Genomic DNA, 72,089 nt, shown 5'->3' with positions numbered 1-72,089 from the left:
TAAAACAAGCTAACAGATCATGCCTACAGACAATTATCCTGGGACCATGACTCTTTATCTTCCATGGGGTCCTCGAAAGGGACTGTGTAGCTATAGACATGAGAACAAAATGAAGAACTTAAAAAAATTCCATCTGTCAAGCTGATGAAGGATGCTGTCCAAACCTGTGGAAAAAAACATGAAGTGCTAATTCTATGCACTGCTGATACCTTTAATTATGCAAGTTTGCCAGTTGGAAAGATCATTATTCTGTTTTTAAGAAGATCATGCCACTGTACAGTTTGTGCCAAGGGTAATCAGTCACAGAAAAGAATCTACCACATGTATAGCTCTACCTTACTTATAGCTTACTAGATCCTAATTATGTTTCATAAATGGACAGTCAAACAAGGAAAATAGAAAATATGCATGACTGTAAATTAGAATGTAGAAATTACATGTCAAAACAGGGAACCTTTTTCTGTGCCTGTTCTAGGGCTTGAACTCAGGGCCTGGAGTCTGCCCCTGAATTTTTTTACTCAAGTTTAGCATTTTAAAACTTGAGTCACAGCTCCAGTTCTAGGGTTTTTGGTGGTTAATTGGAGATAAGAATCTCACAGAGTTTGCTTCTTCATGATGGTTACGATCAGCCTCCTGAGTAGCTAGGAATAGAACTCTGAGCCACCAAAACCTGCTTAGGCAGCCATTTTGAAATTACACAGTAATGTTCCAGCAGGCAACTCACAGCAAGAGCACACTGAAAATAATTCCATTGTTACAGGATTGCTGATCCTTGATGCCCCAAGGAGGATGTCTCCAACAGGGAGTCATCTGCCTGGCCCTTGCATACTGAGTTCCTGATTTGTCTCAGAAAAGAATTTGAGGATACAAATTAAAGGCCAAGAAAGTTTATTAGTAAAGCAGAGTTAATGAAACAAAGAAAGATAGTGCACAATCCAGCCATGGGTATGGGCATATCTGACCATAAATTCTTCATGATCTTAAAACTATCTGCATATCTGTGCTCAAATGGAGGTTGAGGGTTTGACTCATATTTATTAAGAGTGATTAAATGTACCAAGTGTGTGAACAAAGATAAATACATAAGGTACACTTTCATCAATTAGGCTCAGAGACTTCTAGACTGACCTATTTGTTAAATTTTGGTCATTGATGTCTGGTAAGCCCTTAAAAGGATGAATTTTGCCACATGCTCCAAGACAGGTGTCCATTCATGAGATAAATAAAACTTTAATCACATTTTATCAAGAAAAGTTATTTTTCCCAAATGTCTGTTTTTTCCAGGATGAGTCTCTTTAAGATATCGTAGTTCAGTTTCCAGATCACACTTTATATATATTTTTTATTGTAAGAATACCGTACATAGGAGTTACAATTACATGGGCAAGATAACGGGTACATTTCTTATCAAGCATTGTTTCCTCCTCTTTGTTTCCCCTTCCCATCTCTTCCCATACTCTCCCCACCTTCCCCCACCCGATCTTCCCCTCCCCCAAAGTTGTAAAGTTCGTTTTTTTGACATAACGACTTGTACATCTCATTGTTGCAATGGGTCCACCTGTATCCCTGGTTAAACAATTTGTTTTTGCCCTTCCCCTCCACAAATTATACGAACATCAAATACAGTGAAGGCAGGGGTTATACTGTGGGGGAGGGACGTATAAGGCAACATAGAACTCATCTTATAAATGTGTTAGAAACAATTGCATGAAAGAAAAAAAATTGAATACTTATCTTGGGGTTCATTCCCCTAACATCAACTTATCTGACCTTTACTGCTTGGCTCAGACATATACTAGTTATTACAAATAAGGGAAACCATGGGACCTCTGTTTCTTTGGGCCTGGCTTACTTCACTTAATATAATTTTTTCCAAGTCTTTCCATTTCCTAACAAATAGGGCAATGTCATTCTTTCTGATGGAGGCATAGAATTCCATTGAGATCACACTTTATTTTGGACAAGCAGGCTAAGTCAGAGGAAGAGATCTACTCTTTTTCTTTATTCTTTTTCTTTTAACTAATACTGAAGCTTTTGATGGAATGTCAGTCTTAAAGATAATGCTTTTTTGCTTTTAATAGAATTATTAATACAGTGTCTCTGAATTCTGTGCTGCTGTTTCCTATGCCTCACTTTCCTTGTCTAATCCATCTCACCTTAAGAGGTAGTATTTCAAAGGTGTGAAATATTTTTTCTATAGCCTTAGTTTCATCAAGATCTTCAGAAAAACAGAATAATCCCTGTTTTCCTGAAGTTTGCCTATATTGGCTCATAGGGGCTTATCTGATTCTGATGGTTTGCTCCTGTGCCTCCTAGTAGTTCCTTGAGGTACTGCTATTGGGATCTCACTTGCCTTGATACAATTAGATTATTTCCTTTGGTGTTCATACATTGGGGCATGTCTTCTGCTCATCTCCTCAAATTTCTATTGTTGTCTTTTTTTTCTAGAGGGGAGACCAGTGCCTGGAAGCTCTGCAGATATATAATCTCAGGACAGTTAGTGAGTAGTTGGAAGTATCCTTTCTTTTTGGCTCCATGACTGCCACTCAGTCCATGCCTTCACCACTATGAAGTTATTTACATGTCCTCAGACATAGTTTCCATACTCTTCTATTCCTGTATCTCTTGATTCAACCTGTACATTCTTGTCAGGTGGATCTTAAAACACAGTTCTTCATATAGTCTTCCTATTTAAGATCTTTTGTGAGTCAACTTTATTTAAAAGTCTAGTCAACCTTTCTTTTCTTCTCCCTCTGCTAGCATTATATACCTTCCTCTAATCATCAAAAGTCTATCATTTCCTAGTTTTTCTTTTCTCATCTTTTTGTTGTTCATCTCCATTTACCTGCCTTGAGAACCTTCCAAACCATCTAAACGTCTTTAAAACCAACTTCTTTTGCAATTGATAAAATCTAGGATGCAAAGAAGTGTGACTACTCCAAACTATTTACCTTCCATTCAGTTTTGAAACATGGCCATGTGTAATGTTATAAAAAATAGCAACTTAGAATACTGCAAATACTAAGTGAATATATTTGCTGAAGTTTAACGGTTTAGATTTTGAGATTCTGAGAGTTAAATAAGGTATCATGAAGAACACAAGGATAAGTCTTGGGCATATTTCAGCTAGCCTGACTGTTTTATGCCATGGGATATATTACCTAACTCTCAAAAACTTACTTCAGGTATAAATTTTAGATGAATATTGTAAAACTAGTATCGTAAATTAAAAGTTTACAGAAATTAAATCTATTAACATATTTTATTTACCTTCCTTTTTTAGTGTTAAACATAGTGACTGGTAAATAATAGGCATTTAATAAACCTTAATTCAATCAACTGACTATATACTCATTTACTGTAGCCAGATATTTTTATCTAATATCTACATATATTATATAATAAATCATCTGAATTTAACTAGGTTAAAATTAAGACAGGATTGCAGAACTTACTACAAAATCATTTAAACTTATGTTTTTCTTTAATAAAGTTGTCTCAGTTATGAACATGTATATTTCAGTTGAGTTTACTTTTACCCATGTTGGATGGTTGAAATGCCTTTTGACAACCCAATGAAGACATTTGCAGAAATGGTGGCCTGAATACAATAAAAACAGGTGTCACCTGAATTTCAGCAGAACAGCTTATTGAAATTTTTAGAGATAAAACAATAAGGAGAGAAGGAGCCTTTGATTTTAGGGAGGTTTGTAGAGGAGACAGCATGACTAGGTCTTTACTTTGAACACTTATTTGTAATTCAGGGGATTGGAATAAGTTACAATTTTATATACAAAACAGAGCATCTTAAAAAAAATAAAACTAGCTAGATGAGGTTTCCCAGTAAAAATTCAAACCTGATTCTTCCCTTCCTTTAATAAAGGATAGGTTATCATTTTTATGATAAAGTAGTCTAAAACTACAATTCCCTCCCTCATGTTGTATGATGTACCCAAAGAAATTTATGGGGAAATGATTCCTTCACTGGTTAGCTGTGATGCTTGCTCCTTCATTGCCAGATTCCTTTGGCCTCTTAAGAAGTGTGCTGACCCTTCTAGGTACTGTCCATCAAGTTCTTTGTATCCAAAGGTGCTTAACGAGATCAACAAAGCACAAGTATCATATTCGAACAGTTGTTGGTAAGAAGAAATTTCTATGAACTTGGAACAGATCTGAGTCACTTTAGAAATAAGGGAGATTTAGTCATTTCCTCAGGATCACAATCCTAGAGAGTGATGACATTTGATCTATTTTATTAAATGAAAACATACAAGCTAACAGGATTTCTGTAAAAAAAAAAATAGGACCCATTGTGTGCAAAGTAATTAATACCTAATGGAATTTCAGAATTGGTAGGTTCTCTACTCCTCTGCATAAAGTTTCACCAAGTCCTCAAGACATAACAGTGAAAGGCAAAGCAAATGTATTTGGCTATTATTGGGTACCTGGTAAACAGAGATGCCTTAACTCTGACAAAGTGCATATCATAGTCGTTAATGTGACCTTTCTGAACAACTATATAGTCTATATGTTCCAGTGTGAGCCCATGGGCGGTACAATCATATCTGAGACTGAGAAACTTGTCATCAATGTAAAACACCTCCTCATCTTCCACCAACATCAAAGGTATGAGTATGGAACTATTTGTGGAGTTCTCTGATGTCTTCAATAGGAGGATTCTGGGCTTAAAGAGGGAAGCATAAAAGATAATCATTTGTGTCCCTTTTCTCATATTTCAATGTTTCTGATGAATGTGAATCCTGAGAAATGTAACTTCACCAATGTCATCAGAAAATGCCTCTAGCTCCAACAAATACTTACACTTCTTGTTTATAGCTCATCCATGATAATTTTGACATCATAGAGTGACTCATCATCATAATCCATTACACCCAGACCATAAATGCCCTTTCAGAAATTGTCACTTGTAACCTGTGGAGTTGCAACATATCCAATGCTATTATCTGTAAATCTGACCTGTCATCACATTTGGTAGCTTCTTTCAGATGTCATCAAGAAGAATGGTGAATCAAACATCCAGAGCTCCCCTAAAGGCTGTACTGAGAATCAGGTTGTCTATTTCTTTAACAATGATATCCACTCTCCAACCTGGATCTGAGAACCAATATCACCCTTAATAATCAACCATTTGTCAAGCTCATTTCTTGCTGCAAAAATTAATTTAACTGAAAAACCAGGATGGTATATTTTGATTGACATGGCCTCAAAGGAATAACCTTGTGACCCTACCCCCACTCAAATAACAGTGTTCAGATTTGGGGAATTTTGCTTGGAAGGTGAACCCTTAAGTTGGCTCTTCTTCAGATGGTCTCTTCTTCTTGACAGTTTCCAGTCAGGTCCTTGAAGAAGAGGAGGAACTTGGGGAACTTTACCTTATATAAGGTTAACAAACTTCACTCTATACAGAAACTGCTACTAAAACTTAGAAAAAAGCCTACTAAGAAGAAAGAAAATTGGGCTAGGAATCAACACTAAAGTTCAGGTTGGAGTTAACTATTTACTGGTTATTGCACTTCACATTTGTACCTCCTCTTAGATTCTTAAATACTGTTCCCCATTACATTTTGGACATTTGTGGGAATTTTTCTCAAAAATAGGCAATTCAGTTCTCTGGTACACATTAGTGAATTATCAGATTCATCCACTTAAGGGCTGAACCTTACAAGATTGTCCCCCCATCTTCATATGTCAATCATCATCCCTTCTTTGTTAGATCATTTGCTAGAATGGTTCACAGTCCTCAGAAATAGTTTACTCCTACATTAAGGATTATAAAAGGACATCACTCAGGAATTAGAATATTCCATGTTCTCTCCAGATGTGCCACTTTTTAGCCAACCAAGTGTTTACAACTTAGAAACTCACTGAACTTTGTGATTTTATTTTAATTTTTATTTTAATCTTTTAGTTGTACAAAGGAGTTGCCCTTTCAACAATGCAGTTTGTGAATATAATGCAAAGTCCAGAAGGCAAATTCCAGAATAAAAAAATAAACTGAATTTAAGAGTGCTAAAATGAAATAGCCAGTATACTCAGTTACTGGGGAACTTGGAAAACTACAGAATAGTAAAAAAATGGACACAGGAAATTAACCATACTTAGGTAAGCTGTAGAGTAGGAAACTGACAATACTCAAAGTCTAAGTAAAATAGACTGTGGGCTGGTCTTGCGTTTGATCTCATGCTCTGGGCATTGTCCCAGAGCATTTTTTCTCAAGGCTACCACTTTAGCCACAACTCTGGTAGTGTCTTTTTGCAGGTTAATTGGAAATAAAAGTCTCGTCTTTCCTGCCTGTGTTGGCTTCAAACATAGATCCTCAGAACTGAGCCAACTGAGCATCTAGGATAACATTCAGCTTCATCTCAGTTTTTAGGTAATTTGTTTGCCAGTATTCAATCCTTGTAAGTCTTTCTATAGCATTGGCCTCCGATCACCACACAGATTCCCTTTCAAGTATATTTATTCTTTGTTTTAATACGTTTATTGTAAAAATACTGTTCAGAGGGGTTAGTTACACGAGCAAGGTAAAGAGCGTACATTTCCTATCAAGCATTGTTACCTCCTCCTTTGATTTTCCTATACCATCCCTAACCTCCCAGCTCCACAACTACACTATACACTCCTGCTACCCCGGCATAAATTGTAAAGTTTATTTTTCAACAGAGTCTTGTGCATCTCATTGTTACAATGGGTCAACCTGTATCCTTATTTAAGCATTTTGGTTTTTTTTCCTCTTTCCCTCCCCAAATTAGAGAAGTGTATATACAAGATGCAGGGCACCAACATCAAACACAGTGGAAATGGGTTATACCATGTGGGGGGATGGGAATACAAAGAAGCAAAAATCACATGGAATATTATAAATATTTTAGAAACAATAGCAAGAAAGAAAAAACCACTTGCGTCCCTATCTTGGGGTTCATTTCGTTTATCATCATCTTATCTGGTCAAGTATTATATTTATACGTAATTTTTCCCATTCAGTCCTACCAGTGGCTCCTAGTTACTTTTCCATGGTGACATTTCCAATTAACAAACCCTGCTGATAAATGAAAACACATATTGTGATCAACAGAATAAAACTAATTTGAGCTGCTGTTTCTCATTTCTAGCTTTAAGCTCTTTGGGAAATTTTCAAGGGCCCTACATAGCATAGTTGTAAACATGAAGTTGAATGACCCACTAACTATGAAGTCTCTCCTTACTTAATTTAAGGTGTTTGAGAAGGGTAAGGTGTGGGTTGGCCAATTGAACCAAAGCACAGATTCCACTCCAGTTTGGCCAGTAACATCTCCAATATTGGTCTTCTGCAATACTACCAGACATTTCCCCTGGCTATGATTAGTACTTATTGCTCATCTCAAAGGGTTGGCCTTCACTACATACAGCTAAGTTTCTCAGAAATTTCAAATTTTCCCCAAGTATAGTTGACTTGGAAAGAATGGAACCAGTCAGTTTCAGGGTTTTTTGAGAGTCTTGCTTTTTAGAAGCAAGTTGTCTCGGATCACATTTTGCTGACCTATCATGAATTTCATGCCCATGGGGTCTGAGCTCCATGACAGCACAAATAGGACCTCTTGTGTGGCCTCCCTGCCACACAGTCATAGTAGTACTCAGTATGTGGACGGAATCACCACAGTATTTACCTTGCTTATCCAGTCTCAATTTCAATCTGGGTAGATTCAAAATTGAAAGTCATACACAGAGTGTCTGCTCCAAGACTGAAGTTGCTAGCATATTGTAGGATTAACTAGACGGTCCATTGAGACCATGGAACTAAGCATGGTCACATTAAGGGCATTAAGACTGTTTGGAGTTCCCCAAGCAGGATGTTTTCACAGGTCAATATCTGACAAACATTAGACACTTATCTGGGCATTATAAAACTGAATCATGTTTTTGACCAATTTGATCATTAACACCCTCCTTACTAGAAGGAAATCCCCTCCCCCACTAGAAGGGAAACTTGCATTCCTGCTATTTAGAAACCCTCAAAACTCCCTCCCTCTTGGCAGAAAACCCTCCCTCCTTCTTGGTAGAAAACCCGTTAGGTGTAGCTTGCCTTTTTTTTTTCTTTTTTGGTCGGTGTTGGGACTGAACTCTGGGCCTGGGTGCTGTCTCTCAGCTCTTCAGCCCAAAGCTAATGCTCTAGCAATTGAGTCACAGCACTACTTCCAGTTTTCTGGCTTTCTGAGTGGTTTATTGGTGATAAGAGTCTCACAGACTTTACCTGCCAGGCCTAGCTTTGAACCACCATCCTCAGATCTTAGCCTCCAGAATAGCTAGGATTACAGGCGTGAGCCCCCGGTGCCTGCTTTTTTCTTTACTTTTCTTTTCTATCTTTTTTCTTTGTTTTGTTTGTTGTGAGGCCTGAAATATGGGCCTGTACACTGTCCCTCAGCTCTTCAGCTCAAGGATATTCTCTACCACTTGAGCCACAGCACCATTTCTGGCTTTTTCTGCTTATGTGGTGCTGAGGAATTGAACCCATAGCTCATGCATTCAAGGCAAGCACTCTACCACTGAGCCACCTTCTCAGCCCTTCATCTGAGTTTTTAGTTAGCTCACTGACAATGTTCAATCCTTCTAAGGCCTTTATGCAGCTTTGGCCTCCAGTCACCACACAAACTCTTCCCTTTTCAGATAGTTTCTAGAACTAATTTGCCCATGCCATCCTACTAGAGCATTTCATTTATGGGTTTAAAAAAATCTTTTAGTATAATTAACAAACCTCTGTTCATCTTACTCTATTCTACATTTTATTTTTGCCAGTCCTGGGGCTCCCTGAGCTTCTTTTGCTCAAGACTAGCACTCTGCCAGTTGAGCCACAGAGCCACTTCCAGCCTTTTCTATTTATGTTGTGCTGAGGAATAAAACCTAGGGCTTCATGCATGCTAGGCAAACCATTGACCACTAACCCATATTGTCAGCCCCCGAAATTTATTTTATTTATACTAATGATCAGAATAAAACTGGTTCATAAGCTGCTATCTAGTTTCTGGCTTTGAACCTTTTGGAAATTTTTGGGGGGATCCTGAAAAGCACCTATGTTAATAGGAAATACAAATGACCCTCTAGGGAAGGGGTCTCTTCTAACTAGTATAAAATGTTTGAAAATGGACAGGTGGATGAAATGCTAGCATGAAAGGGATGTCCAATTGAACCAAAGCACAGGTTCTACTCTAGTTGGCCAGGAAGGTCTCCAACACTGGTCCTCCAAAATACCATTAGACATTCCCCCTTGCTATGTTTAATGCTTACTGCTCATCTCTTCACAGGTTCGGTCTTCCCTGCATCTTGATAAGTGTCCCAGAAATGCCAATTGTTCCCCCCTACCTCAGGAAGATAGGTTTTTTTTCTTAGATCCTTATTCTTGGGAACAGCAACAGCAGGGTCTTACAAGTTTCCCCAGGCTGTGTTTGGCATTCCATGCCTTGGGGGTCTGAGGTTCATCACAGTGGGAAGTGGACCACTTGTTTTTCTGGTCTCTGTGTCATACAAGCTTAACAGTAATGGCAGACAGAATATTTAATCCATTTCACCCAAGCATTAATTTTTGTTGGTCATAGGACTTGAACTCTGGGCCTGGGTGCTGTCCCTAAGCTCTTCAGTTCAAGGTGAAAGTCCTACTACCTGAGCCACAGTGCCACTTTCAGTTTACTGGTGGTTAATTGGAGATAAGAGTCTCAAGGACTTTTCTCCCTGGGCTGGCTTTGAACCCCAATCCTCAGATCCTGAGTAGCTAGGATTGCAGGTGCAAGCCACGGGCACCCAGCTTTGGACTTAAATTTTAAGTTTATCCAGAGAGTCTGCTTCTGAAACTGAGGTTCCAAAGCCATACATCCTTGGATCAGCTAGGAGATAAATCCAGGCTTCAGGGTCAAAGTGGGCAGCTGAAGGAGTTTAGTGAATAGGACTTTTTTGAGTTCCCCTGGCAACATATAAGATTTAAAACACACACATGCAAGCACATATGCATAGCAAGTTTTTGTTTGGACTAGTGCACATTATGGAGCTCCATAATGAAAATTATCCATTATTTATGAGTGTTCTCAGACCTTTGTCAATATTCTCCCAGTGGATTATCAGAAGCAGGTCCTTGGATCATTTTTCTTGGGTTCCTTAGGCCTAGAATTCTTATTCCCCCTTTTAGCAGGCCTCTTGTGATTTGTTTTTGGTGCACTCAATCCTCCCTATTGTAAGTTTCTTGTGCACCTCTCTCATTTTCAACTCTCCCCTTACTGGAGATTTCTCGAATATGGCTTCCTCCAGCTCCCACATTTTTTTTTGAGAAGTCAACAATACATTTTATTCCAAAGGGAGAAAAGTGGTGACTGATTTGAGAAGCAGGTTTACAGAGTCGGAACACACTGGTGATCATCATAGTGTTATAGAGTGAAGAACTAGGTAGTTTATTTTCAGTTCATCAAGCAGCGACTATGGATTTTTGAGGCACAGATAGATGACATTTGAAAACAAGGTGGCCCAGGATCCAGCTCCCACATTTTTATCCTTGGGCCAGAGAATGAAAATGCACCTCAAGACTCAAGTTCTCTTTGTGCCTAAGACACATTCAGCCCATGATAATCCCCAACCAACAAGTTAATATGCTCTAGTTCAATTTTTCCTCTCACGGCCAATTCATGAGGTTATTTTTTATTGGGGTGCTTCCTTGGGCCCTTTCCTGACATTGCTGATACACTTTCCATCATTAACCACAACGGATGGTGTTTAACCCAACCTTGAGCTACCTCAACAAGGCAGGATGTGTCTTCTCTGAGGGTCTCCCCACATTCCCCTTGTGTAACAAGGATCCTGGACTAGTCCCCAAATTGTTGGGAATACTCCCCTGTGTAACCCAATATCCCAAGAAAGACCACCAAGTTGAAAAGTACTTAGCATGACAAAGTTTAGTTTTGTTAAAGGGCTTGTTACTGACAGGAAGCCAATTAAACAACTACTCTGAGTAGGAAGATTGCCCAGGTTTTACCCATAATGAGTTACTACTTCTGGTATTGATCAGAAGTCGTGTTAACAATCTTACACAATTGGCTCTTTTGAAGCTCAGCTGGCTTCAAAAAGGGGGTTTAAGAGTTTCAGAGCAATCCACTAAACCAGGCCAGAAATTGTTAGAAAATTCTTACTCAGCTGGTACTCTATGAATTAAACTATGACTCAAGTCCCTAGAACGATTTTAGTAACAGGATATACTTTAGTTAAAATAGTTTTTTGTAAGATGATGCTATGCTTAGTCAGTGCTTTCCCTCAAGCAATCACTTTCAGCGAAAAAGATTCTAATTCCTACTCAGTCCATTCCCAGACAGAATTTACTATCAGCAGCTCCCTCTTTGGAATGGAGGCTTATGAGCTTCCAGGTGAAAATACCTTATTCACATATTGTCTTGGCTCCCTTAGGCAAACACTTCAGGAAGTGGTTATGAAACCAACAGCTGTGTGTGGCTGATCCTTTATAAAAAACAAACAAACAAACCTGTCTTGTACTTCTGCTCCTAGCACAAATAGAAAGAAGAAAGCCTCTCTGAGCACAGAGCACAATTGGGCTGCAGCATATTCAGCACCATAGATGAATCAGTCAGATCCCAGCTGCTTGGCTGACCACAGGGCACACTTCTGATGCCACATTTCTGAGGCAAAGCAGTTCTAAGCTGCCAAGACACTATGGTAGGAAGAGGCCTGATGGAGAATTCTTGGTGGGAAGGAGAAGGTGAAACTTTGGATTTAGGTTTTAGAAAATGCAAGCCATTTTCTGAATTGCTTGAGGCAGCGAGCAGAACATGTTGTCTAGCCCTCTAGATGCAGAGTATGAGAACACTTCCCACATCTTACACTCAATCGCTCCTGCCGGACAGTCTTCAATTCCCTCTTACAGGAGTTAAGCAGTTTTTTTTGTTTTGTTTTGTTTTGTTTTGTTTTTGTCGGTTGTGGGTCTTGAACTCTGGGCCTGGGCGCTGTCCCTCAGCTCTTCAGCTCAAGGCGAGCGCTCTACCACTTGAGCTACAGTGCCACTTCCGGTTTTCTGGTGATTTATTGGAGATAGGAGTCTCACGGTCTTTCTTGCCCGGGCTGGCTTTGAACTGTGATCCTCAGATCTCAGCCTCCTGAGTAGCTAGGATTACAGGCGTGAGCCACCAGCGCCCGGCTGAGTTAAGCAGTTTTTAAGAAAGCAAAAGTTAGCGAACCTGATCTAGCTGGTGAAGAAATCATATCCTTTGGCTTTAGAATAGATCAGTTTCTATCTCAGAACAAGAGGAAGGAAAGAAACCACATTCTACAGAATTTAACACCTTAAAGATGCTAGTTTGCTGCATTAAATTTTCATTGTTAGAGTCTTACAAGAAAAAAAAAGACAAGCTGAGAATTTCTTGAGCCTTTGCTAGCCTAGTACTGGGTTCTTGTTGTGGTTGTTGTTTTTTTCCTAATACTTTAGGAAGAACTGAGAAAATGCAGACATTAGCCTGAAACCTAATTAATCTGAAACCACAGCACCTAAGTTACCGAATTCTAAATTTAGTCTCAAAGCTGAAGGCCAAGGCTTCCCTGCCCCCAGCATCTTCAGAATAGCAGTATTGTCTCTGTCTCAAGTTTGTTTTCTTTAAAGAATTCGAGAGCAGAAAAGTTTTTAAAGCAGTTTTTCTTCAAAGCGAAAACAGAGCAGTGAAACAGATTCCTCAGCGAAAAGAGGAACCAAGAGCTGGTCAGAAGGGGCCCACATCCCTCAGGTATATGTAGAGCCCTTTGTCTCTGCCCCTTAGGGCATGTTCCTAGATTGATTGGTCAGTGGGTGGGCTTGTGCTACATGGCGTCTCGTAATTGGTTTCCCAATCTCAGAGTTTGATTATGGAATTTTCCTTACTGGATACTCCATCTCAGAGCACAAGCACGGAAAACACTTTTGCTTGGATGGAGGGTAGAGGGACACTTTCCAGACAATAGTCAGAAAAAGCACATGTGTTAGCACCTAAAGCTTGATGGGAACAAGGTGTGTATTTTTTTCTGCATCATTCATCCCCACCATGTTGGAACCAGTTCCAACCATCACCTTTTATCCACAACTACCCAGCTGAAGTGGTTTAACTCCCTCTGCATGGCACATCTCCACTTGTTACTCACAGGACACTGTACATTGTGGTGTCCCATGAAACACTGTTGACAGAGAGATTGGATATCTAAATTGCTGTTTTGAAGCAGCAAAGCCCTCTGACTTAAACTTGCACACTTACCTTGAATGCAAATTGATTTCTACTTACAGAGGCAAATTCAGTTCTGCTTTGAGCCAACAGTTCTGCTTTGAGCCAAGATACCTTTAGCAAATCTAGGGCAGAGAAATAACTGGACTGTATTTCTAAAGTCAGTTGAAGTAGGAGCCACCATTTCCTGGGTGCTTGTATTATCTTCATAGTCCTGTATTTTGTTGTGGGAAGTAATTTCTCCTGAACGTACATTCTGAGCTGCATTTAGCCTGAAGATCATATTTGTGCATCTGAAAGCATACTTAGGAATCTAACTGCAGATGAAGCAAGTTCTTAGTAGCAGAACAATATGTTCAATATATAACTGGTAATGACGTTTTGATGAACAAATGAAAGAAAACTGATAGAAGCAGTGATATTGATCAAGCTGCATTGTATTTATTAACTGACTTGTTGAATGATGGCCCTTTGTAAAACTACTTAAAGGACAATATATATATATATATATATATATAAAATAAAAAGCAATACTATGTATTTTCTGTGAGTGCATATCAATCCACAGTGTAAGTATCTTAAGGACAGGAGAACTCAATGATCATAACAATATAACTAGTAATGGTTTAGTCTCTTATCTGTTGAAAGCCCAGAGGAAGACAGTACAGGCATGAGGATTCCAAGAAGATGGAGGCATACCCCAGCATTAGGATTTAGCCCTCACTATCTTGGCCCAAGGTGACTCCTAAAATGTCAGTAATCACTTCCAAGATCCAGGAAGTGAGGTGAAAGAACAAAAAGAAGGAAATAAAGAAATACAGAACATGTGTGTACTGTCCTTTAAGACAATATCCTAGATGCTATCAGGTAACATTTTTATCTGTATTATTGAGAAATGTTATCATTATTTTACTTAACTTGGACTTCAGTTAAATCGAAAGGTGTCTCTATTGATTCAGAAAGGAAGGGTGGACATTATGGTAGGCACTTGAGATATTTTGCTATGTATATCATATACCTCATGTATAATGTTTTACTATTTTTTATGGGGAACAGATGATACATTTTATGTTCAACTAGAAACTACTTTGAAGCATAAGAAAAAGAGGAAACATATCTCATATGCTACATATGCTATTATGTGTATGATAACATCCAAATTACAGCAAACTGACAATGTATTTTGTACAAAAGGGATGATTTCCCTGAGCGTACTATCATTACATTAAAAACAGTCTCAGTGCACTCAACGGAGGGAAGCCAGAAGGAGGAACATAATGAGTGGGAAATGGAACAACATACAAAAAAGGGGCCCATCAGCTGCACTGGTCGGAAAAGGAAAAGAATTAAGCAACACAAAGACAGTGATGGGAAAGGAGGAATAAGAGGGAATAGCAAAAGGCAAGAAATGTAAACATCACCTGATATGGAAGAAATAATTTGTATTGTCAAAGCTCACAGAATTCACAAACGTTATACACCATGATAATGATAATTTTTCTTGGGAAGGTTCAAATGTGTTTCTGACTTTAAGTATCAGGATTCCACAATACTGTGAAATATGTGAAAATTATGTAATCACATCTCTCAATTTTTATTTATTTATTTTTTGGTCTGGTAGTGGGGCCTGGGCGCTATCCCTCAGCTCTTCAGCTCAAGGCTAGCGCTCTACCACTTGAGCCACAGCGCCACTTCCAGTATTTTTCTTTTTGCTTATGTGGTGCTGAGGAATCGAACCCAGGGCCTCAGGCATACAAGGCAAGCACTCTACCACTGAGCCACCTTCCCAGCCCTCTCAATTTTTTTAAAAAAGTGAGAGAAGGGTTGGGTTAGGAGGGATGGGTGATAATGTTGTCAGACACCTCGTATTCATATATTGTTTTGTAGAATGGGAACTTGTTTGTACAACTACTTAAAGATAATAATATAAAAGCATGTTTAAAAAGCAGCCTCACACACTTAAGTGAGATATAGTTTTGAACCCAGGTTTATTGCACACTGGCAATTTAAGTTGTTTTCCCAGCCTGTGGTGGTTGTTTTCTTCTTTTTTTCAATAATTGCGGTCAAATGAATGTAACTTAAAATTTGTTATCTTTTTAAAACTCTGTATTAGCATTACCTAGTTAAATAAATGGATTTTATTTTGATATATCCACATAGGCATACAATGTATCTTGATTATACTTACCCCTTCATCATTCTCCTTTTCCTCTCCCAGGTTTTATTATCTTAATCATTTTAAGAATAGAGCATAGTAGTAGTATGTACATTTACAATATTCTACAAGCTCAATGTCCACACTCGTTTCATCTTCCAAGATTCAAATTCTATATTCATTAAAACAATTTTCCACTCTCCTCTGCTTCAAGATATGCATCAAGTACAATTTTGCTTCCTATCTCTATCAATTTGACTGTTCTATGTAACTGACATAAGTAGAATCATGTAATATTTGATCTTTTGTGACTGGATTATTTCACTTAGCAAATTGTCCCAAAGATTCATCCATAATATAGCATCTGTCACAACATAATTCTTTTTAAAGTTGAAATAATATACAACTGTATGTAAAAACCACATTTGCTTTAGCTTATTCATTTGTTGATGGCCACTTGGATTGCCTCCATGTTTTGAGTAGTGTACAAAATGAATATGAATGTACAAAGATCCCTTCCAGACCTTGCTTTTAGATCTTTAGAGTATATGCCCAGAAATGTAGTCATTGGATCATATGATAATTTTCTTTTCCTTCTTTATTTTTTGTCATGGGGCTTGAACTCAGGGACAGGTTACAGTCCCTGAACTTTTCCTCAAGGCTAGTGTTCTATCACTTTAAGCCACAGGTCAACTTGCAGTTTTCTGCCCGGGCTGGCTTTGAACCTCAACCCTTGCATTTCAGCCTCCTGTCCTGAGTGGTTAGCATTACAAGTATGAATATTCCTGTTTTTAATTGTTTGAAAAGATGCCATACTGTTTCCCATAGAAAGGTTCCAATTTCACCACACTTTTGTCAATATTGTTACTTTATTTTTAGTAGTTATCCCACCTAATTCATATGAAGTGGTAATTTCCTTCATTATTTTGACTTACACTTTCTGGGGATTAGTGATATTAAACACCTTCTTTGTGGGCTTGTTAACACTTTGTCTTCTCTGGAGAAACATCTCAGTTCTTTGCACATTGTAAAATTGGTTTATGTATTGTTGTTGGGATGATGTTCTGTATATATTCTTGAAGTGAACCACTTATCAAATATATGCTTGCAATGACTTTATCCCATTCTGTGCTGCTTTTTTGGACACTGTTGATTGCATCCTTTGGTGCATCCTGATTTGTGTTTTTCCACAATGAATGACCATTCTCTGATGTCAGTTTCCAGTATGTCTACTGGTCCTGTAACTATGAACCATCATATTGATTTGCACTCCTGTTATGGTAACAGTGAACTAAAGCTACATAATTATGCTCTGGTAGCCTATCTACTTCCACTTTTGGATCTCTCTCCCTCAACTTTTAGTAAAGGTCTTTTGGTCATATTCACAACTTCTTAGGTCCTTAAAAACCTATAGAAAGTTACAACCCTTAAATTTAGTTAGTTCTAATGGAAGTACATGATTTTCAATTTCTTTTTTCCCCTTTTTGTACGTTTTTGATTGTAAGAATACTTTACAGAAGGCTTACAGTTACATGAGCAAGGAAATGAGTACATTTGGTATCGAGCATTGTTGCCTCCTCCGGGTAAATAAGATGAAAATTAAGAGCTTTGTAATATAGAAGCACACTAAAACTCTAGGAATACATTTTTCTTCATATGAGTATTTAGAAATGTGTGAAGTTTGAGATTTAACCTACTTGCAAGTTAATAATGAATTTGTCACATTTTCATGGATGCTAGGCAATTTATAATGCTCTTCGGTCAGAGACAAAAAGGACTTAATTTTTATAGCAATAGTGAAAGCCAGTGAGATATGTGTGTGTGTATGTGTGTGTGTATTTGTATATTTGAAGTGAATCTCTCAGCCCTCAGTGCCACTGAGTGAAGTAGTGATAGACATGTGAAACCTATACAAACAATGGGTTCTGACTTTGAGCAACTGCCATCTATATAATGAGAAATAGGCATGCTTGAACTTTACTCTGGAGGATGACAATAGCTTAGAAATAGCTTGCAAAAATATTCTTGCAAATATATTATAGAATATAGAGCAGCTAATGTTCACTTGAAGATAGGCAAATACTTGAGACTGCCGAAGAATTGTTCTTTTTCTTTTGTTTCTTGAAGGGTCCTAGCTACCAAGACCAATACATATTTCTCCTAATAAATACATAGATCTCCTTAAAAGTGAGGCATGACAATTTGTTGAGAATACTTATTCTTTTTCCAGCCCTAAGCCTTAAGATGAAGTAGAGACTTCAATCCTATCTAGAGTACAATTCAACAAATGACATAGATGGAGTTCATATTTTACACATTTAGAAGCTTTTCTCTTAGAGCCATTTCTTAATGCAGGTGTGGAAGAAATTAAGGAAAAAATAGGTCCACAAATATTTTTATGAAGATAGCCTATGTATTTTTAACAGTAATAAAGGATTATATTTCTGTTTTTTAGTGTGTGAATATTTACAGAGTATTGTACAAAGAACCAAAGTTTATTCCAGGGCCTATCATGGAATAGAATGTAGCAAATTTTCTATATATTGTTTGTATATTTAAAGAATTCACCTATCTGAATTCTCCCCCGTTTTGATAAACAGAGCACCTGTTTGACATATGGAAATACAAACATTATTTTTCTACCTACAGGATTCTACACACTTTGCTGTCTACTAAACACAGAAAAGATTCATGCACAACCCTCATCTTCAAGGAGCAATTCTCAGTATCCCAAGTAGCTTGTGTTTATCTCCCACTCCTTTCCTCCAAGCTGTCAATCTAGGTGAGTGATGACTGAATTCTATAAGACAGAAAAGCTCAGATAATTCACAGGCATGCAGGCATGGAACCTTCTTCATTTGGATTATATTTTATCACGTTGTTGTGAGAACTTCAGCTTCCTTATTTGGTAACTGAGCTGTCCAGTTAACAGTGAATAGATGCATCTCATTATTTAAAATTTCATTTAACTGAAATTGGAAGAATTAATTCACATTTGAGGTTCAGTACCCACATCTAGCCAGTGGCTAGTCTATTAGACAATGCATATATGGAATATATCCATTATCACAGATGTTTCTGTTAGAACTGTTTTAGAGTGTGTTTCTGCTTAAGGGATGGTCCATGTTCATAAACATAGTTGGTACTCAGACTGAAGATCAGACCAGAAAGGCTAGACACCCATGAAGTTATAGACATAAATTGCTCTACATAGGCACATTTATTTGTGAGGAAGAAAAGGATCAAACAGTCAACGTCAGCAGAACCAACCCTCTCAACTCTAGGAATGAATATGTGAAAATTTTAGCAATTCTTTGCAGCTTTGCTTCTGTGATTGAAATTGGCTGTGCTGTTCTCAATGGTGATTTTGTTGGAAAATATAAATGTGTAATTATCACATTAGCTCACAGAAGAATTAGGGTTTGTGCTTTGTAAATGTCATTTGGTATTTACATGTGACATTTCAAATTCTCCTGGTATCAATACACCACAAATATCTTTCTGAGTTGTTTCTTTTGTTAATTTTGATTGTTCTTACAGCAGGCATTTAAAAAATTAGTGGAAAACTTAGGACTTTCTTGTGTTTTACAATCCCATTAGTACTCAGTAAGCTTAATAAAGAATGAGAATCCAAGAACTCTGTGAAGAAATTGTATCTCCAATCACCTGTTCCCTTTCATTAATTACTGGAGCAAAGAAAACTGGCTCCTCAGAATCTCACCTTCAGAATTCAAGAATGAGGTGGGAAGAAAACAAGGAAAGAGACATAGTAATTTGCACTGAAGTTGCTGTGCTGTCACAATGAACACCTGTTCTCATGCAATCCTTTTGAATCCTACAGTTAGCTTTTTTGTGGTTTTTATTAGTATGACAAAGATGACTAACTTTCCCAGATTTAGAGTTGGAAATGTGTGGGACACATTCCTTTATCTATGGAATCTTCCTTAAAATTGCATCACATTTACTTTGGCTTTCGGTGCCTTTTCCATCCTTGTCGCAAGTATGTATTCCTACAAATGGAGATGTTGGTTCATCATTTGCCTTTAAATGATTAAATTATGTGGATTTGGGAGATTGTGTGATTTGCTGTAGAAGCAAGGTACTATGGGTAGGACCCTTTGGTCCATGTTGACATTCCTTTGTGGAATTCTTATTGGGGTCCTTACTCATGGACTCATGTACTTCTCTCCAAATTCCAGTACACTCCAGTAGAGTGTGGCCATGCATTAGAAATTTAAATAATGCCTATAATTCTTTTTAAAATATACTTTTAAATATAACATAAATAAATGCTTTTGTTTTGTTTTTTATTTTTTTAATATTATTGTCAAGGTGATGTACAGAGGGGTTACAGTTACATAAGTAAGGTTGTGATAACATTTCCTAACTTGTTTCCCCTCCCTCATTTTTCTTCCTCTTTCCCTCGCTCTCTCAATCACCCCCCCCCAAGTGTACAGATCATTTCCAATATATTGTCACTTTTGATTTCCTTTAAGTAAATGTTTGTGCTGTCCCCATTCTGGAGCTCCACAAGGTGAACACTGGAACACCACAGTTAGACCCTTCTGCCACGCATATATGCATATACATATTTTCCTTCACTTTGGGGTCATATGTTTGTTTAATTATTCATTTGTTTATTGCCAAAACTGGAGCTTGAATTCGGGGCCTACACATTGTTCTCTGCTTTTCTTTTTCCTCAACACTAGCCACATCTCCATTTCTGGCATTTTGGTGGTTAAATAGATTTTCCTCCAGGGGCTGACTTTGAACCATGATCTTCAAATCTCACCCTTGTGAGTAGGTAGGATTACAGGTGTGAGCCTACTTTATAATTTGACTTTTCATCTCATTATATCATGTATATATTTTCTATCCAATAACATCCTTAGAAATTGCATACTGTTCTAAGAACATCACTTATAATGATTACATGGGAGTCCAGTGCTTATATATTCCATAATTAATTGAACTGTCTCAATCACTGAAACTCTTTGTTGTCTCCATAATATTAAATGCATCATCAAATCATCCATCTTAATTTGGCTCATCTAAAATAGTAAGTTATTCCTCCCTGTGAAGTTAATCTTTTTCCCAGCATGAAGTTCCAGTTTTGTAACTTTTACACGCCTTACCCACTATAATGCCTTTGTCCAAAATCCCTCTTGCTATCATCATTTTTGTAAAACCCTTTTCCATGGCATTCCATTAATAGGAAGGCATATTTAACTAATACCAACTTAATGTCTTCATTTTCATGAGTATTGCATTTTAGCCTGGATCAGAATTTGATTCTACCAAGATTTTATTTTAATGGAAGAATCAGAACGCCAATTGGAAGGGTGAGAGTACCCTTATGAACAATTTTTATCATTCATTGCTTGCTTTTGTTTTGGAATTTGAAGGCTAAAGATTGCCAGCTCATATATCCTCTGTTGTCACTGTATTTCATTCCGGTTCCCTGCATCTTCTTTATACGTTTTTTTTTTTCTAATTTGGGGAGGGGAAGGGAAATAACAAAATTCTGAAGCAAGGATACAGGTTGACCAATTGTAACAATGAGATGTACAATACACTATGTTGAAAATGAACTTCACAATTTCATGATAGGGGGAAGGAGGAGTTGGGGAATAAGGAGGGAAGGGAATGTAGGGGGAAAACAAAGAGTGGGGTAACAATGCTTAAGAGGAAATGTACTCATTACTTTACTCATGTAACTGTAACCCCTCTATACAGTATCTTTACAATAAATTTTTTTTAAAAAAAAGATTACCAGCTCATACTCCCATGGTTAAATTGCTGTACACCTTAAATGATTTATATGGCTCAAAATGGGAAACCAAAAAGAAAGCAACTTTCAATATAGATTGTCTATTGTTGTAACACTGAGATGCCAAATGCAGTGCCAAGTGCACAGGAATCCAGAGTATAGTCATTAACCTCTAGAATTCTGAGTTGTTTTCTTTGGCTGGAAATCTCTTAATTGTAGTATACACAATATGCAGAAATGTCCTGAAAAAAATATTCTTGGAAAAAAACAGTTCTATACAATCAGAAAAATTTGTACCAAGTCAAAAAAAGGAAAATAAGACAAGAAAAATTCTATTCCTGTTTATATAAAAGCTACAATAGAACATGGGTCTACCAATAGTCTGAAGAAGAGAAACAATTATTTAAGTGCGTTGTTATTCTAAATGTAATAATATAATGATATGCATTTAAATCGAACCTGATGATGAGCCATGAACTCTGCCTGGAGAGTTCAACAAAATCCTTCTTGCACAGTGTCTTGATACATAGGAAGGAGAAAATAAATATTCTGTAAAATGATGAAAAGCTTATGAAGTGCAATAATCTCCAAATATTATGCTCCGGAAATGTAAAGTATCAGGAACAATGTAGCAGTGAATTGGAGAGTGAAATTGGAGCAATTGAAATGGTCATATAGCTTGGAGTTAAGGCACTTTCTTAATATGCACAGGGTCCTGGGTTCAATCCCCACCACTAAAAAGGAAGGAAGGAGAGAGACCAAGAAAGATTTGCGAGGTGGGCCTAACACCATCATAGAAAATTTATTCTCTAACCCAGGATTTCATACTGTTAATTACACATTTTTACTGCATGGGAGATTATAAAAGTACAGTTGCCCAAGTCTCAGCCATTTTTATTTGAGTGGGTACAGATGTATCAACTTCAGCTGATATGACTTGGGGGCACCAGTAAAGCACCCAGGATAGAGATATCATGGTAGAACATATGTCTAGAACTTGAAAAAAGTTCTGTGAGACTTTTATTTCTGTAGAAAAATAAATGCCCATAGTATGTTAGCCTGAGTATGGATATAGAGTAGTCTGAGTTTAAATGTACCAATATACCAGTTTTTGCAACCTGGGGTAAATTACCTACCTCTCTTTAAGCCTCTGTTTCTTATTTTGGATATGGGAGCCAATGAGACTACAGTGCGAGTGTTCATAAAGTGTTTTCAGGCTATGCATTTTTAAAATTTGTTATAACTACTGTTAGTTGACTTGTTTATATAGTGTAAATTTGCACCAGGTGCTGATGAGCAAAGCAGAAGATAATGAAGTGTCCTGTATTCAGTCTCTTAGGTACTTGATGTCATTCTTTACACTCCAAAATTTGTGAAGTCAGAGTTGGACAACAGGGCAGTTTGAAAATTTTTCTGTATGGAGTCTTAGCATTTTTCAATATCAGAGGGCCTCTGGAAAGATGGAAAAAGAAAATAGAGAAACCAGGGCTGGGAAGGTGGCTCAGTGGTAGAGTGCTTGCCTTGCATGCATGAGGCCCTTAGTTTGATTCCTCAGCACCACAAAGCAGAAAAAGCCAGATGTAGAGCTGAGGCTCAATTGGAAGAGCTCTAGCCTTGAGCTGAAGAGCTGAGGGACAGCTCCCAGGCCCAGAGTTTAGGCCCCATGACCGACAAAAAAAAAAAAAAGAAGAAAGAAACCACAACTCTTCTTTTCAGCTGGCTTAATGTTAGTCCTCTTGACCTATGACGACAAATTACCAGACACTGAATTGGTTATAAACAACAGATTTATTTCTACATTCTGGAGCCTGGAGGCCCAAGATTGCAATGCCAGCATAGTCAGGATTTTTGTTTTTCAGATTGATGCACTGTATTAAAGATCAGGATTGAAATCTATTCGGTTTTGTTTATTTAAATACCATTAATGAAGGCTTGCCTCCACAACTTAATTACCATCCACATGTCCGCATACACACACAAAGGACAACTTCTGTAACATTATATTTGAGATAGAATTTCAATATGTGAAGTTGGATGAAGATTGTAAATAAATGTATTTTAATTATACATTCTTTTTCTTTTCCCATAAGATTGTGGATCTAAGAACAGTAAGATCCAGACACTGAATTGATCTCAGAGCTGACCTCTGAGCCATTCTATGATTCTGGAGTATTATATTTATCTGGCTTAATCAATTCTCTGTGTTCACTACAAGATTATTTGGAGAATATATAAGATAATTACACTGAGAAGTTATTTAGAGAATTAATTCATATTGTTTACTTTTAATTTTTTGAGGTAAGTACGTGGATTCAAATTCAGAGCCTTGCATTTGCCAGGCAGGCACCTGACCACTTGAATCATGCCACATCCAGCAATTTTTGCTTTGATTGTTTGTTTGTTTGTTTGTTTTTTGGGTCCAGTTGTGGGGCCTGATCTCTGGGCCTGGGCGCTGTTCCTCAGCTCTTCAGCTCAAGGCTAGTGCTCTACCACTTGAGCCACAGTGCCACTTCTGGCTTTTTTCTTTTTTCTTATGTAGTGCTGAGGAATCGAACCCAGTGCCTCAGGCATGCAAGGCAAGCGCTCTACCACTGAGCCACCTTCCTAGCCCCTGCTTTGATTGTTTTTGAGATAGAATCTTGTATTTGTTTATTCCTAGGATACCTGGATAGTGAACTTCCTAGTTTTATGTTCAACATAGGTAGGATGACAGCCATACATTGGCACACCCAGCTTTTATTGATTGAGATGGAGGTCTCTTGTATGTTTTCCAGCTTGAACTTGAACTGCAACTATCGACATTTCCATTTTCAGAGTAGCTATGATTATAGGTATAAACCACCCCATTTGACTTCTATTATATATGTTTATGAAAATTCTGAAAGTATGAGAAAATCCTCTAGAGTTACTAACCATACCCAGATTCTAGGTGATACACTAATGTTTATTCTGTCAAAAAATGTGTTTTGTGACAATTTTTTAAATTTTTTTATTGGCAAAATACCATACAGAGGGGTTATAATTACATGGGCAAGGTAATGAGTACATTTCTTATCAAGCATTGTTGCCTCCTCCATTGTTTCCCCTTTCCATCCCTTCCCATCTCCTCTCCTACCCCCCCAACTCCCCATCCCCAGTGAAAGTTGTAAAGTTCGTTATTCGACATAATGACTTGTATGGCTCATCGTTGCAAAGGGTCCAATGTATCCCTATTTAAAGTTTGTTTTTGCCCTTTCCCTCCACAAATTATACCAACATCAAATATATGAAAGCAGGGGTTATACCGTGGGGGAGGGACATACAAAGCAACAAAGAAATCATCTTATAAATATGTTAGAAACAATTTCAAGAAAAAAAAAACATTTGAATACTTATCTTGTGGTTCATTTCACCTAACATGAACTTATCTTACCTTTTCTGCTTGTCTCAGAAATATACTAGTTATTGCAAATAAGGGAAACCATGGGACTTATGTTTCTTTGGGCCTGGCTTACTTCACTTAATTTTTTCCAAGTCTTTCCATTTCCTAACAAATAGGGCAATGTCATTCTTTCTGATGGAGGCATAGAATTCCATTGTGTATATATACCACATTTTCTTGATCCATTCATCTAATGGGCATCTGGGTTGGTTTCGTATGTTACCTATGGTAAATAATGTTGCAATAAACATAGTTGTGCTGGTAGCTTTAGTGTGGTCTTGTTTGTGATCATTTGAGTAAATGCACAAAAAATGGGATTGCTGGGTCATAGGGGAGCTTTACGTGGAGTCTTTTGAGGAAACTCCATACTACTTTCCAAAGTGGTTGAGCAACTTTACACAACCACCAACAATGCGGTAAGGTTTCATTCTGTCCCCATCTCCTCCAGCATCTGTTGTTATTAGAGTTCTTGACTCTAGCCATTCTAACTGGGCTGAGGTGGTATCTCAATGTTGTGCTGATTTGCATTTCTTTTATGGCTAGAGAAGTTGAGCATTTCTTCATATGTCTATTGGCCATCCTTCTTTCCTCTTCAGAGAAGTTTCTCTTTAAGTCTTTTGCCCACTTACTTATTGGGCAGTTGTTTCTTTGAGGATTTGTTGTTGGGGGATTTAATTTTTTGAGTTCCAGGTATATTTTAGATATGAGACCCTTGTCCATTGTATGGCTAATGAAGATCTTCTCCCAATCCGTGGGCTTTCTATTGATCTTGCTAGCTATGTCCTTTGTCTTGCAGAAGCTCTGCAACCTTATGCAATCCCATTTGTCCAACCTTTCTTTGATTTGTTATGTTTCTGGGTCTCTATTAATAAAATTTCAGCCTGTGCTAAGTATACCTAGGGTTTCTCCTATTGCATCCTGTAATGTTTACAGAGTGTCTGCTTTGACTCCAAGGTCTTTGATCCATTTGGAGTTGATTCTTGTGTAGGGTGATATATAAGGATCTAGCTTTGGTTTTTTACAAGGTATTAACCAATTTTGCCAGCACCATTTACTTAAAAGGCTGTCTTTCTTCCACTCTAATTTTTTAGCTTCCTTATCGAAGATTAGATTGCTATATATCTGTAGGTTCAATTCTATTCCATTGGTCCTGAGGTGTGTTCATGTGCCAGTACTGTTTTGAATATTATGGCATTGTAGTAGAGTTTGAAATTTGGTATTGATATTCCTCCAGCACTGTTCTTTCTGTTAAGGATCTTTTTTGCTATTCAGGGTCTTTTATGGTTCCATATGAATTTTTGGATTGTCTCTTCTATTCCTTGAAGAATGAGTTTGGGATATTGATAGGTATTGCATTGAATTTGTAGATAGCCTTGGGAAGTATTGCCATTTTCATGATGTTGCTCCTTCCAATCCAGGAGCATGGAAGTTTTTACCACTTTCTAAGTTCTGTTTTGATTTCCTTTTTCAGGGTTTTAAAGTTTTCATCATAGAGGTCCTTCATTTCTTTGGTTAAGTTAATTCCTAGGTATTTTATTTTTTGTGGAGCTATTACAAATGGAGTTGCTTTCCTGATTTCAGCCACCCTTTTCTCATTGTTGACATACAGAAAAGCCATTGGTCTTTGAAGGTTAAATTTATACCCTGCTACTTTGCCCAAGTTTTGCATAAGCTTGAATAATTTGGGAGTGGAGTCCGTGGGATTCTTTAAACACAAGATCATATCATCTGCAAAGTGGGAGAGTTTTACTTCATCTTTCCTTATTTGGATCCATTTTATGTTTGCATCTTGTCTTATTGCTGTAGCTAGGCATTCTAATACTGTATTGAAGAGAAGTGGCGAGAATGGACAGCCTTGTCTCGTTCCTGATTTAAGAGGAAATGGCTAGTTTTTCACCATTAAGTATAATGCTGGCTGTAAGTTTGTCATATACAGTCTTTATTTTATTGAGAAATGTTCCCTGGATTCCTAATTTTTCCAGAGCCTTCATCATCAATGGGTGTTGAATCTTATCAAATGCCTTTTCTGCATCTATTGAGATAACCATGTGGTTCTTATCCTTGCTCCTGTTAATGTGATTAATTATATTAATTGATTTGCGTATATTGACCCAGCTTTGCATCCCTGAAATGAATCCTGTTTGATTGTGGTGTATGATTTTTTGGATGAATTGTTGAAGTCAATTGGCCAAAATTTTTTTGAGAAGTTTTGCATCAATGTTCATCAAAGGAACGGGTCTATAGTTCTCTTTCTTTGATGAGTCCCTGCCTGGTTTTAGGATGAGGGTTATGATGTCTTCATAGAATGAGTTCGGTAGTGAACTTTCTCTTTGAGTTTCATTGAAGGGCTATTGGTGTGAGCTCTGCTTTGAAGGCCTTGTAGAATTCTGCTGTAAATCTGTGTGGTCCTGTGCTTTTCTTAGATGGGACTTCTCTTATTGTTGTTTCTATCTCAATGCTTGATATGGGCCTGTTAAAATGGTTTAACTCATCTTGGTTTAGTTTCAGCATGTTGATATTTGCTAGGAAAAGGTCCATTTCTGCCAAGTTCTCAAATGTATTAGCATAGTTTTGAGTATTCCCTTAGAATGTTCTGAATCTTGGTTGTTCTTTGGTGGTTTCCATTCTCATCTCTGAGTTTATTTATTTGGGTGTATTCTCATCTTTTTCTAATAAGATTTGCTAAGGTTCTGTCAATTTTGTTAATTTTTTCAAAGAACCAACTCATTGTTTTATTGAATCTTTCTATGTTTTATTTGGATTCTAATTCATTTAATTTTGATTTAAATTTAATTATTTCTTTCCATCAACTGGATTGGGGTTTATATTGCTGCTCTTTTTCAAGGAGGTTCAGATGTCTCATTAAATTGTTGGTTTCAGATCTCTCCAACTTGCTTCTGAGTACTGCCTTTTCTGTGTCCCAGGGGAGCTGGTAATTTGTGTGTTCCTTTTTGTTGAATATCATGAACATTTGAATTTCCTTTCTAATCTCTTACATGACTTACTGGTGATTCAACAGTGTGTTGTTCAGCATCCAAGTGTTACAGGACTTTCTTTGGTAGCTTTTGGTGTTGAATTCTAATTTTATTTCCTTGTGGTCTGAGAGAATGCAAGGTATAACTTCAATATTTCTGAATTTGGAGGTTTGCTTTGTGACCTAAAATGTTTCTATTTTGCAAAATGTTCTTTGTGCTGCTGAGAAAAACGTGTATTCTGATGCTGCTGGGTGAAATATTCGGTAGATGCCTGTTAAATCTAGTTGATCCTTGCAGTTGTTTAGATCTGCAGTTTCTCTATTGAGTTTTTGCCGAGTTGATCTATCTAGTGGCGATAGTTGTGTGTTAAAGTCCCCAACAATGAATGTCTTTGGATCTATGTGGGATTTGAGGGAAAGTAGTGTTTCTTGGAGAAATTTGGGTGCTCTGTTGTTTGGCAAATAGATATTTAGAATTGTAATATTCTCCTGAAGGGCAATCCCTTAATTAGTATGTAGCGACCTTCTTTTTCTCTTCTAACTAATTTTAATCTGAAGTCTATTTTATCTGATATTAGGATTGCAACTCCCGCCTGTTTATGGGGGTCATTTGCTTGGTAGATTTTATTCCAGTCTTTCACTTTGAAAATGTGTTTGTTTTTATGGGCAAGGTGGTCCTGAAGGCAGCAGATAGAAGGATCTTGCTTTGTAATCCAACTAGACAATCTATGTCGCTTAATTGGTGAGTTAAGTCCGGTAATGTTGAGAGATAGGACTGAGAGGTATTTTTTTTATTGTGAAAATACCGTACAGATGGATTATGATTACATGAGCAATATAATGAGTACATTTCTTATCAAGCATTGTTGCTTCCTCCTTTGTTTCTTCTTTCCACCCCTTCTCAGACGCCTCTTTACCCTATCCCCATCCCCTCCACCAAAGTTGTAAAGTTCATTTTTCAACATAACAACTGGTACATCTCATTGTTATAATGATTTCACCTGTATTCCTATTTAAACGATTTGTTTTTTTCCCTTCACCTCCACAAATTATACCAGCATCAAATACAGTGAAAGCTGGGGTTATTTTTGTTATGTCGAAAAATGAACTTTACAACTTTGGCCAGGGGATGTGGGAGGGAGGAAGTGGGGATCAGTGTGGGGAGATATGGAAGGGATGTGTAGGGGAAACAAAGGAGGAGGTAACAATGGTTGAAAAGAAATATACTCATTACCTTGCCCATGTAATTGTAACGCCTCTGTACGGAATTTTCACAATAATAAAACTTCTAAAAATGTTTATCACTTATTATAATTCAAATACCAAACAAGAGTAATTTTACATAATCATTAAAAGTATCATTTTATTACTATCATAAAATAGAATAAAAGACCAGTCCCAATCATTACCTATCATTATTCCTAATCATTACCTAAATATCTTAAACAATCTAAATAGTCATTTCTTTAACATAGATGTAAATATTCTATCTTTTTTACTTAACATTTTCCAGGTGCATATATTCATGTTTCTAAAAGATGTTCACAGCAGTTAAAAGATGCGTTTGTGAAATTAATGTGATACATGTTGTTGTTGTTTTCAAGGCCTGGGCATTGTCCCTAAGCCTTTTTGTGCTCAAGGCCAGCACTGCACAACTTGAAGCACAGGGCTAATTTCTGTTTTTGAGTGGTTAATTGGAGATAAGGATCTAACAAGTACTTTTCTGTCCGGGGTAGATGTGAAAACAATTGTTAGATCTCAGCCACCAGACTAGCTAGAATTATAGAGGTGAGTTACTGGCACTTAGTTTGATAATGTTTTTTAAATTTTAATTATGTTTTAAGATGTTTGTTTCACTATAGTGCACATAATTCTATACATAAATTTAGATATATATATATATATATATGCTGATGACAAATTCCCTCTAAAAATGTATGTCTTTCTACACATAACATTTATACACACACACACACACACACACACACACACACACACACACACACACACACACACACACACACATATTTTTGAAGACAGACTCCCTCAAACTTTTTTTTGGGTCCAGTTGTGGGGCCTGAACTCTGGGGCTGGGCGCTGTCCCTCAGCTCTTCAGCTCAAGGCTAGCGCTCTATCACTTGAGCCACAGTGCCACTTCCAGCTTTTTTCTGTTTTGCTTATGTGGTGCTGAGGAATCAAAACCAGGGCCTCATGCATGCAAGGCAAGCACTCTACCACTGAGCCATCTTCCCAGCCCATCCCTATAAAACTTTTATGCTATTTTTTATCTTTTTCATTTCAAAGATATACAATCTATTTTTCCAAAAGTTTCCTAGAGTAAAATGACTAATATTTCACTAGAAAGTAGAGTATATTATTTTCAATGTAATTTTAGATATACACATGACGTTGTAGTAACATTTATAGTATATTACTTGAAAAACTTCTGTTCAAACCCTTAAATATTTGTGTCGAATGACAGGGAGAGAGGAAGTTAATTCATATTGGTTAGGAATGTGCAATGCTTCAAAAATCTGTCCAATAATTGGTTATAATCACATAGTCAAGCTACCTGTTATGGTTTAGTTTTTTTGTTTCTTTATTTATTCAAAAATTTAACATGGATGCATGCACAGTGGTAATATTAAAATTATTAATCAAAATACAAATAATACAAAATCATAGACACATATCAGACTTTCAATAATTAGCACTTATGATGCTAATAATAATTTTGTTGATGATGATGATGACCACAGTGTACCCTGATAATGACAATGATATGATTTAAAAAGAAAAATTTTTAGACATCTTTGAAGCTAGATTTCCCACATTGAATACATAGTAATAAACAGCATTGGATTACATACAATAAGAATAACAAGAGGAGAGTTTCAATATCAAGAAATACAATCACATAATCAGGTGAGACAGTAAAAACCCTAATGTTATTCTTGAAGTCTCTCTAATGTATACTCACTTTTTTTGGTGGAATTGTTTGCTTGTAAATAAAATCGTTTATTTCTACATGTTGATTATCCCACGTAGATAAAATATAATAAGCTGAGTGCTTTGTTATCAAATGATCTTGTTTGTTCTAGCCTTGGGAACTTAGGAGAAAGCCTTTCACCACCTACATAGCCAGTGGCTTGTTTATCTATTCCTAGAAGGTAACAACACATGCCTCAAGCATGCTTCACTCATTAGGCAGAAATCCTTGGTCAGTTTTAGTTTCTATCCAGTTCACTGGAGAAAATCTGTGTATAAATTGATGAAGAACACTTGGCAACAGATAAAGCAGTAAGAAAAATTTTGATGGACTACAATTAGTTTTCAACTTAGTGTGATTAGTTCAAGTAACATTCTTATATAGATAATATTCAATAACCAATGTTTTCCAATGATATGTTGAGTATGTTCTTCAATACAGATGTAGACACATGACCCAATTTACATAATACCACTTACATATCTATAGGTGCCTTAAAAGGACACAGGCCTTAGATCCAGGAGGTAAAATTTATTTTTACTTCTGGATGAAACAATTTGTGACTTTATACCAACAAACTGAATTTGATTCTTTCCTTATTTGTAAGCTAAGGTGGAAAATGTAAGGACTCTTCACTTTTCTTTTTTCTTGCTCTAGGAGTAAGCAAATGTATTCCTCAATATTTCTAGCAGATTACATCCATTTACAGATGAGAAATGCAAGGCCCAACAGTCAATATAGTGAGTAAATAATGATATTAGAATTTGTGTCTGAGCTCTTCCCTCTGCATGCTTACAAGGAGCAGTAATTTGGTGATGGAGAGGATCAATATGAAAAGACTATGGGGAAAAAAACATACTTTGTAAAAAGTTGTTTAAGACTAGGTGACCAGTGATGAGTACATGAAACAGACTTGTGTCAGGGGCATAAAAAGGAGTACATAGAAATCATATTAGTGCTGGGTGCCAGTGGCTCATTCCTGTAATCCTATCTACTCAAGAGGCTGAGATCTGAGGATCACGGTTCAAAGCCAGCCCAGGCAGAAAAGTCCATGAAACTCTGATCTCCAATAAATACCACTAGAAAACCCAAAGTGGTGCTGTGGCTCAAGAGGTAGAGTGCTCGCCTCGAGCTGAAGAGCACAGGGACGGTACCCAGGCCCAGAGTTCAAGCCCCACGACCAACAAAAACAAAAACAAACAAACAAAACAAGAAATCATATTAGTGACAGAAACTGAGAACATCTTGATCATTCATCGTATCTAATGGGTGGGAGTAGAAGGATAAGAAGAAATCTAAAGGGTTCTACATCTATGGCCAGGCAAATGTGTTAGTGATATTCTTGGTGATAAGGATTACAGGTGAAAATGATGGATTTAGGGGAAAAAACTCTCTGATAGTTCTAAAGTTTATATTAAACAGATGCAAAGATATATCTTTTTATTTATTTTTATTTTTATTTTTATTTTTGGGTCCGGTCGTGGGGCCTGAACTCTGGGCCTGGGCGCTGTCCCTCAGCTCTTCAGCTCAAGGCTAGCACTCTACCACTTGAGCCACAGTGTCACTTCTGGCTTTTTTTCTTTTTGCTTATGTGGTGCTGGGGAATCGAACCCAGGGCCTCATGCATGCAAGGCAAGCGCTCTACCACTGAGCTACCTTCCCAGCCTAATAGATCTTTTTAGACATCATCAAAATATCCTCGACCATGAATATGAAAAAGAATGATAAAATTGGGGGTATTATTAAAGGGAAGAGGAAAAGAAAAGTTATGACATAAGTGTAAGCAATTTGAGCACCAGTGTGGACAAGATTGGAAGAAAGAGATAAATAAGGAAACAAGAAAGTAATAAAAACAGATTTACAGAAGTAAAGAAAGGAAAGAATTTGCAGGAAGAAAAGGTCAAAACTTACAGAAGTATTGAAGGAAATATGCTATTTGGATTTGAAAACTAAAAGGACATAGACAAGTTCAATAAGAACAGTGTTTTGGTGAACTGGTAGAGATGTAAGTCATATTGATAAAATTTTGAGATATGAAATAAAACTCTAGATCCATGAATTCAACAGATCCTGTTGATTTTAAATGTTGGGAACAAATGCTCTTATCCTGACCTTACAAGTATTATACAGATGTAACTGTCATGACCTTTACTTAGAGATATTCTGTGAATATTTTTGAAGACTGGCCAGGAGATTATGGATTGAACTACAGCAAAGACAAGCCTAATTTGCCCTACAGTTCCAAAGAGTGACCCATGTATCCACATCAGTTTGGGATTTTATAGAAATATCATTAGATATGTTTGGACATCTTATCAGCCTATTCATTATAAATGTAGAACAAGTAACATCAAGTATTAGGTTGAATTTACAGTTTTACTGATGTTACTGAAGACTCCTCAAATTGATTCTTCTTTAGAATAGAAAATGCCTCAGTAGCCATTGAGACGTCATAACTGCCATATGCTCTATTTAAATCTAATTCTTTTTTTGGGGGGGGGTCCGGACATGGGGGCCTGAACTCTGGGCCTGGGCGCTGTCCCTCAGCTCTTCAGCTCAAAGCTAGCACTGTACCACTTGAGCCACAGTGCCACTCCGGCTTTTTTCTTTTTGCTTATGTGGTGCTGAGGAATCGAACCCAGGGCCTCAGGCATGCAAGGCAAGCACTCTACCACTGAGCCACCATCCCAGCCCCTTAAATCTAATTCTTGTTAGGGATATCTCCATGCTGAAATAACCCTGCCAATCAACCTGCCACAAATTCTTGTATGTAGGAAATGCTCTTATAAACTTCAAGCTTTTATTGAATGGAAGAGTTCAGACATTACCCTCCCCACAAGGATTAAATGCCTAAAAAATAAGACATTTTGCTTTAATGCCTTTCTTTCATTTTCTGATACACATATGCAAGTAGGGAAGGATTCTGATGTAACAATAATACAATGGTGACTTGTAATAACACAATGTCTAGGATCTAGTGTTAATTCAGTTACTTACTAATTAGTTCCAAAGTGTGTGGATATTTATATTTCTCCTGGGTAAACTAATGAGCTCCAAGAAAATATCCCTAAGGAGCCTTCCAATTCAAATATCAATGTTTGTCTCAAAACGCTTTAAATTCTACACTCTTTAATGTGGACATAGAGTTATACTGTGGAACTTTTCTCCTCAGAGAGTAAGTACTACCCTATTGGTTAACATGGACAAAGTACCTTCATACATAGAATGGGTGTGTGCAAACAAGAAGTGGTAGATTGTCAATGTCTAGTGCATTGAGGTCCCTGGGTAAGGGTCATGAAATCATCAGGACACAGGGGATGCAGTGTGCAAACAGCAATTGCCACTGCATGCTGTGTTTTATTGTTAGTGGGTATTTAAAGACAAGCAAGCATAATCTTTGCCAAGATTTGGCTAGAAAACATTCACACAAAAAATTTCCACAGATACATTTTTACTTAACCTATGAGACAATGTCTAGGTACATTATTATCTAAACTATTTTAGAGCAAGCTCAAACCACTTCTCCAATCTCAGGAAAATGCCTGACCAGCTGTTTATCTATGCTTAAGCAAGCAGAAGAGCCACTTCCTCAGCTCTCAGGAATCTGTGACATGTGTCTGGAGATAGGGAGAGAGAACGTTTTCCCTCTCTAGCCTGGCATTCCAAGAGCTTTCCTAATCCCAAACACAGTCCTCAGACAATCCCGAGGCTGGAGCCTGCATCATTCTGTCCCCTCAACATAGACCCTGAGTCTTCACAATCTCCTTTTTTCTTTTGTTTTAAAAGTAAAGCTTTCCACAGGGTTATCATAGAAGCTTGCATTGGCTTCATAAAAATCAAATATAACAGCACAAGCGCAAACAGAATAATAACAATCATAATTTCCATACCACTAGCAGTATGTGAAATGCTTTGTAGTATTCCTTTCAGATCCAACTCTTCCAACTGTTTAATAAATGTATCAGCAATATTAGAAGCATCAACCTTTGTAAATTGTTTACCAAAAATATGTACATTAAATTGTAACTGAGCAATCAATTGAGCAGCAGTAGAATTTTTAGATAAATACTGTTGTATTATATTCCAATCATGTAAAGATTTATTATATTTTACATTAGTAATGTAAAAGGTAGTCGAATTTTAATCACATTTTAACAATAACTGTTTTTCCACAACCAATAACTTTTTTCCTAACCATCCCACTGTCTGTTTAACAACATTAATCTGTGTTTGTAATCAAGCATCAATTTCTACCTGTGAGACACACAATTCATGTGAATCCCGGTGCCATTCTTCCACAAAGTGTTTAGCTTGTAAGGAAGTGTGCAGGGCAATTCCAGACACCCCAGCAACAGTGGTAATAGCAATTAAGCTTAAAATCACAGCCACAATGGCTCCAATCATACGTTTTGTACGTTTTAGCAGTTTGGTAAAAATTCAATAACAACACTATCCAAAGGATTTTGGGACCATTCTCTTCCTAATTTAACAGGTAGCCAAATACAAGTTCCTTGTTGTAAAATCATAATACCATCACTGTCATTAAAATTAAGAGAGGAATTAACACAAGAATACAGGCGACAATTGAAACAAGAAATAGTAGGATAAAATGTAAAGTTTCCCATCAAAAATACATAAGGCAGGGATACACAAGCAGTTACATTATAAGATTTATACAAAGTAAAATTATAAGTGGACGCAGAGTTCGCCGTCCCCGAAAAACGATCCATTTGATAGCATCACGGGTTTTAGCGCCGCTGCGACCTTCCAAAGATGAGTTTGAACAGCAGTGGGTGCAGCCATGAAAGCCCATCGAGCATCTGTAATGCCTCCATCTCCCCAGGCCATCAATCGAGCTCCAATTAATGGCATCCGGCATCCTAGTAACATTTGATAAATCACATCTGGTAATATTCCATTCTAAACATGTGTTAATAAACTGTCCAAAAGGTCCCCAATTAATGAAACTATTGAACTTTTTTCCAAATGTTCCTCTGCACTCTTGCCACACAAAAGGCTTATATTTTAAATCAATATAAGTAAAATCAGGGCACATAGGTAAGGATAACTCACCATCAAAGGTGACACTTTCCCAGCTACTATTAATGGACCAAGTAGTTAATCGCTGTAGCTGTTTTCTAGAATTGGAAGTGCGTTTCCCAGGTAAAACCCAATGTTGCCAATTCATAACTAAACAAGGAGGAGGCCCCAAACAAACAGGCAAGGAATGAGTATAGTAAGTAAAATTTAAAAAGCTACCATCATCCTTATTATAAAATGTCAAAATATTCCAAGGAGGAGATAAAATAGCAGGAACAGTATAGACGGTTATCTTCATGTCTCCCCAAACAACAGGTCCCAATAAAGGAGGGTTAGGAACAAAGGCCCAATAACTTACGTTAGCATTAGCATGGACAGAGTTTACAGTAAGCAGGGCACACATGGCCAGGAACAAGTTCTCAGCCGTGACAGGTTTACCAGTGTGACAGATTTACCAGTGCGTTGTAACATCTTTTGTCCTTCTCCAGTCAACTGTAACATCTTTTGTCCTTCTCCAGTCAACGTTTTAACCTGCCCCCAGGTGGGCAGCAGGGCTTTCTTCTTTCTCAACTGGTGGCTGATTCCTTGCAGGATCGGGCTGTCCTCACTGGGCCACGTCTGTATCCATCTTGCAGGAAGCCAGCATTATTTGCCATCCTGTGTAGACACAAAACCCTATCCTCGCCCCTTATGTAATAATGTTCCTAGTTGTCATTTTGTGTTCAATGTAATCTTAATCCTTATGGGAGCATTTAAATAAGGTTTTTCTGATATTTGTTCAAAATGGCGCTCAGCTCTAGTTAAAATATCTCTTTGTGGTAAGTTTAAAAAATTAAGAACAAAAAGAGCTTGATGTAAAATTGTTTTAGGATTTTGCATGGAAAACCACAAAATATCCATACCTTTATCCAACCTTTTCCTCCTTTTTAATTTTTTAATTTGTTGTTTTAGTGTGCCATGAACTCGTTTAATAATGGCTTGTCCTTGGGGGTTATATTCTATTCCTGTAATATGTACCACATCATAAAGTTCACAAAATCTTTTAAATTTAATACTTTTATAGGCTGGTCCATTATCAGTCTTTATTTTGGCAGGCACTCCCATAATGGCAAAAGCTTCCAATAAGTGTTCTATTACATGGTTAACAGTTTCTCCCATAAGGGCAGAAGCCCAAACAAATTTAGAATAAGTATTTATTGTAGCATGTACAAAGGAAAAACGGCCAAAGGCTTGCACATGGGTTATATCCATTTGCCAGAGCTCATTAGGTTGTAATCCTCGAGGATTTACTCCAGCAGGTACAACTCTTAAATGCATTGATCTGCAAATAGGACACCTTTTTATAATTTGTTTAGCTTGAGAATAAGGTATTTTATAATGCATATGTAAATAGCCAGCATTTGTATGTAAATGAGCATGATCCTGTTCAGCAGAAGCAAAACTAATTTATCGACCTGATTATTGCCATATACAAGGTACCCAGGTAATGAAGAGTGAGCCCTAATATGAGTTACAAACACTTTGGCATTACGTTGTTGTAGTAATGCTTGTAATTGTTTAAATAATTGGTTTAGCTGGGGTTTAGATGAATAAGTAACAGCAGTGACTGTATTAGTCACAACTCCTACAGCATAGGCAGAATCAGTAACAATATTAATATCTCCCACAAAATCTTGTAACACTTTAATAATAGCAAAAAGTTCATTTTGTTGAACTGATGTTAAAGTAGTTGTTTGTACCCAATGTTTATTTTTTGTCCAATAAGCACTTTTTGTTTTGGAGCCATGTGTAAAAATGGTAAGAGCAGTGGGAATAGGGGCCTTGGTAATTATATCATTAATGACAAATTGTTGTTTATGCAAGCAATCCCACAATCTACCCTTGGGGAAATGATAGGAAAATTGTCCAGTAAAATTTACTAATGCTATTTGTAGCATTTCAGACATGTTTAACAAATATTCTACTTGGTCTTTTGGCAAAGGAAAAATAATTTTAAATCATACCCTGATAGGGTAAATACCCGTTGCCTGGCCTGTTGAATAATAATTGCCAACTGTTGTTTATAAGGCATACTATTTTTTGTAAATCTATGCTGTGTATAAATCCATTGTAATGGTAGCTCATTTTGTCCTAAAATTCCTGTTGGGTATTTCCATGTATCTAAAATATATAAATTTATGGGTTGATTTAGCGTTACTCAATGTAAAAACATTTCTTTTATTCTCTGTTCTATAAATTGTAATTTTTTTTAGCTTCCTTAGTTAAAGTTTTTTTGCTATGTAAATCAGGATCCCCTTGTAACAAAGAAAACAAATTATGTAACTGATAAGTAGAAATTTTTAAGGCCAGTCGCATCCAATTAATATCTCCTAATAGCTTTTGAAAATTATTTAACATGTGTAATTGATCACGTCATAAAGATATTTTTTGAGGTGTCACTGTTTGTCTAGAAACAACATATCCTAAATATTTTACCACCGTATCCTTTTGTATTTTTTAGGTGCTATCATTAATCCAAAATCTTTAAATATAAAGGGAAAGCATCTTTTATAGGAATTTTTTTATTGTTTATTTTTGATCTATACTCCCTTGCCCAGTGCTCCCCTTTTTAACATTTAGGGTAAATTTTTGGTCTTCTCTTGTTAACTCCAGTAGCTTTTTTACAACTTTTTTTTATTTGACCACATCCAAAACACTTTAGATTAGAGGGTTTTGTTTGCAAAGCATGCCAGGTAGTGGCCATAGTTTCAGCAAACACCTGCATACGCCTGAATTCAGATATAATATCTCTGCAGGCCCTCAAATATGTATTCACATCCCCAGATTCTTTAATAGGCAATAGGGCCCGTCTACAGTCCTCACTAGCATTCTCATAAGCCAACATGCGCAGCAGTTGTTGACTTGCAGCCTCTCCCACAACAGTACGTTCCAAGGTCAATTTCAATCGCGATAAAAATTTAACATAGGGTTCATTAGGTTTTTGAATTACTTTAGTCCAAAAGCCATAATGCTCTCCTACCGGTCAAATCCTTTCCCATGCCTCAATACCTATGTCTCTTAACTGCTCATGGATCTCTTCAGGAGAGTTCACTTGCATATGAGCATCTGCATATAGTTCTGTTCCACAAAACATGGGAAAGGTTATGACCTGTAGGCGTGGGTTACTGCTCTGTGCATTTTGTCTAGCCCTTTCTGTACATAACTCAGTAAACCACATTTGCCATCGTAGGTATTCAGGTTCCTTAAGCAAGGCTCTACAAAGCATCTTCCAATCCTCAGGAGCAAAATTATTGTAATGTTGAGCAAGCCCATTAAGCAATTCCTTAACATAATGAGACTGCTGACCATACAACGTCACTGCCTTCTTGAGTTTACTAATATCATCAACAGCAACACCTTTATATCTGGCTGGTTGAGCTATACCATTCATAGGGCGTGGTCGAATTACAGGATAAGAAAAAATAAACATTTCATCATCAAACTCACTGTCTGAGCCCTCTGTTTTGTGAGGGAGTGACGCTGTAAAGATTGCATCGGCCAGCGGAGGAGCCAAAGGCTGCTTTACTTTCACTTTCTCAGGTTCTCCTTTCACTCTGCTAATTTCCAACTCCATATGTTGTAATTTTGATAAAATCAATTCCATTTGCTCAGACATTTTATTACACTTTCAGTTTGTTCCTTTTAAGCCTTTTTTACCTCTTGTTTTTTCTCTGTTAATTGCAATGCATCCTTATCTATTGTGTCCTTAACCTCAGAGTCCAATTGTAAATCTACAATAGAAGGAGTGGCCTCTTTCTTTAAGTCCGCTATTAATCTTTCCTCATTCAAGACTTTAAAAAGGGTATGTAAAATAGCCCAAATGGACCAAAATCTAATAGGAATCTTTTCCCCTTCTCAAACAGCTCTTTCTTCATTATTTTTTACTCGTTTCCAATTATCAACATATAATGTTCCTTCATCGGGGAACCAAGGATTCCATTCCCTAACTACATTAATACACATTTCTATGTCAGAAGAAGAAATATTTACACCATAAGCAGCAAGTAAATGTTTAAGCATATGTAAGTACGGAGTAGACCTAACTTGTCCCATCACCCTGTAATTAAAAGTACTTACCTGAATATCCCTTCCTGAATTCAACAATGCAGGGTCCCTGTTCAGGCGCCAATCGTCAACGTCTAGTGCGTCGGGGTCCCTGGGTAAGGGTCACGAAATCACCAGGACACGGGATGCAGCGTGCAAACAGCAATTGCCACTGCATGCTGTGTTTTATTGTTAGTGGGTATTTAAAGACAAGCAAGCATAATCTTTGCCAAGATTTGGTTAGAAAACATTCACACAAAAAATTTCCACAGATACATTTTTACTTAACCTATGAGACAATGTCTAGGTATATTATTATCTAAACTATTTTAGAGCAAGCTCAAACCACTTCTTCAATCTCAGGAAAATGCTTGCCCAGATGTTCATCTATGCTTAAGCAAGCAGAAGAGCCACTTCCTCAGCTCTCAGGAATCTGTGACATGTGTCTGGAGATAGGGAGAGAGAACGTTTTCCCTCTCTAGCCTGGCATTCCAAGAGCTTTCCTAATCCCAAACACAGTCCTCAGACAATCCCGAGGCTGGAGCCTGCATCATTCTGTCCCCTCAACATAGACCCTGAGTCTTCACAGTAGATGAACAATGTTCTTAGCAGTTTGTACAGATGAAATGGAAATAGAGCAACTGTGACATCAAAAGGAACATGCAAAAAAGACAAAGGCACAAAGTAGAATGTGCCAAAGAAATGCTGAGGTACAATTTCAAATAATGTGCTTAGGTGTGAGGGTGTGTTCAAAGTACAGCATCAGACAATATGTTGGATACCTTGAGAAAAAACTGCATTAAAACATTCTGGGACTATCATACAAGCAGAAGCCCGTTACGCTGACTCTAATCAGCCACAACATCATCAATTTAGGGAGTATTTTCCAAGAGCATACTGAGAAAAAAGGGCTCATCACAATTAGTGTTCAGGTTGAAGTAATGACAATCACATAGCTTTTCTTATAAGTCTTCATTTATTTTGGAGCATTAAAGTGGGAAAAGCCAAGTAAATATTTTGCATGTATCTAAATTAAGTGGGATGTATTATATTGGTCTTTCTTTATCGTGGAAGTTATAGGTTATGTCTTTTTATACTGTAAGTTGAGACAATTATCTGCTTTCTGTTATTTTATTTTCTTCCCCTTCTTTTGCCTTTCCACTTAAAGAGACATATTTGAGCTTGCAATTCTAAATCCTTCAAAATTATCTGAATTTCTTCATACTTCTGGCAGCCTCCTATATCTTTCTCAAGGGAATATCTTCTCACTACCATTTTTATCCCATATGATATTGGATATCTTCCTGCCTAATTCAGTGCAAGATTAGACTCATCCAGATATCTCAACACTTGTACCACCATAAAATCCTATCTTACTTAGAAATCATGATTTTAGTATGTCTGGTGGCATCTGTCATTTTTGAATGACCCTAATTGATACTTACATGCAAGCATGTTTTAAACCAATATGCCTCTCAGTAGATGAATGAATCGGCAAAATGTGGTATATATATATATATATATATATATATATATATATATATATATATATATATATATATACACACACACACACATATATATATACATATAAATATATATATATATATATATATATGGTGGAATTCTATGCTTCCAATTCATAAGAAAATGGAAAGACTTGGAAAAATCCTAAGTAAAATAAGCAAGACACAAAGAAACAGATTTCATGGTTTCCCTCATGCAATAAGTAAGAAATGTCTAACATAGTCCTAGCAGATGAGCAGAATGGCTCAATAGCTATGTATATATGATCATATAAGATCATGCTGAGCAAAATGAACTCCTAGATATGGAAACAGAGGTTTTTCTTTGTGGTTGTTGTTTTTAATGTACAATGTGATTTCTTTTTTTCATTTGTGTTTTTCCCCTATGTTTTATTCCCTGCTGTATTTGATTTCAGGACCCTGTGTATTGTATATACATTTATCTTAATTTGTCAAGGGAAGAGGAACAACAAAATGATGAGACAAAGGGCAAACCAGTGCAATAGCAATACTCACAAGACAATATGTTGGAAATTTACATTACAACTTGTGAGGGGTATTGGAGTGAAGGAAAAGTGTGAGAAAAATGAGGGGGGAGGTAAAAAAGTTCGACATGTTATGTATTCACTACCTTACAGTTACTGCAACTCCTTCAATACATCACCTTGACAATAAAATTAAATAAAAAAATAAGCACATAAAATATAATTTCACTGTATTGGTATAGTAAAATTATTCTATGTGTATTAACTTTTTAAAAAATGAACACTATTTGGCATCTATTTGAATTCATTACCCCTTCTTTTCAGAGGGTCATCAACTTGAATGTTATCCAATATTTTCACAATATACTTGCCATTATATAGAAAAAAACATAATTTTAGTATTGTCCCATAGTAAAACAGAAAAGTTTAATTCTATGGAAACTGCTAACTTTTAAAACTGAATAATTAAGAGGACAGAATACATATTTTCTTCAAAATTCCTATGACTACTAACTACTCATTTTCAAATTCTGAACGTTCTGTACCAGAGACATTCAAAACAGTACCTGTTTGCATGTTACTTAATTCTGCAATAGATGCAAATTCCAATGGGGTGGTACATATTGAGAAGTCAACAGAAAAAATAGCCACATTCTGGTAGAGGATAAAACTATAAAATATCTGTAATAATTAATTCCTCAAGAGTAAACATTTGTTCATCAGAGTAAGCTATTATTTCTATGACCAACAATCCCACACTTTTATGTCATAAAGTTATCCTAACCCAACAGTTTCCAACTTGTAATGTGCACGTTAATATTCCCTAAACTTACAATATGACTAGTTTATCATTATTGTGAAAAAATACTACACTTCTGCTAATGTGATGCCCTTCCTCTTGTGGAAAGAACACTACACTAAACTTTGCTGCAACATTTCCCCCCCCAGTAGTATTCTTGAAATCAGAACACTTGCAAATATTTATATTTATTTTTAATCTATTATAGATATTCCAGAGACTAAGATCGGAAGATTATGGTTCAAAGCCCACCCAGGCAGGAAGTTTCCTTAGATTCTTTTCTCCAATAAACTGCTCAAGAAAAGCCAGACACAAGTGACACTGAGGTTGAAGTGGTAGGGCATGAGCCTTGAGCAAAAACAGGCTCAGAGAGAATGGCCAGGCCAAGAGTTCAAGCCCTAGGACAAAACAAAAAACAAAAACAAAATAAAAACAAACCCCAACCCTAGCATTTTTCTCATTGTATACAGAGGCACATAATTAAGGAAATTGCTTCCTGTGTTACGAATAGATAGAAGAACCAAGATGTCACAGACTTGCTCTCTTCACACCATGTTACACCAAAGCCTCAAAAAGTTGCTTTTTCTAAATTTATAAATTGGTATCATCCATTTGTCGGCAACTCTGTCCAGATTATTCACGTTATCATTTTATACATGAACTGCTGGAATTATGTATTAACTAAGTTCTAATTATACCTTGCTTGAAAGAATATTTTAGGCAAATAGAATGCCAGAATCATTTGTGAATTTGTCAATTAAACCCTCTACTTAAAAAGAATTTTGTAGTATCCTATAGAATATGAAATTACAAACAAAACCAAAATATTTATTTTAAATCTAAATTCTAATTTAGCAAGGTCTACAAAGTCTTACATTAGATGAACTTTGCTATTTCTCCAGGTTTAAACTTTTGTAAGCCTTCAAGATTTCTTTGGAATCCAACAGAATGATACTTACTTTTTCAAATTTTTGGTTGGGAAATCATGAGCCATTTCACATCTAGGAATATTCTGTAAAGAAGAGAGTATTAAAAACACAACTGAAGATTATATATGACTTACATTTCAATAGGAAACGACTTCTCAAAACATAATGACAAAATTATCCCAAACTTCTAACTGTGAATCCCTTTCTTGTTATTTGGTATGTTTCATTGAGACAAAATTATACTACCTGGTCCAGGGAAGGTATCACTATGTAATTACACTCTCTAATCTCCTGTCTTAGTCTGAGTGCTAGAATTCCAGGCTTGTATCACATTGCCCTGCCATAGTTTGTTGGTTTATTTAATCTAGATACAGACTAGCAATTCTGAACTTCTCCAATGATATTATTCACTAGACTGACTGCTCAGACTGTTTATGTACTATTTTCAAAGATGTTCTAATATTTGACACAGTATATGAACATTTTCAGATGCACCTGCAGGGGTCTCTGATTCATTCCTCATTGGATCTGATCCCTTTAATAATGATTACTTGACTTTCTTACTATCTCTGGTCCCTACCTATGTAATATACTCAAACATTTTTGAAGAAAGTTCACTTGAGGACTTTCTCATAGTAAAAATTATCATTTGATCTAGTCTTACTCAGGACATATTTTCTATTGTTTTCTAACTTTTCTGCACATTCTGAGAGTTGTTTCATTTGTGTATGTGTGTTTGCACATAGAAGTGTCTCTGTATGTATGTGTATGTTTGTATGTATGTATGCAAAATCCTCAAGCTCTTATTCAACAATTTTGCTCATGACTAGTATTCCATCACTTGAGGCAACCTTCCAATCCAGGTTTTTGGCTGGTTAATTATAGATAGTGTCTCAGAGACTGTTCTTCCCAGGCTGGATGCACACTCAACTTTCCAGACTCCTTTATATTCTTAGGTTTTATTTTTCCAGGAGTATCAACTTTTTTTTTTTTTTTTTGGATCCGGTCATGGGGCCTGAACTCTGGGCCTGGGCGCTGTCCCTCAGCTCTTCAGCTCAAGGCTAGCACTCTACCACTTGAGCCACAGCACCACTGCCAGCTTTTTTCTTTTTGCTTATGTGGTGCTGAGGAATCGAACCCAGGGCCTCAGGCATGCAAGGCAAGTGCTCTAGCACTGAGCCACCTTCCCACCCCAGGAGTATCAACTTTTAAACTAGAAATATTTTTTGAGTGTGAAGTCTAAGCTCTAGCCCATATTTTTAACTCAAGGATTCATATAAAGATAGATGAAGATACACATTACAGATCCTGAGTGTACACTGTTAGAAATGTGATCTTAAACCATGTGCCAGTGGCTCACACTTATAATGCTAGCTACTCAGGAGGCTGAGATCTGAGGGTTGCAGTTCAAATCCAGCACGAGTAGGAAACAATAGCAAGAAAGAAACAAGTTGGGGCTGGGAAGGTAGCTCAGTGGTAGAGAGCTTGCCTTGCATGCATGAGGCCCTGGGTTCAATTCCTCACCACCACATAAGCAAAAAGAAAAAAGCTGGAAGTGGCACTGTGGCTCAAGTGGTAGAGCGCTAGCCTTGAGCTGAAGAGCTGAGGGACAGCACCCAGGCCCAGAGTTCAAGCCCCACGACCGGACCCCCCCCAAAAAAAGAAACAATAAATTGTGTCCCTATCTTGGGGTTCATTTCACTTAACACCATCTTATATGGCCATATGTACATGGATAATGTTTTTATAAGTCATTTAAATTCCATATTTTGTCTTTACTAAGTTGTCTCTGAAACACGTGTTATCTCATGTCCAATGATGTCTTTGTGCTATTTCAATGGTTTCCCTTATTTGCAATAACTAGTATATGTCTGAGTCAAGCAGTAAAGGTCAGATAAGATGATGTTAGGGGAATGAACCCCAAGATAAATATTCAAATGTTTTTTTGTTTTTTTTTTTCCTTTCATGCAATTGTTTCTAACATATTATAAGTTTATTTCTTTGTTGCTTTGTATGTCCCTTCCCCACCGTATAACCCATGCTTTCACTGTATTTTATGTTGGTATTTGTGGAAGGGAAGGGAAAAAACAAATTGTTTAACTAGGGATACAGGTGGACCCATTGCAATAATGAGATGTACAAGTAGTTATGTCGAAAAACGAACTTTACAACTTTGGTGTGGTGTGGGGGGTAGATCGGGTGGGGGGAAGGGGAGTATGGGAAGGGATTGGAGGGGAAACAAAGAGGAGGCAACAAAAATTGTTAAGAAATGTACTCCTGTGATGGGAAGGTGGCTCAGTGGTAGAGCACTTGCCCTGCATGCATGACGGCCTGGGTTTGATTCCTCAGCACCACATAAGCAGAAAATAAAAAAGCCGGAAGTGATGCTATGGCTCAGGTGGTAGAGCGCTAGCCTTGAGCTGAAGAGCTGAGGGACAGCGCCCAGGCCCAGAGTTCAGGCCCCATGACCGGATCAAAAAAAAAAAAAAAAAAAAGAAATGTACCAGTTTTCTTGCCCATGTAATTGTAACTCCTCTGTATGGTATTCTCACAATTAAAAAAAAAAGAAAGACTGAAAAGCTCAGAAGACATTTTGCTTTTACCGGCATGGTTCAACTAAAACCAGAAACAGTTCTTTACATTTATATAAACTATTATATCTAGTGAGGATTTAAAAAGTTTTAGCATATATATTTTAAATTTTATGTCAAAATATTTGTTTATTTTTGTCAGTTGTGGGGTTTGAAATCTGGGCCTGGACGCTGTCCTTCAGCTCTTCACCTCAAGACTAGTGCTCTACCATTTGAACCACTGCCAGTTTTCTGGTGGCTCATTGGAGATAAGAGTCTCACGGACTTTCCTGCGTAGGCTGGCTTTGAACCATGATTCTCAGCTCTCAGACTCCTTACTAGCTAGGATTACAAATATGAACCACTGGCACCTACCTACATAATTATATTTTGCACATTTATGAGGTATGGTGTGGTAATCCCATTCATTTATATCTTGTGTAATTATCAAGCTATATCATATCGATTAGTTTCTGTGTGTAACATTTCTTTTTAGTGAGACTGCTCAACCCTTATCTTTTCGCTGTGATGAAATATATATTCTTAACTATAATCACTTTGCTTCTTGTGGTATACAATTAATATATTTACTTTTAGTCATGGAAGTCCGCTAATTAAGGTTATATAAAACATGAATTGTAAAGTGAAAAAAATGGTTCCATTACTTGTTTTATCAAAACAATTATGCCTTTTTTCAATTATATTTCTGTGGGAATGTGTAATATTCATTGATTTAACAGTTAAAATTGATAACAGTTGATTCAAACTTGTATTTGAAAATTGCACACAACACAAATATACTTCCACTTTCTTCTACCACATAATTAAAATAACAGTATAGCAAAGCTTGGTGTTAGAGGCTCATGTGTAGAATCCTAGAAACTCAGGAGGCTAAGAACTGAAGATTTTGTTTCAATGTCAGTCTAAACAGACAAAAATGTGAAAACTTGACTCAGACATATACTAGATATTTCAAATAAGGGAAACCATGGGACCTATGCTTCTTTGGGCCTGGCTTACTTCACTTAATATAATTTTTCCAAGTCTTTCTACTTCCTAAAAAATGGGGCAATGTCATTCTTTCTGATGGAGGCATAGAATTCCATTGTGTATATATACCAATTTTCTTGATCCATTCATCTACTGAGGGGCATCTGGGTTGGTTCCATATCTTAGCTATGGTGAATAATGCTGCAATAAACATAGTCGTGCTGGTAGCTTTAGTGTGGTCTTGTTTGTGATCATTTCGGTAAATGCCCAAAAGTGGGATTGCTGGGAAACAGGGGAGCTCTATGTGGAGTCTTTTGAGGAACCTCCATACTGTTTTCCAAAGTGGTTGAACAAGTTTACACTCCCACCAACAATGCAGTATAGTTCTCTTCTGTCCACATCCCCTCCAGCATTTGTTGTCATTAGAGTTCTTGATTATAAACGCACTCATTATCTTGCCCATGTAATTTTAACCCCTCTGTACAATATTTTCACAATAAAAAAAATAAAAAATACAAAAAATGTGAAAACTTATCTCCAATTATCCAGCAAGAAGGAGAAGGTAAAGATGTGGCTCAAGGAATAGTGTCATCACCCATGAGCAAAAAATACAATGGAGACCATTAAACATAGAGTTCAAGCCCTAAAAATTGCATATACACAGAAGACAACAATAAAGAGTACTGTGAACATCAATAATGAAGACAAAATAGTAGAAAAGATAATGAGAAATGTTGTGTTAACATCTGGAGGACAGAAAGCATTTGACAGAATTTTGATTCATGAGAGGGAAAAATCAAAGTCTCATTTGTACAATCTCATTGTATCTATTTGTGTTGAAACCTGGCTATTGGGTAACATGTGAAAGTGTAGATTGCATTACCTGACATAGCAGACATTGCCTGTGACTATACACCATCCCACTCTGCAAAAATCTAAACTTGTGCTTGTTAATTTAAATAAAACCTCATGTTAGAGACTGTTTGGTTCACATAGACAAGGGTCCTTATTTTGAGGCTTCAGACCAGTGCTTTTGTTTATAACCACTCCTGCTTTACGCCCTTCTTAGCTGGCACCAAGCCAAGACTTTGAGTTATAGACCCAACTGCCTTAATCCCTCCCTTTCTCCAGCTAAAACTCATTTCACATGCTATCTATGTCTTAGAATTAGTTGTTTTCTTTCTAATCCCCACCAGAAAACTCTTATATACATGTAAATCTACTATAAATAACCTAGTTAGAAAAGGTAGTAAGTGTTTAGCATTGGCTGAGGCTCTCATCTGTAGATTTGCTCCTTAATAAATCTGTGCTACACTATCTCTTCTCCATGGCTTTTGAGTCTGAAAACTGATTCGTTTGGTTTGATGTAATCCCATTTATCCAGACTTACTTTGATTTGTTGTGCTTCGTGATCTTTGGAAGTTTTGACCTATGCCAAGGAGCCCTCGTGTTTCCCCTAACCCTTCCTATAACATTTTCAAGGAATCTGGACTTACATTGAGGTCTTCGATCCATTTGGAATTGATTCTGGTGCAGGGGGATATATAAGGATATAACTACAGTTTTCTGTGTACAGCCAATTCTACCAGCACAATTTTTTGAAGAGGCTGTTGAGGAGCTTGAGGCCTGAGTGACTCCATCTTGAGCTAGATGTCATCTTCTGAAGTATGAGTTATGCAGCTGACCATGAGCCCGGCCTGGGAATGAACAGAAGAAGCAATTCCTTGGCAACTAGGAACATAAACTATCCTTGGGGAAACCGCAGGCAAGCAGGTGCTGGAGGGCATGGTGACCCCCGCAGTCAGGCCACAGGTGGTGTTTGTTTAAAAAAGGAACCCTGCAGTTTAGCAAGTGTGTCCTTGAGACTCCCTGTGGTGCAAGCCAACCAGTTTAAAGTACTTCAACCCTCTGATCTAACCAACAACCTGTTTCTGCTTTGTAGTGTGCCAATCATACTATAGAATTGTATTAAGAGTTTCCCTGCGATGTGTTATAATTTGTTGTAAGATGCTATGATGTATACAAAGTCCCTGCCTTCCCTAAAAATTGTATAAAAAGTACTACAACCCTGGTCTCGGGGCCTCTCAGCGTCATGGGCTGTGGGGGGACCAAGTTCCAGCTTGCAATAAAGACTCCTTTGCTTTTACATTGTTGATAGTCTCTGGTGGTCTTTTGGGTAAGGATTCCAAATTCAGTTTTACATTTGGTGCATTGGCCAGGAATCCCCCCAAAGCCCACCCAGACGCCTTAACCAAGGAGTCATGAGAAGCCCGGCAAGTAAGTAGAGGCATTGCCATTCTGAAATCATCTGGTATTTGAGTTCCCTGCAGGTTCTGTATTGGGGTTGGCAAGAGGTCTTGGCGGACGTGCTATAAGACAGCCAACGGGGCCAGTGGGAGTTGTCCCTCAGATCTCCTGGGGGGTAAACTATCCACTAGTGCAGAAGCTTGAGTCTGGCACTTTCTGACTGATAGTTTACAGGGTAGGCTATCCACTAGTGCGGGGTCCGGCACTTTCTGACTGATAGTGTACAGGGTAGACTGTCAACTAGTGTGGACATTTGGGCCCATTTGTAGTCCAGCACTTTCTGACTGACAGTCTACAATGCAAATGCTGTGAACATGTCTTGTCTCAGGGTTCAGTGTTTTGTCTGTGTGTCTTTTGGAATTCTTGGAATGTTTCTTCTCCCAGATTCATCCTGATGCAAGGGCTCAGAGGAGACTGGCTAACACCCCCTTAATATCTGTTTCTCTCTAGCTCCTTCTTTTTTTTATGAAACTGCCACTGACCACCTGCAAGTGGCACCAGCAAGATCTTAGCCTCGGGCCTTAGCCCAGGGGGTCTGAGTACGGGGGAGAACCTGTCAGTCTGAGGGGACAGCCACTAGGAACTTCTTTCCCTTGCCCCAAGAGGACTGGGAATTCTCCTCTGCCTTGGAAGGCTCCTGGGTCAATGTTTGCAGGAATCTAAAAGAAAAATCCTCCCAAGGTGAGTAGAGGGGGTCCGAGTCCCCTGGTAAGTGAGTGGTGTTGAGATGTTGCCCCATTCACTGAGACCTGATTTTGTCTTTGTGGCCACTTGTCTGTCTTGTTTACTTTGGTGTGTTTTCTGTTCTATGTTTTCTGAGGTAGGGAAGTTCTGGGTGAGAGTGGCAGGCTCACTCAGCAAACTCTGGATTCAGCTTGAGAACAGCACAAATTTCTGGGGGCCCATTAGTCCCCAACTCAGCCTTTGGTTGTTGTTTTGTCTAGTTCCGTTTTAGAATTGGTACCAGTTTTAAATGTGAATCCTTGGTTTTTGTGTTTATCAGTGTTTTTGATATTTATTTGAACATCTCTGGGGGAATAAAAGTCTCAGCCTCTGGCTGGGCTTGGTCACAGACCTGCTAAGTCTCCCTCCCCCCTTCTTTTGTTACAGCAGCCAAGAGGAGGGGCATGGACAAGCCTCAGGTGCACCTTCTCCTGGTGGAGGCTGCTGGAGAGGTTAGGGTGTAGATAGCAGTGAGCCTGGTCTGGACTTTCAGCTGCTCCAGACAGCTTAACAATTTGTAAAGTGCTTTTGTCAAAATTGGGTAAAAATCAGGCCCATTCAGTTTCAGGTGACCCCCTCACCCAGCCCTCCTCCAACAGAAGGGATTCAAAAGACTGATTAGTGAAATACCTTGCTAAACAAGCAAGCCCTGGAAAAATGAAGCTCAACAAAGGTACTTCGTTTAAAAGAAATATTGTCTTAAAATTTTTTTAAAAACTTTAGAAAATGTACGTACAACTGATTTTGATTTTTTGTGTGCTTTAAGATCTGTGTGTTTTGTATGTGTTTATGAACATGTTCAAGATAAGAGTTGTCAGCATGCTGTAACAATGGGTGAGTTTAAGTTTAAAATTCAAAAGGTTATGAGGTTTGGACATTACCAAAAATTTTAAGGAATCTTCACATTGTTTTTAACGGCTTTTTAAGGATTCTTTAACTTAAAAATTAGAAAATCTGGTGTTGAGTTCTAATTTTATTCCCTTGTGGTCAGAGAGAATGCAAGGTTTCTGAATTTGGACAAGTTTGCTTTGTGGCCTAAAATGTGGTCTATTTTAGAAAATGTTCCATGTGCTGTTGAGAAAAACGTGTATTCTTGTGGAGAGCTGCGGGAGCCACGACCAAAGACGGCCAGGCAGTAAGGCGTGGCCGCAAAAGCAACATTGTAGCTCCTTGGTAAGATGGCGCTGGCTCCCGCCTTCTGTCTTCCCGGTGACAAGTGCTCTCTGTAAAAACAACTCCTTATATGGCTATGACTTGGCTCCTAGTTTGCTTCCGTGTTTGCGACCCTATCGGTATATGCCACGTGGTGCTTCAGGATTTGCCATCCAGGAGACTTATAACCAGAGCGCGGGGGCGGGGGGGGGGGGGGGGAGACAGAGAAGCAGGAAGAAGCGGGCAGAAGAAGCAGGAGAGAAGATGTTGTAAAAGGTCCTGAATAAACCACATTGTGTCTTCCTTGCTGGTCGAGGTGGTCGCGACATATTCTTATGCTGCTGGGTGAAATTTTCGGCAGATGTCTGTTAAATCTAGTTGATCTTTGCAGTTGTTTAGATCTGCGGTTTCTTTGTTGAGTTTTTGCTGAGTTGATCTATCTAGTTGGGAAAGTGGTGTGTTAAAATCCCCAACAATTAATGTCTTTGGATCTATGTAGGATTTGAAGGAAAGTAGTGTTTCTTGGATAAATTTGGGTGCTCCGTTGTTTGGTGAATAGATATTTAGAATTGTAATATCCTCCTGAAGGAGAGATCCCTCAATTAGTATGTAGTGACATTCTTTGTCTCTTCTCACGAATTTTAATTTGAAGTCTATTTTATCTGATATTAGGATTGCAATTCCCGCCTGTTTATGGGGGCCATATCACCTTGCACCAGAATCAACTCCAAATGGATCAAAGACCTCGAGTCAAAGCAGACACTCTGAAAACATTACAGGATGCAATAGGAGAAATGCTAGGTCTCCTTGGCACAGGCTGAAAATTTTTTAATAGAGACCCAGAAACACAACAAATCAAAGAAAGGTTGGACAAATGAGATTGCATGAAGTTAGAGAGCTTCTGCATGGCAAAGGACATAGCTAGCAAGATCAATAGAAAGCCTACGGATTGGGAGATCTTCACTAGCCATACAATGGACAAGGGTCTCATATCTAAAATATACCTGGAACTCAAAAAATTAAATCCCCCGACAACAAATCCTCAAAGAAACAACTGCCCAATAACTAAGTGGGCTAAAGACTTAAAGAGAAACTTCTCTGAAGAGGAAAGAAAGATGGCCAATCAACACATGAAGAAATGCTCAACCTCTCTAGCCATAAAAGAAATGCAAATCAAAACAACATTGAGATACCACCTCACTCCAGTTAGAATGGCTGAAATCAAGAACTCTAAAAACAACAGATGCTGGAGGGGATGTGGACAGAAGGGAACCTTACTGCATTGTTGGTGGTCATGTAAAGTTGTTCAACCACTTTGGAAAGTAGTATGGAGGTTCGTCAAAAGACTCCACATAGAGCTCCCATATGACCCAGCAATCACACTTTTGGGCATTTACCCAAAAGTATACAAACAAGACCACCAGCACGACTATGTTTATTGGAGCACTATTTACTATAGCTAAGTTATGGAACCAACCCAGATGCCCCTCAGTAGATGAATGGGTCAAGAAAATGTGGTATATATACACAATGGAATTCTATGACTCCATCAGAAAGAATGACATTGCCCCATGTGTTAGGAAATAGAAAGACTTGGAAAAAATTATATTAAGTGAAGTAAGTCAGGTCCAAAGAAACATAGGTCCCATTGTTTCCCTTATTTGCAATATCTAGTATATGTCTGAGTCAAGCAGAAAAGGTCAGATCAGGTGATGTTAGGAAAATGAACTCTAAGATATGTATTCAAATGTGTTTTTTTCTTTCATGCATTTGTTTCTAATGCATTTATAAGATTATTTCTTTGTTGCTTTGTATGTCCCTCCCCCACAGTATAACCCCTGCTTTCACTGTATTTGATGTCGGTATAATTTTTGGAGGGGAAGGGGAAAAACAAGTCGTTTAAATAAGGATACAGGTGGACCCGTTGCAACAATGAAAAGTACAAGTTTTCATGTGGAAAACCAACTTTACAACTTTGTTGTGGGGGGGAGGGGCAGGAAGGATTGGGTGGGGGGGTGGGGGGAGGCTGGGAAGGGATGGAAAGGGGAAACAAAGGAGGAGGCTACAATGCTTGATAAGAAATGTACTCATTATCTTGCCCATCTAATTGTAACCCCTCTGTACAGTATTTTCACAATAAAAATAAATAAAAATTAAAAAATTAGAAATCTGGTATTTTAAAATCTAATATTTTAAAATGCATAAGGCTGTTTATACTGTAATCAAGATATCTGGCTTAACACAAATACATTGGCTGTTTGGAATTTAGTTCCTTGGCTAAAATTTGGGGATAAATATTAGAAATTTAAGTGTAAAGGTTAGTTTAACACTGTCAAAGATGTTACCTGTTCTGTCTGTCTAAAACTGTGTATTTCATTCGAGAACCAAGAGATAAGAAAAGGGAAAACTTAGAAACCAACAGAAGACCTGTCTTTAGGGGTGAGGAGTGAACAGGCAGAAGTGCAGTTCAGCTGGTCATGTATGGTGGGACAGGCCCTGAGGAAGTCCACAGATAATGGGACAGGCCCTGGGAGGAGTCCATGCATGGTGAAAGGGGGCAAGCTGGCACAAAGGCAGTTCACCTAACACTAAAGAGTTGGCTTAGGTACGTGCCCATTCCATAGGAGGGGCCAAGTGGCCCATCTTTGTTCTGTCCCTTTTCCCTACAGATTGACACTGGAAACATGATTGTTAAAATGAGTGATGTGATGATCTGATTAGTATTGCTAAAACTGCCCCTTGGACTTAAAAAGAGGGTTAAAAAGTTTATTTGTATAATGTGATTTGCTTTCAATGATGTTCTACAAGTAGTATATGTTTCTAAAAGTCATAAGAGTGTTATGTCTAGCTTCTTGGTACAGTGATGGTGATTGTAATTCTTGCATTAAGGAAAAATTGACATTTAAGTTTAAAAGTTTTAGTGTGTATCTGTTTTAAAACAAGCAGCCAAGAGACAATGAATGACACTTTGCCTCAAGATTTTAAGAGATTTTTTAAAATGCAACTAAAAACTAATGTATAGAATATTAAAAAGGAGATTAATAGGAGGCTTAAAAATTAGGAATGGATTTTTGGATATAAAGTTTAAGAGTAAAATTGTTCTTAATATTTGCCTCAAAGTGCACAAAGGAAAAATTAGGATTACCAAAATAATTGCTATTCTAGTTTGCTCTTATAGGTTTTTTTTTTAAACAGTTTCCAGCAAGCCCAGAGCAAAGTACAAAGGATTCTTACAAGTTTGTTAGATGTAATTTTGGCTTTTATAAGTTCCAGGTAAGAGCATGCTTAAAAGCTACTTCTATGTTGACCACCTTGTTGCTTTTAATTGGAATAAAGTGGCCTTCTATAAGACTCATTGATCTGCAAACTGGTTCGAAGCCAGCCCAGGGAGGAAAAAGGTCCCTGTGAGACTGTCACCTCTAATCATCCAGCAGAGTGCTGAACGAGCAAGCAGAGTTGCTTTGGGACTCAAAGTGGCAGAGTGCTAACCTTGAGCTGTAGAGCTGAGGGACAGCACTCAGGCCCTGAGTTCAAGTTCAGCGACCAACTAAGGGAAATGCCAATGAGGCATTTTTTCCAGTGTGGAGAAGACACTCCTGGAACGAAAGCAATGGTGGAGCATCCAGAGGTAGTAAGCCACTGCTTGGATGGCAGAAATGTCAGATCCTAGAGTCATTTGTGCACGGCCCTTCAAGAATTGATCAGAGCCAGGAGGTCATACGAAGACAGTTTGTAAGCATGCCTAATGTCCATGACTATTTACCTCGTAAGGGACAGGAACTTGCCATCCTGTGACAGTAGTAAAAAGCTAAAGTTATAAAATGTGGGGGATAGTTTAAATCCCAACCCTTGTATGTGCCAAAAATTCTAATTGGCAATAATTTTTGAGCTGACACCAGCTACATGAAATTCATCTCCTCAGGAAAAAGTTTGTAAACCTGTAAGTGTGTTTCTATTGATATCTCTCCGAAGGTCTGCATAGGTAACTGGGGCATCATTAGAGACCACATTCCTAAGCCATCCAGAAAGATGCTTTTGCAAACCAGAAGGCTAAACAAGCTACACTGCTGTAGCCAGAGAAAAGGTTTGTGCATTTGCCAAAAGTTAAAATATTGTTCTTTGTAAAATAGGCTAAGGTTATAGGTTCCTGGCTAGGTAGGATCAACACCCCTGAGTCAGCTTAAAGAAGTTACAGAAGATGAATATTCACCCATCTTCCGCTTTTAAGAACAAGGGACCAGAGTCACTTTAAAAAGTTGTGTCCAAATAGACAGAAGGAAAAGGCATGGGAAATAGTACAGGCCTGAGCCCTCTATATCTGCCTAGAAAATCAGCCTTATGAAAAGAACTATCTAGTTTAAAAAGTTGTCATCTTGGTAAATTGTCGTGGGCTATTGTCTAAATAGTCTTAAAAACTAGTGGGGTCACAGCCTGCCTAGCCTATGCAATGTATCCTTAACCAGTCTGTGTAGGAATTTGCAGCCCAGCAGGAGGTGTGACAGTCCCTTGAAGCCACTGAAAGACCCTGCTGCTGCTGCTACAGCTTGACAGTCCCCTGGAAGAAATCTACATTGTTACCCTGACCACCTCCACTGTGAAAAAAGTAGAGTGAACTGCCTGATTCCATCACCTGAGACTGCATCCTGGTTGAAAGCTGCTAAAACTGAGATCTTGTGGGACATTCTTTTGGGTGATATCCAGAAACCTTCTCTATTCCCACAGTGGATATTGGGGGCAAGGATATCACTGGCTTGCTTGCCTTAGGCACTTCAGTGCATAGTGACTGAAAATCCACTCTATAGTCACAGCCAAATTTGGCTCTGGTATGGTAATAATCTGAGTTTGTTTTCAATACAGGTAGTAATGAGACCCAGCCCTGCTCTTAGCCTTAAAATCTAGCAAGTTTCTGCATCCCAGTGGTGACTTGAGGCTGCTCTGAGATAACTTGGTTCTGCAAGCCAAAGGAAAAATGGGCATTTTAAAACTCTAGCCACAAAGAAGTTCAAGGAATTGCAAACAAGAGGAGGGTAGTAAAGAAAGCCTTGGGAAAGGAATTGGGAAAAAATTAGTATCCTCTTTGGATAAAAAAGGATTTGAAAAGTAAGGATTGTCTTAAAACATTAAGTCATTGGAGTAAAGAAGACAAACCTCAGACAGTTTAAGTATGTAGTAAATGGTATGAGTATGTCTTAATATTGGAGCTTCATGAGTACTGCTGGTATAAAATTAAGTTAACTGATATACAGAGTCAGGACTGGTGGAAAAAAATGTAAGGGCCTTTGGTACTGTTAATTTTGTTACTCACAGTCGGGTCCAGTGTTGTAAACCGGCTAGGGATGTTTGTTAGAAAACGCATTAACACTGTACAGCTGATGATCTTAAAGGCTCAATATCATCTGGTACCCAATGGAGAACATGATGTGTGCCCATAAGGACCATGATTGGCCCTTAAGGCCTATCAGAAAGGGGGAAATGAGGAGCCTGAGGCCTGAGTGACTCCATCTTGAGCTAGATGTCATCTTCTGAAGTATGAGTTATGCAGCTGACCATGAGCCCGACCTGGGAATGAACAGAAGAAGCAATTCCCTGGCAACTAGGAACATAAACTATCCTTGGGGAAACCGCAGGCAGGCAGGTGCTGGAGGGCATGGTGACCCCCGCAGTCAGGCCACAGGTGGTGTTTGTTTAAAAAAGGAACCCTGCAGTTTAGCAAGTGTGTCCTTGAGACTCCCTGTGGTGCAAGCCAACCAGTTTAAAGTACTTCAACCCTCTGGTCTAACCAACAACCTGTTTCTGCTTTGTAGTGCGCCAGTCATACTATAGAATTGTATTAAGAGTTTCCCTGCGATGTGTTATAATTTGTTGTAAGTCCCTGCCTTCCCTAAAAATTGTATAAAAAGTACTATAACCCTGGTCTTGGGGCCTCTTAGCGTCATGGGCTGCTGCCATGTATGTGGTGGGACCAAGTTCTAGCTTGCAATAAAGACTCCTTTGCTTTTACATTGTTGATGGTCTCTGGTGGTCTTTTGGGTAAGGATTTCCAAATTCGGTTTTACACTGTCTTTCTTCCATCCTGTTTCTGGCTCCCTTATCAAAGCTTATGTGCCTGTAGGAGTGGATTCATTTCTGGGTCTTCAATTCTGTTGTATTGATGGAATTCTGTGCTTCTATCGGAAAGAATGGCACTACCCCATTCCTGAGGAATTGGAAAAACTGGAAAAAATGATATTAAGTGAAATAAGCCAGATCCAATTAAATATATACTGCATGATTTTCCTCATTTATAATAACTAGAATATGCCCATAAATCTACAAGTTAATCCAGTAGGTAGTAAAAGACAAATAATTATACTTGGGCATGAATAACTAACAGCAATCTAAGCATTCACATGGTGAAAACAAGGGCAGCTCTTCTTAGGAGAGGATCACAATGGCTCAATACCTATGTACATATGACCATATTGCAATGAACTCTAAGAATCAATCATGCATATGAAATACATATATCTGTATATAATTTAATAGATGTCATAAAATAACCGACTTCCCTGTAATCTCAAAGCAAAATTGTAGGTTTAGAAGATAAAATTGAGGAATGTTTTCAAAACAAAAACTAAAATATATAGAGGAAAAAGTGGGAGAGAAAAGATAAGATGAAAAGTAGAGTAGCTATCTATTGAAGAATTCATAAAAAATTTCCAAAACTATACAAGAGAGCTGGGGTACAGCTCAGTTGTAGGACTAGACTAATATATACAAAGCCATGGGTTCAATCTCCAAGAAGGCATAATAAGGTAATAAATAGTAATAATAAAATAATTACTTGAAATAAATGCTTTCATGTTAGAGAGGCCTGATTGTTAAAACAGTATACAAATTACTCTCAATTCTTATATCCAATGACATAAAACTACAAGAATGAAGAGGAAATAGTTTTCCTTTTCTATCCTTTCCTTTAGTTTTCTGTTTTCTTCTTTTCTTTTTTCCTTTGGCACTACTGGTGCTTGAAGTTGCTAAGGCTCTGACCACTATTTTTCAGATGAGGTCTTACTTCTTGGCCAAGCCTCCTTTGAGCAATAATCTCTTACCTATGGCTTCCACAAACATGAGATAACAGGGAAATTACACTATACCTAGCTTTCTGTGCTTTTATAGTTTCTCACTTTTTTTTTTTTTTGTCAGAACTGGCCTTGGATGTTGGTGTTCTAAAGTTCTGCCTTCTAATTAGCAAGCTTGGACTCAGACTATTTTCCAATGTAAACATTCGATATTGACTTCTATTTTCTAGATATCATTAAATTCTATTGAGCTTAGTATGGATCTTTATGATGTTATAAGAAGAACACAGAGAAAGCCCTTGAATATTTTCCCAGTTTCTTTAAATATTTATAGAATGACATCACAAGTAGGACATTAATATTTCACAAGTGCCTTATGCAGACTTCAGTTACTTTAATTATTTTGTGCACATATTAAGTCCAATATAATTTTATCAATTCTATATTAATATATCATATTTACAGATAACGTTTCTTTACCAAAAATGAGTCTTGTCTCATGCTTCCCTTTTATAATTAAACCCACTACTTCTCTTTGTCCCATCCCAAACCTGTTTCATCCTGGCAACCAACACATTTTTTTTTTTCTCCGACTTCTAGCTCATGCAATAAATAAGCTTTTAGAATTTCCTTCAAATCTATGGTAGATTATTGTCAGTTGTTGTATGCCTTAATAATGTATTGTATTCCCAGAAGTTGCCTTTGGTTCTGTCATTATAGAATGTAGCACAATTCGTTTCCCATTTACCTGAAGAAAGCCTGAACTGACTAGAGGAAATAATGCTGGTATAAACCTATGTGTTTTGGCCTTTGGGTGAATGTTACATTTTATTTCTATGAGACAAAGCCTAAAGAACTCAATTCCTGTGCTATACTGTAGGTTGTTGCATATTTCATATTCTAGGAACCTGTCAAAATGTTTTCAGAAGTGGCTTTCCCATTTGAATTCCTGCCAGCATCCAGTTTCTCTGTTTCTTGATAGCATTTAGTACGGACATTGTTGTATTATGTGAAGTAATTCTCATATATGTTTTATAATGTCATTTTAGTTTTAATGTGCATTCATTTGATGACTGATGATGCTTTTCTTGTGCTTATTTTTCACAACATGTATTTTGCTGGTTTCTAATCGATTTTTTTTTAAACATTAGGTTTTGAGCATTTTATGTAGAGTCTACATTTGAGGCATTCTTCAGGTACAGGATTTGCAAATATTTTATCCTTGACTATGGGTACCCTTCATCATCATTACCACCACCATCATCATCATCACTATTAGTATTACTATTATTAATTTTGTACATGTATGTATGGTCCTGGGGATTGAAATCAGGGCCCCTGAGATTTGTTGCATTTTGTTAACAATTTGCCATTTGAGGGGCTGGGAAAGTGGCTCAATGTAGAGCGCTTGCCTTGCATGCATGAGGTCCTGGGTTCTATTCCTCAGCACCACACAAGCAAAAAAGAAAAAAGCCAGAAGTGGCACTGTGGCTCAAGTGGTAGAGTGCTAGCCTTGAGCTGAAGAGCTGAGGGACAGCACCTAGGCCCAGAGTTCAGGCCCCACGACTGGACCCAAAAAAAAAAAATAAAAAAAAAAATTTACCATTTGAGTCATGCCTCATTTCTGGCTTTTTTGCTGATTAAGCAGAGATAAGATTCTCAGGGACTTTATTTTGTGGGCTGCCTTCAAACAGTAATACTCAAATCACAGCCTAGCTGTGATGAGATACATGAGCACCCTGCTCCTAAATTCTATTCACTATTTGTATACAAGACTAAATTATTTTAGACTTTTATTGAGTTTTATTGAGTTATACTATATCAAGTTTTCCTTTCCAATAATTTTAATGCCATATTTAAGTATGCTTAAATTGTCAAGACATCTTCCTTTGCTTTATATTTACATCACTCTTTTGTTTTATATACCACTTTCAAAACCTGCTTGAAGATAATATTTGAATAAATTGTTATATTTAAGTCAATGTTCACTTTTTAATTCTCCCCAATACTGTCTAATCTATCACCACTTATTAAAGAGAATGTCATTCCACAAGTGTTTGGTTTTAAACTCTTATTAAATATTCCTTGATAATATGTATGTGGCTCTAATCTGGTGCCGTCCAGACCCATTGAGCTTTATAATCTTTCCTCTACAAATATAACAATTTTACACTAACACCTTTAATATTAGACAGAGAAATGTATTCCAGTTTATTTTCTTTTGTCAATGAGTCAAGAGTGCTGGTCAGGTGTTTCAAGAAATTGTCATAAACTTATAAATAAAATTGTGAAGCTGGGCACTGTCAGCTCATGCTTATAATCCTAGCTGCATAGGAGACTGAGATCTGAGGATTGCGGTTCAAAGCCAGCTGGAACAGGAATGTCTGTGAGACTCTTATCTCCAATTAATCACCAGAAATCCAGAAGTGGCACAGTTGCTCAAGTGGTAGAGCACTCACTTTGAGCTGAAGAGCTGAGGGACAGTACCCAGGCCCAGATTTCAAGCCCCAAGAATGACCAAATAAAAGGAGGGGGATGAAGCAGGAGACAATTAAATAACTTTGCTCAAATGTATCCTCCAATCCACAAAAATTGTATGTCTATATTTACTTAGATTTTTGCCTTTATATTCAGCATTTTATAATTTTCAATGATACTGGGTGAACAACACTGAAATACATTTTGACGATGTGTGGAGATAGCACAAAGACATTAACAGAAAACAGTTGAAAAATAAGGGGCAACGGGAATGGAGAAAGACAGAAACAGGTTAATCAGGCCTTTGATCAATATGTGCATGTGCAAAATATTCAATAAGATTTCTTCATACAATTAATATGCACCAATTAATAAATATCTTCCAAAGGCATTGGTATTCATGTATGACATAAAGGATAAATACAGATTCTCTGGTGAAATGAAACAAAGATAGACGCGAAAATACATAATTATAGTAATTGTGTAAATGAACTAAGAAATTTGGTCAACATTCTGAGGGCTCATGGTTCATTAGACTAGAAGGCCATTGGTGTCTAAGATAATACTAAAATGTTAGACTTGAGCCTATCTTTAAGACTGCTTAATGCTAAAGTAAAATCAATAAAGGACATGTTTGGCAAATAAAGTAAAATGATCGCTTATGGACAAATGAAAATAATAATATACATATATAGTTATTTGTATATATACACATATAAATATGAAATATGCATAGGTACACATAGTATGTATAGATATACACTTATTTAAAGAGATTTGAATCAGAAATATATTAAGAGCATATTAATGCCAATGAAAAACTTTAACCATCCTGAATATGTTATCCAAAAATCCAAATACATATCTCTGTAATAATATACCAACAACCAAAGAACATATTAAAAGATCATAGCATACCTAGACATTGCATACATATAGAGATTAGTGGAAATAGAAACAACAATAAGATAGCACTGCACAACCACTATGTAGAAATTGGAATCCTTATACTTTGTTGCTTAGCACTTAAAGTGATATAGTCAGTTTATTAAACATACTGGCAATCTTTAAGATACTACACATCTAGTTGCTCTATTATCCAGCATTTTAAGTCATAGTTTTATATACAAAATAGATTTCAACACATGACCAATGAGACACATGTACAAGAATATAGATAGCAAAACCTTTTACAATAATATATAATAAAATATTGAAATGCCCATTGAGGACATTATATAATTCTATACATGTATACAAAACAATATGGTCTATCTGTCAGAAAAATTTACATGAACTTACTTGGGAAACACTAATATTACATGGGAGAAATGGATAAAATAGACTGCATTTTCTAATTAAATGAGCTTTTTAAAATTGGCACATCTGTAGTGGTAGACTATGAAGTAATGGTTGGTCAAGTGGAGGGTAGGTTGAAATGATGACAGGAAGTGACTACTAATAAATATTGGAGTATTTTGAGGGGGTAGTAATGATAAAATGTTCTAGAACTGAAGGTGATGTTCATAGTCCAACTCTTAACTTTCTATGAATCATTGTACTTTATCGAAGAATTACAGATTGCATTTGCATTAACCTTAGGAAAAATTTTAGAATAGTAGTGGGTGAATCTGAGTGTTAATTTAGCATTTAAAATCACAGAATTCTGTAATGCATACATTTAGTATGTTGATGAATGAGACTATCAATAAAATACGAATTGTGACATATCCTCTAAGTGACTATATATGACATTGTGAGTCAGTGAATCTTCTACAAAATTATGTAAATTGAGAGATGAGATAGGATTGAGAAGGATGAGAGACAATGATCATCAAGATGCATTGTACTGGGCTAGGAATGTGGCTTAGTGGTAGACTTACTTAGTGGTAGTGAGAAGCCCTGGGTTTGATTCCTCAGTACTACATAAACAAAACAAGCTGGAATTGGTACTGTGACACAAGTTGCAGAGTGCTAGCATGAGGAAAAGAAGCTCAAGGACAGTGCCCATTGTCAAGGCCCTAAGTTCAAGACCCAGAACTGGCAAAAAAAAAAAAAAAAAAAAAAAAGGAAGCATTGTATTAAGACAAGCACTAGCAGCTCATGCCTGTAATCCTAGATACTCAGGAGGCTGAGGATTGAGGTTTGAAGCCAGCCCAGGCAGGAAAGTCCATGAAATTCTTATCTCCAGTGAAATCTGAGAAAAATCTGAAAGTGCTGCTGTTCCTCCAGTGATAGATTTCTAGTGTTCATCCAAAGGAGCTCAGGGTCAGCTCCCAGGCAAAGAGTTCAAACCTCAGGAGAGAAAAAAAGGAAAACAAAATAACTCACTAAACACTATTTATAAACTGCCTGGTCAAACAGCAACCCCCAATCACATACTTAAAGTTAATTAAAAATATGATTAGAATAAAATGCAAGTCATTTTAGGGACCAAACATAGATAGAATACAAAGGTTGTTTACAGGGACAAAGTAAATTTTATATCACGCAGTTTGAGTTGAAATTTGTTCTTCAGTCTTATTAAATCATTTGTGAAATTGACAATAGTGCCAATTACAGATTTATTTCCTTGAGGAAAAGGGTGAATTCTGATGTCTTGTCATAGCAAACCATAGTGGTAAATTTTTTGCCTCTTTTTGAAGGATAACTGATATTTTAAAGTAGATTTGCCCTACTATAATATTAATTTAATCAATCATTTCATTAGGGCAATGTTGGTCAGATTTTTTCCAGTAAATCTTATCCCTTATAATAAATGAGAACATGCTGTGTCAGTCTCCTATTAATATGACAAAATAGTTTATGAAATCAACTTAAAAGGAGGAAAGATTAATCTTGGCTTCTGATTTTATACATTTCAGTTTATGTTTCTTATCCTCATTGCTTTGGGTTGACACAGTACCCATGTCAGGAACATGTGATGGAGTATGTATATTCGTGGAAGCCAGGAAGAAAAGAAGAGGAGGAATAGGAGTGGGAGAGGGAGAAAGAGGGGTAAAGAGAGAGGGAGAAGGAAAATGAGAAGGAGACAGAGAAGAAAAAGAAGGAAGAATAGGAAAGGACTTTGATCTTAACGTCCTCTGATCACAAGTTCTCAGTGACCAAATCTCTACAGCTGTGCCCACTTGAAAAGGTTCACCACCTCTTTATGGCAACATAGTGAAAACTAATTATTAATCCCAATCCTTTATGATTTCAGATTTAATTTCTAGAATGGTGGGTAGATATTTCTGTACAATTGTGATAACTTCTGTTCCTAAGTATTTACTTCAATTAATCAGAGGAGCTATTTGGCATGGAGTTGGTTTGGTTATACAATTGCTGGAGAGATGAATGAAATATTTAGACTGCAAATACATTTTATTTAACAGATAAGGAAGCTTCAAGAGATTTCATTTTTGATCTTCAAAAATGACTATTTCATCTAACTCATAATGACTTGAATTTTTCATAATTTTATGGCATTTATATTCAAGTTTTTTTGTCATTTATAGTGAGGTTCATTCTTTCTAGTTGAAGGAAAAATGAATACTATAACTTCTATAGAGAGTAGGTATAATATGAATTTCCTGCCATTCAATAATGTTATATTCAAATATATAGGAATAATTGGATAAGTCATAGAATATTTTGCTTTAGTTAGCTCATATTGAGATTGATTCAATTTCTAAAAATCAGTGTTGACATAAAATATATGAAATTCAGTGTTTCTCTGAAATGACTTGGTACTCAAATCTCAGAAATACATGACCAGTAACTAAGATTTCTGCATATTCAAAAAAATGTATAAATCTAAATTTTTATGTCAAAAAGTTTAGGGTAAAAAGAATAGAAAATCATGTAGCTGCAATAGATAAAATTTAAAGTTAATGACAAATTGCTTCAGTCAGCCTGATAGATCCTATTGATTTTAGCTTACATGAGAAATTTGATTAATGATCCTTTTGTTGCTTTTGAATAATAGAGTATTCAATTTGTCCAAAGATTCTGTCATTGAAACCTTTAGTGCATATTTTTTCATAAAAATGAAAAGTATTTTTCCACAGTACAGGTTCAGATTTAATAACTAAATAAATATCTAAATGTTAATTTGTTAAATTGACCTCTGGAATTCAAATAATAAGAAATTTATTTTATTCTTAGATATATTATATCTGTGCTGAATATGAGTGTCTCAAGCTTCTAATCCTTGCTATTCTGGAAGCTGGACTTCAAAGCCAGCCTTGGCAAGAAAGTTTGTGAGACACATCTCAATTAATCACACACACACACACACACACACACACACACACACACACACACACACACACACACACACACACACACACACACACAGAAAGCCAGAAGTGAAGTTGTGGATCAAATGTTAGGGCACTATCCTTGAGTGAATAAAAGTAAAGGATAGGCCTTGAGTTCAAATCACAAGAACAAAACACGCACACACACACACACACACACTCTCTCTCTCTCTCACACACACACACAGACATGTACAATATTATGTCTAACTTCTTATTTTAGTTTGAAGAAATAAACAATGACATGAAAAGTAATATTTGTTACATATCCTGCATTTTTGTGAAGTGCTTTTTAGTGGTTTTTAGTTTTTTGTTTTAAGATATAGCTTAGGTTATTAAAATTAATATTAATCTATTTAATAGTTATAATTCCTCATAACACATTGGAGTACAACATTTGGTATTTTTTCTATAGTGTTAAGAAGTATTCTGAGTAAAAAAAAGAAATGAAGAATGGAAGAAAAAAGAAAGAAAGAAACAAAGAAACAAGAAAGAGAAAGAAAGAAGAGAGAAAGAGAGAGGTAGGGATGGAGGGAAGGAGGGAAAGAAGAAAAGAAGGAAGGAAGGAAGGAAGGGACAAAAACAATTTAATTTATAAAATCTGATATTTAGCAGAACATAAATTTCATGTAAGTTAACTCTTTAGTAAACGCAAGGTTTCAATTGCCACTTCTCTGCATGTTCTCTATGCATGAATGAAACCAACAAATGAGGGATCATAAATAACCACCTGAATCTGTTTGCATCTGTAGTAAATATGTACACAAATCTTTTTCTCATTTTTTATACATCATTAAATAACTATTTGCAAACAATTTACATTTAGTTATAAATATTCTAAAAATTGATGTAACCAAAGGATGTCAATGTATTATATAATGTGAACTCTGGTATTTATAATGCTAATAATATTACATTCTTCATGTTATATTAATTATAACAATTACATTATGTATTTTTTCAGAGAAATTAGCATCCTCTAATTTTGGTGTCTGTGAGAGTCCTAATAGCAGACAGTAATTAAAATCAAAGGAGATCTGTATTTCTGAAAGCAATTAACTCATTGGAGATTGTTCAAATACATCAGAAGGGCCTTAGAAATATTGCACCATGTTTACATGATTACCTATGATGTGATTCAAGAGCCACTAAACAATCGTACTTCACTTTGCCATTACTATAATTATTCCCATTGTTAAGAAGAATCATTCACATAATTTACACGATATAGGTTTGTCCTTAAGTTATTATTTCTTATGAAATAATATCCAAATGATACACTACACTAAGAGTTAAAGCAAAAGTTGCAAAATATATTGGACGATGTAACTACTTCCAGATACACATTTTGAAATTGTATTCCCTGTCTGGTGACATTAGAATCAACTTTTCAGAGATGACCCTGAAATAATGATCCTGATAAAAGAAGCCCAATATAACTACTCTGCCATGTGAACGTCCAGCAAATAAATTATAATGAACCAGAAAGTAGACCCCCCATAAGACAAGGAATTGCTTTGAATAACCATTTTTATAACCAATGTTCAAGCTTCTAGAGTATGGGTAATATACTCCTGATGTTTTTAAGCCACTTACGTTGAAGTATTCTCTTATAGCAGCCCAATAGCTGACAAAAAGCAAAGGAATTTTTATTTAAATTTCAAATTTTCAGAAAAAAAGATTCATAATGTTTTATTATTGGAATTTGATTCTCCAAACCTCCAGGTTAAAAATATTTTTAAATGGGAATTGACTTGAGGTTAAACTCTCTATTCAACAATCATAATTAATTTTTTGAATATTTTAATATCTTTAACTACTTGTACAAAGGAGTTGCTATTCACTGAAACAGTTTATGGATACAGAGCATCTTGATCAATTTCACCCATTTCAACATTCTCATCCATCCCTCCCAATCAAGCCCAGTCTTTACGTATCTCAATATTATGTCATGTATGGAATTACTTGCCATTTAACAAAGCAGTTTATGTGTACAATGCACCTGGAATTGTGTTACCACTTCAACATCTTCACCCCAATTTCACACTACCCCTTGCTTTGTATATTTCAATTCTGGGAAGTATGCAATGGTTTCTTGCCTATCCTTTTCCCCTTCAATTTCCTACCCCTCTCACATTGCCCCCCACTGTCCTCTCTTGCACTACACATTTACTGGCATTTATTTTGTTGGGCTTTGACTTAATCTTTTAAGAGAATGATAATATTTTCACACTACATAGACTCTGACACTTCAGATAATTCATTTGTATCTGTTTGCATACCATCCAGTATGTTTAATAAATGTTTATAAATTTACATTTAGAAGCAGCTGCTATCTACCACAAGTGAGGAAACCTAAGTTTTTCTGGGTGCAGTTAATTTCACTTAACATTATTATTTCTGCGTGTTTCTTTTTCCTTAAGAATGGTACAATATTATTGTCTCTGATGGATGAATGGAATTTGAATATTTATGTGTATATATGTATGTATACATACATACATACTTGTAAATAGTGATCAATAAAAGTATATATGTCTTGTATATATATATGTGTATATATATATATATATATATACATACATACATACATATATATGTAGGTTGCTTGATTTCCCTCATTTGTTGTATTAGAATGTGCCTATAATTCTACAAGTAAACACACTTGGATGATAAAAGTGAAAACATTAGACTTGGACATGATAAATTATATGGGATTCTAAAAATTTATACAGTGAGATCAAATGGAGGATGCCCTTTGGAGAGGATCACAAAGGCTCAATAGCTATATCAATATTATCATATAAAATAATGTTCATCAAAATGATCTCCAAGAAATGATAATGAGAGTTTTATTATTTTGCTTTTTCCTTCTGTCTTCTGTTGCTGTTTTTATTTCTGTACCTTTGGTTTTATATGTAAGTTTGGAAAGGGCAAGGGGAAACACAGAAATGGTGGGACAAAGGGTCAACAAATGTAGCAGTGCTACTCAATAGACACTACATTGTTTTTTTTTTTTTTTTTTTTTGCTAGTCATGGTGCCTGAACTCTGGGCCTGGGCGCTGTCCCTCAGCTCTTCAGCTCAAGGCTAGCGCTCTACCACTTGAGCCATAGCACCACTTCTAGCTTTTTCTGCTTTATGTGGTGCTGAGAATCGAACCCAGGGCCTCATGCATGCAAGGCAATCACTCTACCACTGAGCCACCTTCCCAGCCCTAGACACTACATTGAAAATGAACTATACAACTTATGGGGGAGGGAGGTTGAAAGGGAAAAACTGGGAGAACATGAGGGAAGAAGTGACACTATTCAAAAGAAAGGTGCTCAATATCTGACTATGTAATTGTAACCCTTCTGTACATCATTTTTACAAATTAAAAATGGACTTCATAAACAGGCCAGAGTAGCTATACAAATATTAGACAAAATAGGCTTTAAATTAAAAGTGGAATGAAAGTAAAAAGAGACAAAGGAGGACATTAAATATTGATAAAGACAACTCTCCATCATGGGGATATTACAATTCTAAATATCAATGCCCTGAATCCTAGAGCTCCCAAATTCATCAGACAAATATTACTTAACCTAAAAATATGCATGCATCCAAACACATTGTTGGTTGCTTGAACACATCATTCTTACCACTGGACAGGCCATCCAGGTAAAACCTTAGCCAAAAAAACTTCAGACCTAAATAACTGCAATGACAAGCTATACCTAATAGATATCTACAGAATATTTCATCTAGCAGCATCGCAATATATATCCCTCTCAGCAGCCCATGGAATGTTCTCCAAAATAGGTCATATCTTAGATCACAAGAAAAATCTGTGAAAATTCAAAAGTAAAAATGAAATTACTCCTTGTATCCTGTCAAACCATGATGGGACCAAATTAGGTCTTGACATCAAAAGGCATTACAGAAAATTCTGAAACTCACAGAGACTGAATAACACATTGCTAAATCATCAGTGAGTCACTGAAGAGATATGGAGGTCAGTTCCAAGGTTTATGGAATTCAGTGGAAGTGAACACACAAAATACTACCTCCCTGGGACACGAGGGCACAGGCAATACTCAGAAGAAAATTTATAGCTTTGAGTATGTACAGCAATAAATTAGAACAATCTTGAATCCGCACTAATTATGCACCAATAGGTCTTTTGAAAAACAGGAACAAGCCCAACCAAAAACCTGTAGACAAATTAAAGAAGTAAATAAATCAGAGTCTCAAAAAACATACAAGCAATCATAATTGACTTTTATATACTAGTAGCTCACAATTCACCCAATGAATGTCAATGTAGTTATTTTCAGAGATAGACTCAACCAGCTCAAATCAGTGAACAAAAAAAATCTAGAATTCTAACAAGCAACATTCTGTTTGACCTTAAAAAATTCTCTGTTGTTATTATTAAGGTGATTTATAGAGGAATTGCAATTACATGAGTCAAGTAATGAGTACATTTCCTTTTATGAAATGTCTTCAGTTCCCTCATTTGTCCTGTCCCCATCCATGTGTTAAATAGTTCACTTTTATCAATGTTCAATGAACTCTACTGCTGCAATTTTTCACCCTTTTCCCTAAAGCTCTGTGCCCACCCCCCACTTTCCTGAAGACGTACAATGAATACACTAGGCATAAGGTAAAGAAGACAGAATCATCACAAACTATACAGAACAACAAACCAAAACAAAAAAAGAAGTCTTCTGTTTCTGTATCTCATAGTTTGAGTATATACAGCATGTTATATAAATATAATTGTTTTTTTATCATTAAGTCAATTCAGGGATTAAGGTGTGATAACTTATAATGTTGCTTTCTATTTAATAATGCTCTTTATTTTAACATTAAAGTTGTAAGTAACACAATTCAAGTCCTAGTGAAATTTGTTTTTTTGTTTTTGTTTTTTTTTTGTCGGTCGTAGGGCTTGAACTCTGGGCCTGGGCGCTGTCCCTCAGCTCTTCAGCTCAAGGCAAGTGCTCTACCATGTGAGCTACAGCACCACTTCCGGTTTTCTAGTGGTTTATTGGAGATAGGAGTCTCACGGTCTTTCCTGCCCGGGCTGGCTTTGAACTGCGATCCTCAGATCTCAGCCTCCTGAGTAGCTAGGATTACAAGCGTGAGCCACCAGTGCCCGGCGTCCTAGTGAAATTTGAAGGTTCAAATTTAAATTTAAAATTTCAAAATGTCTAATACTTCCACTTTGGCAACCAAAATGAAAAACAGGGATGTTTTATCCTCAAGGATGTAATTATTTCATGTGCAAAAAAATAAAATAAATGTAATATTAATTCAGTGGAAATAATAAATCAAATACTTATGCAATGCATCAATTCCATAGATTATGAGATCTATTGATAAAATTAATAAAACTTGTAAAGTTGGTTTTTCGACATAACATCTTGTACATCTCATTGTTGCAATGGGTCCACCTGTATCCCTATTTAAACAATTTATTTTTCCCTTCCCCTCCACAAATTATACCAACGAGGAGATTGGAAGGAATGGGAAGGGGAAACAAAGGAGGAGGCAACAATGCTTGATATGAAATGTAGTCATTACATTGCCCATGTAATTGTAACCCCTCTGTATGGTATTTTCACAATTTAAAAAATAATAAATAAAGAAAGAAAAATAAATAAAACCCAGGATTGGCAAAAATTTATTTTAAAAGAAAAAAAATGATTAAAACTCGTATTAAGTAGATTACTTAAGACATGAACCGAGTGATAATTTTCTTTTCTAGGTGAAGTTGATATAGAAATCAAAATCTAAAGATTCCAGAGTTCTGTGTGCTTATACATGTCAATTTATACATATGCTTGACTCACCTCGACATTATATGAAGATAACTGAGAACAGGACTAGAATAAAAAAAATCACTCAAATGTTTAGCTTTATTTTGTGACTAAATATGTATTTTTTATCTCTTTATTTTATTTGAAAAATCTGGTAATTTATTTAAGTCACATCAACAATAATGAGAAATACACAGCTCCTAGCTCCTTAAAAGACAATCAATAAGACAAAAAGAAAACAACAAAGAAAAAAATTGAACCTCATTTTGCATGTAGTCTTTGTATATTGTGGTGATTTGTAACTGTAGATTATGTGACTATCCCATGAATCTGGGCTCAAATCACTAGGGCTACTGGAAGAAAATTTCAAATTCTAGAGCAGCTAACACAGCTGTGCTGTTGTTTGTGGGTTTCACTGCAGTAGTAGCTGGGCCTGAACTGTACAAAGGAAATAATTTTAGTGCTTTGAAGGCAAAAATGTGATGAAAAGCATACTTTTATCTTCTTAGATGAAATAAGAAGACCACACTTTAAAGCTTACTAAATGATCAGCCCTTTAAAGAACAGTGCCATTTTTAAGGAACTCTAGATCATTCAAGTCCTTCATTCCATCCACAAGCATTGTTGCCATTCACAAATCATTGTCAAAGTGAATTTCCAGTTCTTTTTGATATTTCAAATGGTTTAGGAGTAACATAAACAATAATTCAAGTTGTTGAGAAAATTTAATTTAGAATAAGCAAGCAAATCAGATTCAACTCCATAGCATAACCTTTAGGAAAAATGAACTGAGGAATATGGCATGTCCTTTGTAATTTAATATTAGACATTAGGGCAAAATGCCAGAAGCAGACTCTACAAGGAAACCGAAGTCTTTGATAATATATATAAAATATTACCCAGGGAAAAGTAATTTTACTTACATTTTCTATTGTATGATAACATTTTTGTCTGCTAATGAGAGACTCAAAAATATTTTAATTATGATATGAAAAATGTATTGACATAAATGAATGAAATCAGGGCGTAGATGGTACAGGAGCTGGGTGATTCTTTAATTATTTTCATTATTTTGAATGATCTGGTATTTTTGTATTGTGGAAGTATGAATGTGTCGAGAGCCCTGCAGGGAGTCTATCTGCATGATAGGCTTGACTATCTCACTGGAACATCAGGAGGCTGTTCACAGAATCCGGTCTTTTCATCCTGCCCCATACAAATACCGGTAGCTGCTAACAACCACCTTTTCACCCCCTAGTAGCTGCTAACGACCACCTTTTCACCCCCCATACAAACACCCGGTAGCTG

The 72,089-nt window shown here is 36.9% G+C and overlaps 2 long non-coding RNA genes across 2 annotated transcripts; one reads left to right on the top strand and one right to left on the bottom strand.

Moving 5' to 3' along the window:
- Nucleotides 1–33,856: 33,856 nt before the first annotated feature.
- Nucleotides 33,857–40,241, bottom strand: LOC138816116 (uncharacterized). The gene is made up of 2 exons (XR_011368563.1): nucleotides 39,695–40,241; nucleotides 33,857–36,235 (listed from the first exon to the last, which is right to left on the bottom strand). It is a non-coding gene; the product is annotated as an uncharacterized lncRNA (long non-coding RNA).
- A 10,075-nt stretch (nucleotides 40,242–50,316) lies between these two features.
- LOC138816109 (uncharacterized) lies at nucleotides 50,317–53,131 on the top strand. The gene is made up of 3 exons (XR_011368560.1): nucleotides 50,317–50,663; nucleotides 51,047–51,163; nucleotides 51,815–53,131. It is a non-coding gene; the product is annotated as an uncharacterized lncRNA (long non-coding RNA).
- Nucleotides 53,132–72,089: the final 18,958 nt, after the last annotated feature.

This window comes from Dipodomys merriami, unplaced genomic scaffold, assembly GCF_024711535.1.
Source record: "Dipodomys merriami isolate MVZ:Mamm:240054 unplaced genomic scaffold, mDipMer1.0.p SCAF_686, whole genome shotgun sequence".
Lineage (NCBI taxonomy): Eukaryota > Metazoa > Chordata > Mammalia > Rodentia > Heteromyidae > Dipodomys > Dipodomys merriami.
This window is presented reverse-complemented; position numbering and strand designations above follow the sequence as displayed.